This window comes from Hydractinia symbiolongicarpus, chromosome 4 (genome assembly GCF_029227915.1).
Source record: "Hydractinia symbiolongicarpus strain clone_291-10 chromosome 4, HSymV2.1, whole genome shotgun sequence".
Taxonomy (NCBI): Eukaryota; Metazoa; Cnidaria; class Hydrozoa; order Anthoathecata; family Hydractiniidae; genus Hydractinia; species Hydractinia symbiolongicarpus.
In genome coordinates, this window is record NC_079878.1 from 27336465 (window position 1) to 27408553 (window position 72089).

The 72089-nt window shown below is 33.7% G+C and overlaps 1 long non-coding RNA gene across 2 annotated transcripts; it reads right to left on the bottom strand.

Annotated features, from left to right (window-relative positions):
• Nucleotides 1–7431: 7431 nt before the first annotated feature.
• On the bottom strand, nt 7432–36510 carry LOC130642159 (uncharacterized). Of its 2 annotated transcripts, XR_008982555.1 has the most exons (5): nt 36426–36510; nt 36276–36355; nt 35854–35930; nt 8917–8958; nt 7432–8839 (listed from the first exon to the last, which is right to left on the bottom strand). It is a non-coding gene; the product is annotated as an uncharacterized LOC130642159 (long non-coding RNA). The 2 variants fall into 2 exon arrangements; XR_008982554.1 differs by lacking the exons at nt 7432–8839; nt 8917–8958 and having other exon boundaries at nt 35185–35930.
• Between the last annotated feature and the right edge of the window lie 35579 nt (nt 36511–72089).

The window sequence follows — 72089 nt, forward strand, 5'->3', positions numbered from 1 at the left end:
CCAAGTGCGCCTGAGCAGGAGCAGCCTGAAGAAAGTCAGGTCTACAGACTAAAAAAGATCGAAGAAATCGAGCAGTACCTGCGGTCTGAGATCAAAGAGAGGGAAAAACTCTACAAAAAGTTCAAGCTTTGGGGGATGGGGCTTCGCTATGCTGATCATGGCATAATTGCTGTTACTGTCATCACCTTCGCAGCAGGTATTGCCACGCTTGCAACCGGATTCGGAGCCCCCATAGCAATTGGTCTTGAAGCCGCGGCTCTTGCAGTGGGCATAGGCCAAGTAGGTTTGAAGAATGCTTCCAAAAGGATACGGTATAAGGTGCACAAACATGAGTGCATCAAACTCCTAGCTGAATCAAAACCTTTTGAAACTCGGTGATATCGTGGCCTACGTTCTCCTCACGTTGTACCATGGCTTCGAATTTCTGCAGTAGTATCTGTCTCGCTGTGAAATTGTCAGCATCCAAACCTATAAGGGATGCCTGGGCATTAGCTTGGGACCCTAGTAGTAAAATCACGTAAACACGAATACTCTCGCTAAGCTTCGTCAGACCTTCCGATGTCAGGCCTTGGCCCGTAGGCATGATAAACTTGGCCCAATCACCATCTACTTGCGGCCACCATCTACCATTTGTGAGCGAGGACATGAGAGCCTTAAACTTGTATTGGGCATTGGGGTCGGCACCATATTCACGACAAATCTGGGCATATCCAGATGTAGAGAAATTGAGAAAATTTTATATGACTATGACAGCTTCTACAAAACTGACGTGTACCAAAGATTGAGACTCGTTTGCCCTCAGTTAGATGAAGACGATTGCCTTCTGGATGGGAAGAAATCAAAAATTCTTGCTTTGCTTCCCACTAAAGAGTTAAACGCATGGGGAGACATGCTTACATGGAGTTTTGACACTCCAATCTACCTTTCTTTGAAAGGCTCAACAGACAGGCTGGAGTTCATGCTGACTGATGAGTTTCATCATGAAAAAATGTTTCTTTCGTCGGAATTACGATGCATTTACTCATAGAATAAATGATGGCTGATACAATGAAGCTTTACCCAACTTTGCCGCCAAGTGCGCCTGAGCAGGAGCAGCCTGAAGAAAGTCAGGTCTACAGACTAAAAAAGATCGAAGAAATCAAGCAGTACCTGCGGTCTGAGATCAAAGAGAGAGAGAAACTCTACAAAAAGTTCAAGCTGTGGGGGATAGGGCTTCGCTTTGCTGATCATGGCATAATTGCTGTTACTGTCATCACCTCCGCAGCAGGTATTGCCACGCTTGCAACCGGATTCGGAGCCCCCATAGCAATTGGTCTTGAAGCCGCGGCTCTTGCAGTGGGCATAGGCCAAGTAGGTTTGAAGAATGCTTCCAAAAGGATACGGTATAAGGTGCACAAACATGAGTGCATCAAACTCCTAGCTGAATTAAAACTAGACACTGTATACGATAAGATTTCCAGAGCGATCCAAGATGGTGTAATTTCAGACTACGAGTTTACATGGATAATGCAGGAAAAACAGCGGTACATGGTGCTCAAGGAGCAGATCCAACAACGAACGAAAAAAGCTGTGAAATCCATCAACGATAATGAACGCGCAGAGTTGCTAGCACAAGGCAGGGAAGAAGCTAAAGATGAAATTTTTAAAAAACTGCAATCTGCGCAGTATGCCAGCGCTACTTAGAGTCTCCACCTGCTTACAAAGTCTAATATGTTGGTCAACATACTAGACGATTACTTCTCCCGTATCTTGATCTATGAGCAAGTCGCCATCATGTACGACACGTCGCTGAGCGAGATTCCTCAAATATTGTTCAAGATTTTTCTGCCATGCAATTTTAACACAAGGCTCGCAGTACGGTCCGCGCGTTTGTGTTGAAACATCCTTGTACTTGACCTTGCGTATGGCTTCGACAAGGTCTATTCGCTTCAACGTCGAGTACCCTTTGAGACCTAAGGCTTTAGCTTCTTGTCGCAGTTTGTCCATTTGTTTCTTCTAGTTCTTCAATTGCTCTCTCTAATAAAGCGCTGATAGCCCTCTCGCACTCTTCTTCTTCTTTCTCACTTTTCTTTGCGAATAATTCTCTCAAAAAAGTTAGCATTATAAAATGTGTGTACCAATCTAGCGCTGTAATTTTAGGCCTTCGGTCGTTGCTTGACATTTATTATAATACTTTTTTTTTATTTTTTTGTCGCTATCCGCAACAATTTTCAGTGGTTTATTTTTTGTGACTGTCTCCAGTCACAAAAGATCCTCACTACTTTTTGTCTTGGTTGGTATACCAAAGTCATTTTGGATGCTCGTCTAGTCCATTATAGGCTTCCACAAGGTCGTAATCATAGTAAAATTGACCAGGATTCTTCGTAGATCAAATTGTTCTGCAGATAGCAAAGGCATCTCTTTATTATAGATTTTTAAACCTCAACCAGGATCAAAATACTGGATATTACTTCCATAATTTAGATATCTCGCGCTTTTCTTCCTCATCTAAACACCAATTCCAATATCGATCCGGATGCCACGCCACTGGCATTACCTCATTCCATATTTTTACATAAAAATTACGCTTGTGATGATGTCGCAGCAATTCATCATGAATTACATCAAAACCACGCAGCAATACAACAATCTGGATGTGACCATTGAGAGCTGCAATTTCTAGAGCCCAATGAAAGTGCGTCGCACCCCACTCTTTACACAGATTAACAATCTCAATGTGACCATTGAGAGCGGCAATTTCTAGAGCCGAATTAAAGTCTGTCGCACCCCACTCTTTACACAGCTTAACAATCTCGATGTGACCATATTTAGCTGCAAGTTTCATGGCCCAATTAAAATCTGTCGCACCCCACTCTTTACACAGCTTAACAATCTCGATGTGACCATTTTCAGCTGCACTAATAATAGCCCAATTAAAATCTGTCGCATCCCACTCTTTACACAGCTTAACAATCTCGATGTGACCATTTTCAGCTGCATTTTCTAGAGCCCTATTAAAGATCGTTGCACCCCCCTTTTTGCACAGCTTAACAATCTCAATGTGACCATTTGCAGCTGCAATTTTCATGGCCCAATTAATGTTCGTCGCACCCCACTCTTTGCACAGCTTAACAATCTCGATGTGACCATTTTCAGCTGCATTTTCTATAGCCCTATTAAAGGTTGTCGCACCCCACTCTTTGCACAGCTTAACAATCTCGATGTGACCATTGAGAGCTGCAAGTTTCATGGCCCCATTAAAATTCGTCGCACCCCACTCTTTACACAGCTTAACAGTCTCGATGTAACCATTGAGAGCTGCATTATCTAGAGCCAAATCTACATCTTCAACGGTGGCTTTCAAGGCTTGACCGCAACCAGGCCTCTCCTTAGCATTGTGGTATGATAAAGAAACAGTGTCTCGTACACTCTGCAGTCTTTCTGCGAGTGCATCACGTGTTGCTGCTACCGGTGCAGATACAGCGCTATATAATTTACTAATTGCATTTCTAAAGAAACTCATTGCTTTATTATATGTTGGAAAATTTTCTAACGCACTTGACATTTTATTTTATGTTGTGACCCCAACCAGGGCGACAACATTTGAGGCATGATGTCACATGTTTTACTCATTTGAGGCAATCGTTTACTACATTTTCTTGTAAATCGTCATTTTCTTGTTCAGCAAAACTATCAATTGATCTTTAGTGTGAAGTAAAGTGCATCAATGACTCTTCAACAAGGTTACCAAATGGTTCAAACTTCTCCCTGTTTTCATTAACTATTGTCAAAACATTTTGTTGGTTCAATTTCATTAAAAAGCTGTTTTCTTCACAAAGCTCCTGTTCATTTCTAAATAGGTAAAATAGCATCAATAAATGATGAGCATGTTTTTCAGGATTCAAATTAGCATTTGGAGTATGATAACGTAATATTTTTTTAACTGAACGACACCTCATTTTATCTTTGGATCTCATCAATGGAATTAATCTAGGATAAGAAAGAGGAGATTCTATATCATCATCAACAAGCACCTCAGGTTGGCTATCGTTAAAATCCTTAGGTTTAGTTTCAAGAACATAAAATGCTAGAAATTCAGCATAACACATTTTGTCTAAGACAGAAAATTTTCCCCCTTTAAAATGTTTATCCGGAGGTTCCATATATCTGTCTAAGTTGGTTCTTTTGAAAACATCAGTACTATCTTCTGGAAGTTGAGACAATTCATCTCTTGATTTACAAATTTTGTATCTCTTTTCTGGTAGGCTTGAGTTAGCAAATGTTACAACAGGAATTGTTTTTCTAAGCCAAAGCCCAGGCATTAATTGATAGACTGCTTCTTGCAAAGAACACTGTCGATTTGTCAAAAAAGCTATTGCCAATTTTTTCATCCGATCCTGATAAGAAAGATTTTCAGATTCTTTAGAAGCATTTTTCATTGCCACAGAAGATTCAGTCTCACATTTAGAAAAATAAGAACACATATAGGTAACTGCCTTATAATAGTTAAATACTGGTTGTATATCAATATTTGCCTCCCAAGCTTGTAAACCAATTGTAAAATAGTTATTTACAAAACAAGAATTTTGAGGTCTAAAAATATGCATTTCAAAATCAGAATCTTGAGAAATAGAAAGAGCCCAATAATAATCATCTTCTGCTATTCCTAATACATCTAAAATAGCAGCTATGGAAGTTTCTCTATAAGATGATTTGTGGGGATCAAGATATTCATCAATATAATGCTTGACCTCTTTCAAAATAGCTTGACGTTTAGAAAGCATTGCAATTTTTTCATTTTCTGGAATTTCATCATCGAGAGGCTCAGCACAAATTGTTCTATCAGTAAAAAATCTGCCATAACGAAACCGACATGGAATATTTCTGTATTTTCGGCAAGATCGTGAATGACAATGTGTTTGATATTTGCTTACTAAATAATGAAGCTCAGGCTCAATATCTTTATTAGGTAAATCTACTCGTACAATAGAATCAATGAATTTTACATACTCTTCTTTGGTTTCTTTTGTTAGCAGAGGAGCATTTTTTACCCAAATAAAACAATGAACATGTGGTGATCCTCTGAACAACACTGCCCAAAGGACTTTTCTTGTGAATAATAATTTCCTTAAAAAATGTCCTCACTCTATATTGAAAGTGTTTAGCAACTAACACAGGATTGCTGTTTAATATTTCACATTTTTGAAAGTAATCAATTTCACTATTTTCATCTAAGTTTACTCCGTGCAATCTAGATATAATCAAAATCAATTCTTTCCATCGCAAATCAGCAGAAGACAATGTTAGAAAAAATGTTGGTAGTCCTAGTTGTTTTACCATGGCAAGAACATCATGTAAAAAAAATTTCCAGTATGCAGGAGTACCTTTCACAGCTTTCATAAAAGAGTAACCTTTATCTTCACATACAATTGATCTAACAGTTTCCTTTAAATTGTTATTTAGCTGACCATCATTCAAACTACCCTTTACTTTAGTTATAGCTATATTAATCTGATTAAATAAATTAAGTTGTTTGAAAATATAATGAGCGAAAATGACATAATCACCTTTTGAGGAAAACCTCTGAGTATAATTAAGCAGTCGTTGATTGAAATATTTGACAGGGGACAGTGAAACTTCTCTTGTTACTTGATAACCAAATCTACCTTTTGGTAAAAGAAAAGGGAAAGCTTGTTCTTCACAAAATTGGTCATTGAAAAAAGATCGAGGGGCTTTATTTTGACCTGGAGCGATATCCAGCACATTTTGTGAATCATTATAAATATTTGGAATAACACACATTTCATCACTATTCGTTCGTTCCAAATCTAAGGGATTGCTACCTTCTAAATATTCATCGTTTTCATACTTGACAGCTATTTCAAATTCATCTTTTTCTACGATACTTTCAATATCAGATAAACAAAGAAGATCACGATTAATATTATCTAGATCAATAAGAATATTAGAGTAAAATGAATTATGTTCCTTTAGATAGTTTAATGCAATTTCAACGAAACTTGGGCGAACACTTTTAAAATAAATATCTCCTTTAAACTCTATTTTTCTTTTTAACTTGACTAGCACAACGCCATCATCTTCAGTAGGTCTAGGTAAAACATTAGAAATAGCATCTGCTTGAACTGGAATATTGCACACAGCACCTCTTATTTTTGGTTGTTGACCTTTAGGCATAACTGTTATCTTTTTAAACAAAATTCTTTTAGAGATCAAGGTTTTTTCTAAACGATTCAATGTTTCTAATTAGATTGGATCTAATATTAATTTGTTGGTTACAACTTACAAATATAGTACAGTCCCTTAGTGATAGCTTTTTTAAACACAGATACTCTTGGAGAATTCAAATTTTTGGATACCTTGCGTTCTCAAGATTTTTTATTTTCAATTTCAGTACGTTTACGTTTTCTACTTTTTCAGTTTTAGTCTGTTTACGTTTTCTGCTTTTTTCTTTTTCAGTTTTAGTCTGTTTACGTTTTCTACTTTTTTCTTTTTCAGTTTCAGTCTGTTTACGTTTTCTACTTTTTTCTTTTTGAGTTTCTGTCTGTTGACGTTTTCGACACTTTTCTTTTTGAGTTTCTGTCTTTTGACGTTTTCGACATTTTTTTTTTGAGTTTCTGTCTGTTGACGTTTTCGACATTTTTCTTTTTCAGTTTCTGTCTGTTTACGTTTTCGACATTTTTCTTTTTCAATTTCAGAATTTTTCCTTAGATTTTCAGCTTCAAGCATGTAAGTAGATTTAGCATCAAAATTAGGAGCATTTTGCATTTCAATTTTCACATATTGAACTGCTAAACATACATATTCCCCAATTGTGTCCTTAAAATAAGTTTCCAAAATATGTCTTTCTAAAGATTTCCGAGAAGAAAATTTAAGTAAAACTGAAAATCCATCAGGACAAATTTTCCCATTAACGTCATGACTGTGAGAATCAAACAAAAAGTAATGTCTACTTGTCCAAGTAACTGACATTGTCAAACCTCTTAATGTAAATAGAAAACCTGAAGTATCTATAGGAGTATCGTCAAACAAAAAATATAAATGCAGATTATTCAAATAAACAGGATAAACACTATAATTTTGAAAAATGGCTTTAAATTGCGAGTAGTTTTTAAATGAAAATTGTTGTGGCAATTGATCCATTGCTACATATCCATCAATTTCAATTCAATTCAAACTTTTATAAATGGCGTCACCATATTCAAGAATAAAATCCATATCTCTATAATTCCACGTACCTTGACTTTTTATCAATGTAAATGCAACTGAAGATAACGCATTACATGTACATTGTCTACCAGCTGTTAATCCAAATCTCTCATTACCTTGATTAAAGGAGCCTTGCACAGACTTCAAAATATTTGTTTCTGTTGACACGATTTTACTTGTTTGAACTTGTTTTTACTTGTTTTATTTTGTAAAGTACTTAACCGTCCTGAGAAAAAGTACTGTCCCCAGATAGTCCTTATCTCAGCTTTAAAGCACTCGCAAGACAAATACTGTTCCCAGATATGTCAATATCCGAGCAAAATATAAACAGAATAAGATTCTCACAATCTTTAAATGGATTGAGAGAAAATACGTTGCATAGAATAATTAAAAAATCAGCAATGATTTCCAAGATTTCGTGACATTTCAAGACCACACAAACTTCAGCTACTAATGGTTTCAAAGGGACCTTCAGAAGCGTTCAATTTTCGGATTCCGGCAACTTATCCAAAAAACGCCTTACGCCCACATAAGTGCGCCCGACCGCCTGTCGAAATCCGCGGAGTAGTAGTAGGAGGAGGAGGAGTCGCGGCTGTAATTAAAACGGGATACGCTACGCTCTCCCGAAACAAAAAAAATACTGAAAAACTATATACTATAATTTTAGCACCCACAGCAACTTTTTTCACATACAATTGTCGCAAGAACTGAATCTGAGAGCGGGTCATTGAAAAAGTATGTTTGCCTACAGAGGAGGGAGGGTGTCATGTAGTATAACAAACAAAAACGAAGAAGGATATATTTGTTTTGTGTACATTCGCTTTTTAAAAAATAAATGTTCCTTTTATTTTCCTTGACATGATATGACATTTATTGTTTATGGTTGTGCGGGTGCAATGCCAAAAGTGAACTTGAGCAAACAAGGGGGGAGAGGTGGTCAGATATGGTGAATATTTGAGCTGACATACTTTTTAAATGCCCCTATTTACATAAAACCAACTTACAAATGAACTCATTAATACGAAATTTTTTAAATCCATCGTGGTCAACTCCTTCAAGACAATACTTTTCATATTGTTACAAGCTCGTGAGCTTGTATTAAAACGCAACTGTGTCCTACAAGAATGGAAATTTTTGCCTCTCTGAGCACCGACACGGGAGTCGTCGTGTGTGCGAATCTCATCTTGGTAACTATTTTTACTTTTTTTTTTTTTTTTTTTAAAAAGATAAGACAAGTGTTCAAAACACTTGTTTAACTAACTAGTAAATAAAGGTGTTTCCACCAAACATTTTAAAAGTGAATGTAGGCAGAATTAACTGAATTAATGAATTTCGCAAATTTTGGGGTTTGTGGATTTGTGGTCTTTCTTCTTTCTGTCAGTCGGTTCACCCAAGACGGACCCATCGAAAATTAAAAGTTCGAGGAATTTTCCGTTCAGGAAGGTCTCACAAATCAATTTTGAAAAATAAGTGTGTAACAAATATTATTGTGTATCTGAATAGTAAAATATGTCGTGTCTAACTTCGTAACAAAAATCCCAATTTGATAGACAGCTTTTTGTAAACTTTATTCGCGAGGTTGTTTGCGTATATCATACGTCTTGTTTTGATTAGAGAAGCTATTTTTACGTGTCTAAACAAATAATAAAAATTTTCAAGATATCCAAATGACTACTAGAAAGCAAAAAATAAAAATCTGATATTATATACCTGTCTCAGTGCCATTATTTTTTTACTTTTTCAAATTGGTACCTAAAACCGAAATATTTAGATTTACTTAAATTTATTTATCGCAAAAAGCAGAACAAGAATTTCAAATCTGGTTGAAAAATCATTGAGTGCAAGAAGTTAAATAAGGTACTTACTTAAAATAATTGTTTTATGACTGATTTATCTATTTTTAGGCTTTTATTTCATTATATAGCTACGCGATATTTCCTCACTTTCTGCATTAAAAAAAGAAAGTTTTGTAGCCCTTTGTTCGACAAAAAAATATAATAATATATAAAAATATATACTATATTTAAAGTAAGCTGGTGTCGATATAGACGAAATTCATGTGATTAAATTGAGAAAATTCATACACTGAACAAAAAATCTCACACCAAAGTTCTTTCACAACATTTTTTGTAGAATGTTTTGATCTGTTCATGAATTTTTTAATTATGCACTTAATGATCTTTAAAAATCTATGCGAGCAGGAATAATTAACTGGGTTTTATACTTGTCATTATATTATTTTTATAATGGCTGCTGGCAGCGGGTTTGTGCATTATTATGATAAGGATAGAAAAGATGAGAGGTGCAACACACATGCATTAACATGAAGCAACAACCAGAGCGTATAAGGTAAGCTGTCTCGGCTGTCGTTATTCAATTGCAACATAACTGACGAAACTTTAATAGTTAATTGCAAATCTAGAACTTTGGCAGCCTGTTTCGAAAAAATTCTTTAAGGTGGATTTCTTTAAAATTGTATTTTCTGTAAAGTTTCACAACTTCCTGTTACAGAAGTTTTGTGCCCGATTTTCTCATGATTTCATGTCATTATACAAGCTAAGCCATCTTTGGAGGCAATTGTTAACTAAACTTTCGGAACAGATCACCTTAATAACATTTTTTCAGTTTTGAAACAATATTGTCGCACAAATAGTACTGAAGCTACAATGCTGCTTATAAAGTTCCAGTACTTGGCCAAAAACGTGTATTGAACTTCTATATTCTGCTTTTTAAAAAGTTTCTAAAACTTCATCTATTCCGGACGTCGTAAATGCTCAATGTAGAACACAACAGAAAATAGGTACTTGCAAGATAAATATGGCAATCATAAACTTTTCATATGATGTCAAAATCTCTGTTGGCGTATAAGTTCTGGTTCAAGTAGTATTTTCACATAGAGAAATTGTTATATATCTAGTTTCTCATGCATTTTTTTTTGGGGGGATACTCCAACTGCATCAGCATTATTCACTTCTTTATTCCATGATATACATAAAGAAGCTACTAGGTGTCATTAGGCAAAGACAGCAAAAACAGGACAAAGCATTTGCAAGTATGAAAGTAAATTCACTCAAAAGCATGTTTCATAAATATAACTTTTCTTATCTTTTATGTATTTTCCCTGTCCTGCAGTTTACTAAACAAAATAATCTCTTATAATAATACGCTAAGTGTGTCTGTGTGTCTGTAACAGGCAAAGTGGATGTGTTTATTTTCCTTTGATGTTGCCGAAAATATCTTTGGCGTTACCGAAAAAAATATGTCTATTTTGTTAGCGGGTTTACTTTGTATACGTCACGTGATGAAAACGACGGTGTCCCTCGACACCGAAAAAAACACAAAAGAATGGTCCCTTCGTCTTGAAAAAAGTGCAAAAAGTGATTCAGAGAAAGAAAACTCTAAGTAAAGAAGTAGAAGTAGAAAAATAAAGCCACAAGAAGTTACTTCGGAAGTGAAGAGAGGAGCTAGGAAGTAGTAACGTAAAGTTAGAAGTAGAAAATGCATGCTACAGTTTCAAGTGGATTGGAATTCAGAAAAAGTAAGAACTTTGATATATTTGTCGCTGAAGCTACGTGTTACTTTTTTTATGTAGTACACTTAAAATTGCCAAGCAGAATCGCATTCTTAAAAAAAAGCCATTAAAGCTCCAAATTCTTAAAGTTTTTAACACGTTTTGTTCAAAGTAAAAAAGCTAGCCATATTCGTTTACAATTTTTTTGCATAATTAATGTTTCCCCTGGTGCGTAACTAATGTATTTGTCCTAAAATTCGAAATGCTACATAAAGCTGTTAGAACAAACTAATTTGCTGGACAAACGGAAAACGTTGGTTTGTTGAACTCACTGTTATCATTTTAACATTACTATTGTTTCTCTTTATAATGTCTTTTACTAAGCATAAAGAGCTAGCTATAGACTCAGTTAAGTCTCTCCAGTTTAAGAATATAAGTGTGTCTTAGCTACTGTTAGCTGATAGCTAATGAGCTTTAAGGCTCCATCCCAAGCTGAGCTTGCTCTAACCTATCTTTTTTTTTATGAACACGAATTATGATGTAACAAGCTAACTACAAAATCTTTCTTGAACTTTTAGGATGGTGTGACTCATTGTTATGGCCATAGAGTATATTTTTTTCACATTACCTGTGAATCTACAAGGCGACCACAATATGACAAGTGGAACAAATTTTATAGAATTTAAAGTGTGTGTGTTAAGTTATTTTTATTGTTTTGTTTCTGAAATCCCGTTAAACTTTTGTCAGCCTACAGGTAAAATGCAAGTTTTTTTACAGGGATTTTTTACATTCGGTTGGAAATTTACATGGGTTTATGATTTAGGCGGGTTAAAAAGGTTATAAGAGGATGGTATGGTTGACAGTTCATATTGTTCGTGTTGCAAAATGCTGTTTTTTAAAATTTTGTGTAAACTTTTGTGGAAATAGACCAGATGCAGTATACATACTGAAAGAACAAATCTTTGTAAATCAGACTTCACTGTAAGCTGTTGTAAAGCTGATGTCTTTATCGGTAAAAATAACAGCCATATTTTACTAATTAAGAAAAAATAAAACGAGTTTGAAAGTTAAAAAGTATTTATTTGTTAAGCTTTTCGTACACTAAGTACATCTTCAGACTATATAAACAACTTTGTCTTTATATTTTGTATTGTAAACTTTTGTTTGCGAGAACTAACTATATGTGATGTAATTTTTGCTGGAAGAAAATTCCATGGTTTCACGTTTTTGTTTTTCTTGAGAATTTTACAAAATTTTGTAGGGATAAATGTTTGCTGATGATAAAAAAATTATATACTTAATGTTGTGATGGAAACTGTTTTTGTTTTTTTATATTTTGTAATCTAAATGTGAGGACTGTATGCACTGAAATCACTGATTTTTTAAAATTTTGATGTGTTTCATAACCTTTTTGTGGAAGATTAATGAGTAATGGCAATATACGACATGCTGAATAAACTTATTTTTCTTGATTTAGATGTGTTTCTTAAAAACCGATCTGTTTTACATTTTGTGTAAACTTTTGTTTACGAACCGTATACAATGTTTCCAAAACAATGATCTTTTTTAATTCAAGTTTATTCTTTGCTCATTGATTTTTTGACATTTATGTTCAAAATTGTTGCTAAAGGGCAGTACGGAACTAAAAAGGAAAATTTTTGTGTTCTTAACTGGTTGATTTTTACATTTTGTGTAAATTTTTGTGGAAGAGGATGGTATCCAACCGAAATGACTGATTTTTCTAGATTTAAATTTGATGTTTTCGAAACTATGGCTTTTTCATATTTTGGTATAGGCTTTTAAGGGAAAGACAATATTTAAAATGTGTAAAATAACTTATATTTGTTGATTTGTGCTAACACTTGCAGGCCTCATTTTTGACATTTCAGAATAAAATACTGAGGGTTTTCAACATAATCACTTATAAGATGTACATATTTGAGATGCGTTATTTCTGAGATTGTTATTATCTGTGTTGGGACTGTCGGTGTTGTAACTGTCGGTGTTCTTACTTTCGCTTTTGTGAGTATTGGTGTTGTGAGTGTCGATGTTGCGAGTGTTGTTGTTGTAACTTTTTACACCTTGCAAGCTGTTCTTTCTTATTTTGTGTAAGATTTGGGTGGAGGAGTTAATGCGATTTGACATTTAGTGTAAGATTTTAAGGCCTTTTTTTTGTATATGCAGCAAAACATCTAAAAGAACCTGAAAAGAAAAGTGGTTCAAAAAAGCATATTTAAAAAGGCAAAAGTCCAAGTGAAGAAGTAGTAAAGTGAAGTTGGAAGTGAAAGTGGAGCTACGTCGAGCTAGAAGTAAAGTAAATTAGAAGTAGAAAATAAAGGCCACCAAAAAAAGCACAGAAGAACGATCCCTTTACCTTGAAAGAAAGGAAAAAAGTGGTTTAAAAAAGCATAGTTATATATTTAAAAAGAAAAGAGACCATGTGAAGAAGTAGAAAAGTGAAGTGAGAAGTGGAGCTAGGTGTAAAGTAAAGTTAGAAGTAGGAAACAAAGGCTTGAGTTTAAAGTGGATTTGAAATCACAAATAGTAAGAGCTTTGATATTTTTAGACGTTTGGTTTTTTATGTCGGTGGAGAAAGCAGACTCGCATTTCCAAGGAAAAGCCACAGTTTTATATAATACCGCGTATGTAGCCATATTTGTTTACGTTTTGTTGCATAATTCATGTGCCCTGGCGCGTAACTAATGTATTGTCCTAAATTTCAAAATGCTACATAAAGCTTTTGGCTGACTAAAAAACGGAAAACGTTGGTTTGTTGGACTGTAGTGTTTTACATTACTCTTGCTTCTCTTTATATGTGTTTTACTAAGCATGAATAGCTAGCTTTAGTTATAGGTAAGTGTTCCCAGGTTAGGTATATTTAACTGGGTGTCTTAGCTACTGTTCGTTAGCTAATGTAAGCCTCTAAGTCTAGCCTCTAGAGCTAGTCATATGGGATGGGAAGCTTCCCATCCCATATGACTAGCTTTAACCTATGACTTCTGTTGTTATTCCTCTTTTTAATTATTTATAGCTAAGTACTATAGTTTCCAAATTTCTCTTCTTTTATGAGCACAAATTATGATGTAACAAGCTAGACAAGATGTAACAAGCTACCTACAAAATCTTTCAAAGACTTCAACTTTTGCAGGATAGTAGGATGTATTTTTATGCCCATATAGTATAGATGACTTTCGTCGTTTACATTTTCAGTAGTAAGCTCTTTCGGCTTCGGCATTTGCGTGGCAGGGAAAAGGATTGGGGTGCTAGGTGAAGCAAAGTAATTATCAGTTCATTTCTTCAAACAAAGGCATTCTTATAACTTTTAATGAATTCAAATAAATCAGAAGCCATCAATCTACACTCAATAATAGTTATAACCCCAACGATGTCCCCATTAGAAGAAATAGACCTTTCTTCACCAAATCTTAGCATCTTTTTTCCTGCCACGCAAAAGCCAGAGCCAAGGAGCTTGCCGCTAAAAAGGAAACAAATGAAGTCACGCTGGAATTTATCTATAATTTCTTTCACATTACCTGTGCACTTTACAAGGGGGACCACATGCAATATGATAAGTGGAACAAATTTTATAGAATTTAAAGTGTGTGTGTTAAGTTATTTATTATTGTTTTGTTTATGATTTTGTAATCTAATGGGTGATGACTGTATGGACTGAAACGACTGATTTTTTGTAAATTTTGATGTGTTTCATAACCTCTTTGTGGAAGATTGATGGGTAATGGCAATATACGACATGCTTAATGCAATTATTTTTGTTGATTTAGATGTGTTTCTCAAAAACCAATCTGTTTTACATTTTGTGTAAACTTTTGTTTATGAACGTATGTTTCCAAAAAATGATCCTTTATAATTCAAGTTTATTTTTTGCTTATTGTTTTACATTTAGCTTCAGAATTGTTGGTAAAGGGTAGTACAGATCATCACACTTAAAAAGAAAAATTTTTGTGTTCTTAACTGGTTGATTTTTACATTTTGTGTAAATTTTTGTGGGAGAGAATGGTATGCAACTGAAATGAGTAATTTTTGTAGATTTACATTTAATGTTTTCTAAACTATGGCTTTTGCATATTTTTGTATAAGCTTTAAGGGAAAGACAATATTTAAAATGTGTGAAGAACTACAAAATCTACAAAACGATATGTAGCTAGCGTAGCTCTGTAACAAAACTGATTTAAGTTAAGTTGATTATATAGTTAGCTAGCTCTGTTTTTTGATTACATAGTTTTGACAACGGTAAATCCGCGTTTACAGTGGTCGGACAAAAGTACTAATTTTAAGACCCACAGAGATTTAGCGCATGACCTATTAGTTTCAAAGCTATGACAGAGCAAAGTTGAACTAATTTGGTGATATCGTGACAATAGCGCTGTCAGCTTAAAAACGGAACATTCACAGTAAAATTTTCGTTGCATGGGCATTCATGCAGTGTTTGTAAGTTATCCAGCTGAACAACTTCCAAAAAAAAATTAATTTATCAGTCTGGAAAGGTCATTTACAAATAAATAGTTGATAAGTTGGTATTACAGGGCCTTTTCTAAGATTTTAGCAGAATTAATGGCGAGTTCACCAGTGAAATTTAGCTAAGCACCCTTTCGTTTAAAACTCGCGTTACAGAAGAAAAAAAATACTTTCTGTTCTTAAGCAGAGAAATATGTTTCTGTAAACTTTTAACCAATCAAAAGGAGCCACTAGTGTTTATTTTTCTAAGAACTAAAAATAATTTGTTTCTAACATCAGAATTAATTTTTACATGCAAATTTGCATAAAGTGTATGCATATTTTTTGCTTCTTGTGAAATTAAAAATAGAGTGACATCACAGCTAATTTGCCGCCGAATTGGCCACTGTCAAAACGCCGCTCCATTTGTTTTGGCTTACTTCATATTATATATTCAACAGGTACATTATTTACTGCTAAAAATACACGTGTGCTACCGTGCGGTCAAAAAGAAGTTTTAAAGAGATTGATTCTGACCAAAATGCGCTCTTTAAAAGGATCTAACCCCAACTACGTGTTTTTGTTACGATACATTTTTTTCTCTAAAATGCGCAATAATAATTTGCGAGCGTTTGAATTTGGAATTACTTTTACAACGTAAATGCGATTTTTATTGCGTATTTTAGTTCTATCTTCTGCAACAAAATAGATACATTACATGATATTAAGAGCTACTTTTATGGTAAAAAAGGCTTGTTAATAAATCTTCTGCTTGTAAGAACCAGGTCCATCAGTACTCGGTCAGTGGCGCAATTCCCTTGGCGCGGAATCATGCTATATAAACAACAGACTGCAAAAAAACTTGTTTCTCAGTCTTATCTTGTCCATAACGCCATTATTATCACCGGGCAGAAACTTATTCTCCAATATAATTCTATTGCGTGATCTCGTTCAATACTATAAAGAAAAAGGGGGCACTGTATTCGTCATACAATTGGACCAACAAAAAGCTTTTGATAGGGTAGAACATAACTTTATTGGGACAAGTCTAAAAGCGATGAGATTTGAAAATCCTTTTATAAGCTACATAGAAACTCTATACAAAGATGTCAAAGCCACTCAACGGTCATCTGTCAGCAACTTTCGAAATAAATAGGGGAATAAGACAGGGATGCCCCCTATCCCAACCACTATACGTACTCCTAGCAGAGGTAATGGTTGTATGCATTAGGACAGAACCAAAGGTAAGAGGTATATATATTCCCGGAAAACAGGAAGAACATAAATTGTCTTAATATGCGGACGACACGACACTGTTTCTCCAAAATTTAGCATCTTACAACGAAGCGTTAAAAATATACGACAAATACGAAAAAGCCTCTGGTGCAAAACTGAATCACGAAAAACAATTGGACTAGTGATAGGAGAAAAGAAAACGAATTACGAAATAGAAAAATCCAAAATAAACTGGCAAGAACATATAGAATACCTAGGTGTTACGATTAGTAACGACATATTACATGATATAAATGAACATTGGACAAAACAGATAAATAAAATTAAAACCAAATAAATATAATTAAATACAGACATTTATCATATAAAGGGAAAATCCTGCTAATACATAATATTCTTCTTAGTAAGATTTGGCACCTTGCAAACATACTTTTTATACCCAAACGGGCAGCAAAAGAAATAGAAGAAAATATTTTTAGTTTTTTGTGGAATATGGAGACAGAACTATTAAAAAGGGAAACAGTATATAGATCAATAAAAGAAGGCGGATTGGGTTTGATAAATGTCAAAGAACAAGGTAATGCTCTCATACTAAAACATTATATGGAATCACAACAAGAAAAAAATAATTCCACCTCAAGATTTCTACCGAGATACTGGACGGCTATAACAATTAGCAAATACAAAAAGTCATGGAACTACAAAACACATGCATAATAACTATAGATTGCAATGTTTCAAAGCATTATAAGAGCATTTTAAATTTATTTAAACAAAATAAAGAAACCCTAAAAGAACAAACGACTGTCAAAAAAATATATTAAGTACTGCATAAGGAAATACCATCTCCAGTCAAAGCACAAAAAAATGGGAGGCAAAAACAGAAAAAAAAATTAAATGGAAAAGTATTTGGCCAAACGTTTTCAACTCCTACAACATACCATCATGTAAAAACATAACTTTTACAATCCTACACAAAATTCTGCCGACAAATGACTTTTTAAATAAATGGAAAAGATATAGATATAAATTCGGTATAAACTGCAAGTACTGTAAAGGAATGGAAGATATTCAACATGTTTTTGTGACATGTCCATTGGCAGAAAATGTATGGGAATTTTATACTGAAAAAATAAAAACCTGCATGACACTCAAAAACAATCCACCCCGACTGACTACCTAGTGTTAAACAACATTACTGATCTCCCCAAAAAATCACACGTAACAAGACTAATGATAAGAATTATTACAGCCGTAACACAAGAAGTGTGGAATACAAGAAACGTATATAAGTATGAAGAAGAAATACCCAATGTTAAACAAATAAAAATAAACATCAGTATCTTCTGGGGTAAATGTGCTGAATAATTATTAAATACAAAATTTTTAAATAAAAAATAGTCGTAAGTTGAGGGTAAAGTGCGTTGTACATTTTGATTGCAAGAATGGTAGAATAAATATTATTAATTATATAAAAAAAAGCAAACCTGTATTTGTGGTTAAAGTATGAAATGATATATTGCTGGATATATTGTAAGATATATTGTAAATAAAATTTAAAAAAATATATATTACAAGTTATCACAAACGTGTTAATTTTTTATCGCTTCTTTTCACAATGACAAAGTCATGTATTTTTTTAATATTCTTTCCAATGCATACTTGCATCAGTCACAAAACAGGAAATAACAATGATGGACGCAATATTTCCTCTTTTCATACTGAGACTGCTTTGGTAGCAAATCAAGTCTCTTCTGATAATTCCTTTCTAGGCCAATAACACCTTTCTTAATTTAGAAGAGTTGATAAAGTTGCTTTAAATCTGAGAACGAAACAAAAAAAATTTAGTGCATAAAACATAAACACAGATTAAACGCAGGAAAGGAAAAGTTTGTAAACCATAGCAATGAAGATTGCAAAATTAAAAAAAAAGCAGTTGCTGAGAAATGGCGCTAAAAGGTTCAAAAATTCTTAGCTAAAAAATCTTAACTTCAAAATTAAGTTTCGATACAAAAGCCATTTGTCGTTAAAACGACTCCCAAAAGATATCAAGGTTTTCTGTGATAACTTTATTAAACTAAATAAGAGTGAGATATTACACTGAGGTTTTCTTATGATTTTTTTTAATGGTCTATGTATAAATCTCAGCATAAAAGCATAAAAGAACAGCAATTTTTTATAAAATAAGTATTGTCGATTTTATCTAGATCAAGGCTAATGTAAAATCTGAAAGGTTGTACAATATTTGCTACCCTGGTTATTTATTTTTTACATTTTTACAAAATCTGTACAAAGCCTCGTCCCTTTTATATAAAACTTGGTTTATATCCTTTTTATGCTACGAATATAAAGATTAATTTTCGTTTTAAGTTAATTAGAAATTTTTCCTTGAAAAAGAATTAAAACAAACTGGAGGGAAAAACTCTGAATACTTAGTAAGGACAAAAATGAATTAGTGAAAATTTGGAAACGTGGTTAAAATTCTTTAAAAATACATCAAAATTAAGGAATTTACCCGACAAACAGAACATGATTCTAGACAAGTTTTTTAAATAGAAATGTCATAACGCCCAACCAAAAAAAACCACATACAAGAAATATTAATGAATTTTTCAATAACTGAACGATGCATATACCTTTGACAGAATTTTTTTCTTTGATCAATTAGAGAAATCACAAAAAAAATTTGGAGCGTTGTTTGACTTCAAGTGCACTAGAAAAAGACCATGTAGTTGTTTAAACAACTTAGCACTTGAATGAAAAACATTTCCATTTCCAGTTTCTATAGATAACACGGTTATACACTTACGATGTTTTGACCTATGCATAACTAAGTGAAATTTGGATTTAAAAAAAAAACGGAATGAAATTAAAATGGTGAAATTCTTGTGTTATTTTTGTGTAAATCGAACATTTATTATTTTTTTCGAGGACAATTAATTTAGAACATTTTCTTACACCTTGAGAGTCTTAAAATTGTTTCACAGTTGCAACATACCCAGTGGGCACAAGAACGTTTTTTTAACGTTCAAAAGACGCCATTTTTATCGTTCAATTAACGGTCAAATAACGTACCGTTTGCACATTCAATAACCACTTCTTTCAGGGTGTTCAAATAATGTTCCATTTGTAACATTTAAGTTACCTTATATGGTGATTTAAGAAACGTTTAAAAACGTCATTAAGTGAAAATCGCAGGAAAGAAAGTAAAAAAAAAACAGAATATAAGTATATAAATTTATTAAAATTAAAATCGGTGAAATACAAACGGCGTTAATTATTATGGAACACATAAAATCTCAGTATTAATAAAATATTAATAAGTTATAATAAATAAATTTTTTTTCTCCTTTGAGGTTTCTATCACGTGTTGCTTTTTCATTTGTACGGTCATTACAACACTGACATGAAAGCCAAGCTAAACATGCAGGTCATTACAACACTGACATGAAAGCCAAGTCATAAAAATTTCAAGAAAAAAAATCACTGTGTATGATAGGCTAAACATGCAGGTCATTACAACACTGACAGGAAAGTCAATTCATCAAAATTTCAAGAAAGAAACTCTTTTACGACAGGCTAAACGTGCAGGTCATTACAACACTGACATGAAAGCCAAGTCATCAAGAATTCAAGAAAGAAACTCTTTTTATGGTCATTACAAAACTGACAAGCCCCAAACCATTTTCAAAAAATAAAGAAACAGCTTTATTTATATTTAAACCTTGGCTACATGGCTAGCTACACTTTTTATATATAATAAGAATTACCATATAGTGGCGTGCACAAAACGTTTTCCTCACAACGTTCATTAAACGTTAAATTTATGTTTGTCTTAATAACGTTAGAAAAGAAACGTTACAAAAACGCGTAATCGTATACTGTTTTAATAACGTCACACTAACAACGTTAAAAATACGTCATTTAAGGGGTATTTAAAGAACGTTATTTTCATACCGTTTTAAACACGTTTAATTTAGGTATGTGTGGAAAACGTTAGAAATTAGCGTTTAAATAACGTTATTTTTTGGTTCCAAACGTTGCAACCAAAAAATGAAAAAAGTAGTTTTGGGAGTTTTAATGACGTCAGCAGTGCAGAAATGTGTATAGCTTAAACGCTTGATGTGTTTTTAACGACACGTCATCAATGTGTCTTTTCTTTAAACGGTTTGCTTGACCCAGACTTAGGAAATCAGTCTTTTCTTAGGTTCTGGTAGCCCCTAGTTAACCACTCAAAAACATCTCACTTGCAAACCAGAAATTTTGGTCTTCTTTGTAATTTTCAGTGAAAGACAAATTTTTCGTGTTATTAAAGCAGATCTTAAATCAGACAAGTCTGCCAAGTTTTAATTCATAGAAAATTTTCTAGCGTGTATCTATTTAATTTTAATAACCTCCTTTTGGCTCTAAAAGAGAAATTCTAAATCAAAAACACAAGATTGCAACTAAGATACATTGCAGGGAAACACATACATAATGCACAAACCAAACGATTCTTTGTTTTTTTGTTTTATCGCCTTTTTTAGAACAAAACACAGGAACCCTAACACAATAACAAAGGACACAACATTAGCCACAACAACAACGTCAGCCACAATAGCAACAACAAGTTCAGCAACAACAACAAGCCCCCGTAGGTGTGGAGGAATGGAGAAAAATTTATTCTACATATAATTGTCCGATGGGTAACCTGATATAAACCCTTATTCGCTCTAATGACCAATTAATACTAATTGTTTACTTATGTTTTAATTATTTTAGAATCCGAGGAGAGCAGTGAAGAGAGTGGCGTAAGTTTTTGCTAGTTATTCATGTTAATATGTTAGCACACTGTTTACTTATTAGAGATATGCGTTGTCTTTTGTAGGGAAAATGATGGTGCACCAGTTTTGGTTAGAGCTAGGCGGAAGAGATTAAACCGAGAGGAAAATTGCGAAATAGGAGAAAATGAAGATGTCCATAATGAGTAGGTTTACCGTTCTACAATGAAATGATATTCTCGTTTTAGTAACTATTTTGTACCTCACAATGTAAGAGTGTTTACAAAATCTTCGCATTTTATTGTGCATTTTGAATGTTTCTAATAAAACGAAAATCATGCGTTGAAAGAAATTTCTATTCTGAGTTCCTTATAACGGAAAATGTATACGTTCATTCGCTCTAATGACCACTTAATACTAATGGTTTACTTTTTTTAATTAATTTAGAATCCGAGGAGAGCAGTGAAGAGAGTGGCGTAAGTTTTTGCTAGTTATTTATGTTAAAGTGTTATCACACTGTGTTACTTAATAGAGATATGCGTTGTCTGTTGCAGGGAAAATGATGGTGCACCTGTTTTGGTGAGAGCAAGGCGGAGGAGGAGGTTAAACCCAGAGATATTCGCGAAATAGAAGACGAGGATGTCCATAATGGGTATGTTTAACGTTGTACAATAATATGGTTTTCTCGTTTTCTCGTGTTTTTTTTTACCTCACTATGTAAGAGTAAGTCCCGTAAGTAAATTATAATTTAGTTAACAGAATCCTGGAGCATGGCATAAAAACTAAATTAGTTAAAGAAGGCACACTACTACCTCAGCCATAATTCCTATGAAAGAACTTACAAACCAAAAAATATAAAAAATGATTTACACAAATTCACTTTGCATTAGGATTTCCACATGCCATGGATAGATGCTCACGTGTTTTGGGCATCTTGTTGATTATTAATTGTCAGTTTGGTAATTTATTGCGTAAATAATATATTTATGAAATCGTCGCTTTCGTGTAATTCTACAAATCAATTTTTGCGCATTTCTAACAATTTTATTTCGTACTTAAAATGTTCATGTAACAATGATTTATCTGAATCGAACTTATTGCACAAGTGTATAGAAAAAGAAACGTTTTTTTTAATTGAGCACACGCGACTTTAATTATTTTGATGTAACGCATAAGTTCTATTTTGAACGTTCTAAGCCAATCAAATACTAAGACACGAAAAAATCAGGGTGTTCTGTTTTCTCAACCGGATCAAAACGCTACACCGGAGAATGTCTTGAGGTATTTCTACGCAAAACAGGTAAATCAATGGGTGGTAGCTACTGTCGTGTTAGTATTACAACTTCTATATTATAATCATTATTATATAATCACATCTCCCTAATTTGCTTTTGTATGTCGCCGGTGATTCATAATGACTCCGTATATTTTTAATTTAGAATTAATCCTCCTGTGAACCTCCATAACTGGCTTGAAGAAAGAAACTTACTTTAGTCGGAATTACATAAATACCTTTGCACTGTCATAAGACGCAATATAATAAAAATATACACTTGTTCCAAATAAAGGCGTAATAGGAATCCTTGAGAGCTGAGTTTACGAATTACAAAATTTACGAAACTTTACATCAAATCTGAAAAAAGTTTTTAATTGTTAGTATTGCTTTTAATGTGCCCTTAATGGTGATTACTTAACTTAAGCCTGTTCTCCACTTTATACTTCCAAACAGAGCCGAGAAGAACACTACTGCTTGAAAATTCCATATACTGTTGCACTTATTCCATACAGAGAATTAAACAATTCTCACTAAATGTGATTGGTTTACTAATGTTATACTGGTCGTTTTCGCACAGAGGAAGTTGATGTCGATTCTACTTTCCCCGGATCAGAACAGGAAGGAAAACTTTTAACTCACGTGGTGTGAACATTTTATGCATGCTTAGAAGCTTTTCTGTTCCTGTCTAGAAGTGGAAAATACCTTTTACTGACTTAAGCCATATTTATGTCAAAAATTGACACAATAAATTTGAAAGATATTCTGAAAATGATTGTTTTTTACAAGATTTGTCATTCTGATCAAAAAAGCATAATGGACATGAATTTTAGTTTTTCTTATAACCTACTGGTACGCAAATTGTCCTCTTTTCTAAACATTTTCAGATAAATCTTGTCCTGAAAGTCAAATCAAAAATTGGGTAGAAATGTATACAATTGATGTAATGCAATAAACATTTTTTACCTTTCGTTGAGACTCGTGAATCTTGCAAAACCAACATTCTATTCCTTATTCTTATCCAATTCTCATATTATTATTAAAAAAAATTATCAAAACAATAAAGGAACCAATAATTTTTCCAAATTCGGAATATGATTTTTAAAGGTGTCATTTTGATCAAGTGTTATTTTTTCTCTTAAAACCAGCTATCTATCGTGCATTGTTCTATAACTTCGTAATTGGATGTGTTCTAATGGTGTGGTAAATGGCAAATTTCAATTAAAATTTAAGAGATTCTTTATTTAAAACTAGTCGAAAGGCCGGTGGAGTAATCCACTTAGGCAAAAAGACAATGGAAAAATAGGTTGTTTTAGACTTTTTGCTGACGTCAGCAGTGCAAATACACAATAAATGAATTAAGAAACTTGTTTTCATGTTTCCTCCATTGTGTAGAGCTTACACTTCTGATAAAGAAAATGTATATAATCGTGTGGTTTTGATGAGTGATTAATGAAGATCTTTAAACGTTGATTAAGAAAATGTAAAGGATCATGCACTATGGATAAACAGTTGGTTTAAAGGTTTTTTGATGACGTCATTAACCCGTCCATTCTAAAAAGGATTCGTGGACCCAAGTTTGGGAAAGTTACCCAAATTAGTCCTAGGTGGTCCCTAGTTACCCACGCGGTGAGGAATCATTGACTTCACCATCTCGTTTCCAAGTTATTTGGCCTTAAAGTTTTCAGTGCACTGTAATGGATTCATTACTTTAATATAGGATATTGACGTTGAAGTAGTGTTATTGACGACGCACCGTAACATCATAAAATTTAACATTTGAGACATAACCAAAGGAAAATGTCGATATCCACTATGACCGTCAAATATACTTTGTATCATTATACTAGACTAAATAAATTTATCGCATAAATAATGCAAAAATGCTATTATAACTTTCTTTCTGCCTTTATAACCATATATTTATATAGCACGACAAATCCTACAATGCACTTTTCTTAAAAATCTAGATTTGAGTATCGGTAAATAGATTGCTGGAAAACTTTTTAGCTCGAGTCTTAGCCCTCAATGTAAAAAACAAGAAGTTCTGTAATAAAGATGCAAAGGTAGCATACTAACTATGTGTATCAAATGACAGAGCTAATCACATTTTACAGCAATACATATGGGTCCTGTTTTCTGCAAAATATTGTCGTTGGAGGAAATGCTAGTATGACGCTTAACAGCAACGTAACATATGTTGAGTAAAAGCATCGCTGCAGTTACTACACACAAGTGATATCTGTCTGCATTTATTTCTTCGGTGCATTGCATTATTTTCTTCCTACAAGACTGATTGGATAAAGCTGAGCAATTGCGCTCCCAATACATGTGTGTGAAGGTGTATTGCTCCCAATGCAAAATAAAATAAAAAGGCATTGTTCAAGCGTTCGATCAAAATGAAAACGGTTTAAAAGTATAAATCACCATCTTATGGGACGGCTTTGTTTTAATATCCCCATGTTTCACTGTCAACGTTAAGTACAAAACTTCGCACGCGGTAATTCTTTCCGTTTTCTCAATCTAATCCTCAAAATTTTCATATTTATACAATCAAGGTTTTCTATTTTTTATCATTATCATTTTTAATTTTAACTTTTATACATACTTCTTTATTCTATCTGATCTTATTACCCATAGTTTTATATTTTATTATTTTATTATCTTTATCATTATTATTTAACAGGGCAACTTTTATATAAATATTTTATTTTTATTTCGTATATTATAGTGTCTTGGAAAAAAACAAAAATCTCACATCAAAATAAATTAAACCAAACAACACTGAACACAAGACCTTTTAGAATATTCTGAATCCGTCACTGTTTATCTCATCATTTTCTTTTTTCACCAATACCTCTTCCTTTGTACCCTGGCTTTCCCAAAGATGAAGATGACAGCTATAGATACACGCCTCCATATGCTCTCTGTTATCCCCCAATCAACGTGTCTTCATTTAATATGGTGAAAAAATTTTTTTTTTGAATTTTTAATCTGTATTTGATGTTCAAGAATGTCTTTAAATGTAGTCTCTTTTATTATAGTGAGTCTGGTGATTGTTTAAGCTGCGTTCTATGCTAATTGCAAGTAAAATAACCTTTTTTGCTTAGTACTTTCGTCCATTTACTCACCGAAGGTAAGATATTTTGTATTTATTTTTAAGAGAGTAAAGTAAAGTAATTTCCATCTCTTCCATTCTATTTCCTCCCCATCAATTTTTCTTTTGAAAAAACTGTTATGCATCTACTGGGTGAATATCATCTCCCCTTTGATTTTGTTGTTGTTTGTTTTTAATGGGTGAATTCGACCTCCCCATCAAGTTTACTTTTGAAAAAACTGTTGTGCATCTACTGGGTGAATATCATCTCCCCTTTGATTTTGTATTTGTTGTTTGTTTTCATGGGTGAATTCGACCTCCCCATCATTTTATTTTTTCTACGTTTTTTTTAATAATTTATAATAAAAAAAATATTTTTCATATATAGTCAATTACGAGTTTTCATTATGAGTTTTAAATATTGAAAGAAAGTTCCCATTGTCCATTAAAGTCGGCATACTATCAACTACTTTTGTTTACAAAAAATACAATACAAGTTGAGTTAATAATGTCTGCAAAAAAACTTTTATGTATTTATTGAATTTGTTTATTTAAAGACATGTCAGTTAATTTATTCCAATCATAAAACTTGCCACACTTCAAGAATTCCAATAGCTTATTATAGATCTATATGAATTGTTTTTTCAACTTAACATCCATGCCTTGCAAGTTCAAAATGTAAACTTTTTCTAGAAAGACATCTTTTAAAACTTATTGAGTTATCAAATAGTTAGTTTCACTTGATAAAGCTTGATATAAGTTTCAAATAGATTTTTCATAGTAATGTATAACTAATTTCGACAATTTGCCGTCCATGTTGTCAAAGCTGTTTTCACCAAAAGACATCAGCAAGCTCATGGTATCGAATATTGCTCACTATAAAAACGGTAAAGTTCTAAATAATCGCAATTGTTGTATTTTTTTAAAAATTTAATATTTTGAATACTGCGTCTACTAATTTTAATATTCCTAAAATTCCCCATGTTTACTTCTTAATAAACATTGTGGCATGTCTTTTTCAAACCCATCCCTTTTTCTTTTTGTTATGATGTTTCAGATTTAACCTTCATTGTAAACATTTTTAGACAAATAAAAATAAAATCCAGCAGAAGAAAAATCCTACACCTGATTTGCAGCTATGAACATTCATTCAAAAGATTTACGAGTTTTTCATTTGGTTAATTAAGCCAAAAAATGCAATACAAGGTATTAAGTTTAGTTGTTTTATACTGAATCAGTTTTTGCTTTGTAATATTTACAGAGGTATTTTTCACGCGAACGTGCGATACAGCAATCTAATCTAACTCGCCTTCACAGCATATTTGTATAATTGTGTTTTTATTAAAAAACATGTTTCTGTTTCCGATAGGTCATATTGAAATGCAACGATTTGATGAATTCTTGCCGTACAGTATGTCATACAAATAAAAGATTATGTTGGTTGATGTTGGTCAAATATTTGACCATTATCTGATAGTTAATAAACACGTGCCAAAACGTCGCGATCAGGACGGAAAAGCGGGGTATAACCTGCTGACGAGTCATATCAGAGACAGATTGTGTACATTGACACTTTCTGGTACGGATTAGGATAAAAAGATCATTGATATCTTACTCAGTTTTCCAATCAAGCACTGTCTGTGCTTTCATGGTTGTGTGTCTCGCATAAAAACTTCAAACGCAGTTCCTGTATTCTACTTACTTGTGGGAACTGAAGACGCTATGTTGGGTAAAATAGGAGTATCTACATTGCAATGCAGATTGAACTAGTCTTTTAATTCGGAAAGTTTAATGACAAAAAGGGAAGGTTTCCCTCAAAGAGTAAGAAGCCGCTGAAGAACTTTTGCCTTATGATCGAAAAAGCAATGGATTTCAGCTGTACTGAAACAAACAACTATGAATGTCGAAACATATGAATTGGCGAATTTCACGAATCCTTGGAATTTCGCAAGACAGCAGCCACATGCATTGTCACCATCCACCAAAACCAATAATTTTTTCTGTCAAGATTTAATACTGTGGTAGTTGAATGAAAGGAATACAAATAACTTCCACTAACGAACCAAACAGCAGGATCAGTACCGGACAGCAATGTCGATTATGTGGCATGTTTTATTCAACCCATTGTCTTAGGTAATTTTCTGCCATTTAAATAACCCGTTACGCTAAAGAATACTGCATGTTTTTATGGCTTAACCAAGTCTGAAAGTATGAATATGAAATGTTCCTATTGTTATTGTTATAATGTATTTAACCCGCCAGCCTTTACTTGTAAGCGAAACTGTATGAAAGTATGAAGTTCCAGGAACATTTTCAAAAAGACAAATTATTTCTTGGCAGTAATAAAAGTTTAACACACAGCTTATTATTGTAGGTTCTGATGGACATCACAAAAGTGAGAAAACAACTGCACCTTTCCAATCTGACAATACTGGTTAATTGCTCCTGGTGGAAAAACATGCCGCATAAATGAAATCTCCTGCAGAATGTCATCAATGATTGATCAAGTTGTGTCTATTATGACAACTTATTGTAATAGTGTTTTATATGGAACTATTTTACTTATACTGTTGTAATGAATTGAAAAATAAAGTTGTTCATTGCCAGATAAATTTGTTTCAGGGGATTACAAAATGTATTGTTTACCATATATTCATTACCTGTGTGACACATTGTTCTACTTTTTTCTGTTTGTTAAAAATACACGATATCATTTGCTCTGGAAATGATGGTAATGTTGGAGAAGCGCCACAGACAACATGCACATACGAGAAAACACTTTATAATTTTTCACATTTCTTTCGTTGCTGTATGTTGTTAACAGTCAACTTCCGACTTTTGTTAAGAAATAAGACGAGTTTACGATTAGCAAAGTATAAAAAAGCAGGAAAAGAAAACCAGACAGTTATTTCAAATTTAGATTCAAAATACCGTTCGTACCAAATGTTCTCCTAAATATTTAGATGCTCTTATATCAAAAACGTGTACGTTTTGTTATTTACTTTTTTCATATTAAAATCAGCCTTTGTGAAAGCACATTATCTTATCTTCTTTTGTTATTTTTGAAATTGTAGTATAAGAACGTATAGCTACGATTTTTATTTATATGTATATTTAATTTTCTCGTTCTGTTATATTTTACAATTTATACGGAACTTTTTACAATCATAGCACTCTTATCTTCATGTTACATTTTCCAATTCTCTTTTTTTAAGAAATTGATATATTTTATCACGGATTAATTAACTGCCGTTATTCCGTCTACACGTGTGTTTTTTATTTCAAGACTCACTTTCCATTTTATAAATATTATGAACTTAGTGTTTTGACATATTTTAGTTATTTTATTCCCGAAAGGTGTGTAAGGCAATGTGTATCTGGCCTTGATATATGACATTTTTAAATTATAATTGCACGTGATCGGTGCGATTGTGACTCGACGACGAAAATACGACTACTTTTCGAATGTGAAGTAAATTCGTGTGCAGAAGTTGTCTGCGTAGTTGACACGTAATGGGAAAAACAAAACGACTGCATAACGAATGGTTCATTAAATTATGTGTGAACGTTGGTTTGCAAGTAATGTGGAAATTGATTTTTGTTGCTCGTGTATATTAATACGAAAACAGATGCAGATCAAATATGGACACCGAAATGGGAGTGGGTGTAATACACATGACCTGAACAAAAATTTTGAAAGATGTTATTCGCTAAACAGTCACCGCCTAGCGAATACGTATAACTTATTCAGTATGAACATTATAAAGGGTGAAGAGAGAAAGCCCAAGATAATTATATATTTGCTTGAAATGTAATTACACTATTAAACTTAATCCAAAAAATTCTGCAATTGCTGTTCTCGCTAATTCGTCTGCATTAAAAAATGGATTATGTTAATAAACACCAAGCATTAAAAATGTTTTGCATATAAATGAGGTAGTTGATAAGATCAAAGGAACAATCCACAAGGGCAAAACAAAAATGTTTTTCGAAAATTTAAGGTACTTCTGTATTAACTAATGAAAGAGAATTTTTTAGTTGTTATTCAAAAACAAACGAAATAAAGTTAGTAAACTAACTATCTTTATCCATCAAAAAAGCGTGTAGTTTTGTATTACTTTGTGTTGATATTAAATAAGAATTTCAATTTGTAGCAAAATTTTTACCATGAGTACAGTTTACACGATATTCTCAATTCAAGTCCTGCTAAAAGTCACAAAAACATGTGCATGCAACAAGAGACTAAAAGCAGAAACAAAGAAATATTTAATGGTATTAAGCTTTTTTTTTGCATTTTTTAAAACTGAGACAGTTTTGAATGTTGGACACAAAGAAAATGATATGTCATTTGGTTCGGAAATACCCATCATTCATATCAAAACTTAAGCGCGTAAAGGTGGAAAATGTTTATTTTAAGTGAATGCGCTAAAGAATAGGATGCTTGGAACGTAGCTATGAACTTCTCGTGAAAGAGAATATTCGTGGGAATTAATTATCGCGAATTTAGCGAGGTGGTGGTTTTTGCGAAAATTAGATTCGCGAAAAATGCTAACATGAGTTTATGGTTTAATTTCAGTATTAATTTTACATGTCTTTTAAATATATAGATATTCTTTAATTAAACATATGAAAGGATTTTCTATTAAAATAACGTTCCAACCTGATGTTTGATCAACTCAAACTGACTTTAAGCATTAGATATAATTTTTCTTTTCATTTCCTACCCGGATAAAAAATTGAAGATAACGATTTTGTGATAGCCTAAATTTACAGAAGAAGATAAATATAACATACAAGGAATGACTTTAGGTGGTAATATCCCTATTTTATGTGCAAAAAATTTGTCCCGTTTTTGTCGCATTTAGCTTTGAGTTGGCTTGAAGAATTTACAATATTGGAACAGAATTGGGTGGTTGTGTTTGTGAAACGGAGTTAATGTGATTGTTACTCTAAATTAACCGCAGAAGTCATTCTGAAAATTTCAGTTCATGTATGCCACGAAAAATGTTTTTATGAAAGTTTAGCATTTAAAAGGACGGTCACGATTTCAAATATTCGAAATCGCTACGTATATATCCATATTAATAATATTTGAAAAGTATTCTTTTAAATATTTTGAAGTTTCACATTTAATTGGATTTCTCCACATAACATATTCTTGAGTTTCGGAAAAGCAATCACCTACTACCAGCGGATTGTTGTGCAAAAAATCATCAGTCGAAAGGAATTTCCTGCAGCATTTCTTGTACGATAGATCAAGTCACTGTTGCTTTCAACGAGTCGTGAACTTTATTAGATATATGTCGCAAATATCTTGATATCTTAAATTCTTCAACAGGAGAAACATTTGTCCATGTTTGTATGAACCATTCCTTTTATTAGACAGCACCAAGCGAAAGATAACTGTATTTACATACACTGCAATGTGATATGCCACATTTTTTGTAAATGTAATACATCAAAAGCCGAATTGGTTAAAATCAGTGCGTGATCATGTTTTATCAATATGGAACGGCAGCATGGTTAAAGTTGCGTTTTTTTCAAGTTAATATTTAAGATCCTATGCAAACAATTGCTTTATGTCCATCTACAGGAATTGCTCAAACAGTTCTTTAAATCCATCAAAGTAACAATTGTTCTTATCTAAAAATACATGTATTTTAATAATTAAAAATACGTAAACAAGACCTTTAAAGCAAGAAGACAATACTTTTGGCCAATACAACAGTTCAGTTTACCAAAGCACATGCGTAGGATAGGTAAAAAGTGAAAAGTATAAAATACAAGTAATTGATAAAATTATTTCTCTCACCTTGTGAAAAATTGGCATCCATGAACTGAAAATTATAAAATTTCAAAATACTGCGACGTAAGTGCACACCAGCTGCGTTTCACAAACGTTACAACCAGTCGTAAAGTTATACTTTGATAGAAGTAATTTTAGCGATTGAAAACGTAGATGGTATGTTTATTTTTAGCTCTGTTTATATACATTGTACCCAGGTATAAATTAGCTAGAATTATGAGCGAGTAAAACTAGGAGAAATTTGTAGTATAAGAATATCCTAGTTAAAATTATAAAAAATCATTACAATTGGTACTTCAAATCCACGTCAAAAGGCCATTGACAGTAATTTTTAGTGCAATTGACAATTAAGCGACAGGAACTTTCAATTGGTACTACGAATTGCATAGTAGTAGTAATGTATGCTATTTTACTGACAAAGTAACTCTATTTTAAGTTCGGGTAGCAAAATTTGTAAAAGAAATTCTGTACAAGAAGCCCAATATACCGTAGAAATGACAAATTCAAAATAGGTGAAAACTTATAGGTAAAAAAGTAATTACAAACCAAGAAGGGGAAAGGGGGATAGTGTAGAATTTAACCTCGAAGTTAGGCGTTTTAATTTTACCTCATTTCTTGCGCGCGCATACAAAATGAACTGACGTAGTGATACAAAACTACATGTTTTTTGTATCGTTGTTGTTTTGTTTTGACAGAATGGATCAATAACGTTTTTGTTTACTTATGTATATAACTCATAAATATATATAACCAAGATCGTTGTTAGGTTGCAGTACCTTAAACTTTCTGTTTTACATACGACACATGCGCTTATCACTTTCTGTTTTCCATGTTAAATGACATTATATGGTTAAATTAACCGCCAACGTGGCAATGATGTTTAAAATTAGTAATTATTTTTATATAGCTACTCTATTTTTGTATAAATATAATTTTATACAATTATTATGCCAAAATTAGCTTAAATTTTCGGATGTGTGGAAGAATAAAATCGGTAAAAAGAAGGCAGTGGCAATAAGTAAATGTGTTTTTTTTTAAGTTATTATCTTTTAAGTTATTGTTACTTTATTATTATTTAAATTATTTACCCGTAATATCCTTCCCAGTTCCTATTGGTAGTACTATCAACAAGAGTTCTGGTAAGCGTTTAAAGCTTCTATTTGATCTACAAAAGGCGTGCAGGCACAGCAATCGCTGATCAGAAACATTTCATAGTAAATTTTCAGGACTTAACTGAATCTTGCCATTCTTGGCACAAAGAAAGTATGTAGTATAGAACTGCCACCAACGTGTCAGTAATTTTAGCTGAGAGAATTATTTTACTTTCTGGAAAACTAACTCTTATTCCGCATCTGAGGACGTTAACCCTATTCGGTCCGGGGTTTTTTGAACATACTATGACCGGGGGGGGGCGGATTCCGCCCCCCCTCAATAACTTTTCATAGGATTGTTTAAATTGAGTCAAACTTGGCACACTTATAGTACGCCATAAAAGGAACAAAATAGCGGCAATAAATTTTTGCTTGCGTCAGCACATTTTCTGTGACGTCATCGGAAGCTTGAAAATTGTTAAAAATGCCACTATCTGCTTAAAATATAATTACTTTTGTTCTAGAGCGAATTTTCACATTCTGTTTGATGTTTCTGAAAGCTAAATAAAATTTTTTTAACATATCTTCCGGTTTTTACATGGATCGAATAAAAAATTGCCAAAAATTGCCCGAAAATCCGTTTTTTTCCGATTTTCGGGTAAAATCCGAAAAAATCGGGAAATCGGATTAGTCACGTGTCAAAATTATTCGAAATGATTCTTCTTGATAAAACAAAGTTGTGTTGCTAGTTTCAAGCTCTAAGGATAATCCTAACATGAGTTATTATATTTTCCCCATTATAAGGATTTCATAGAGATTTTAGGGGTAGTTTCGAATAATGGCCAATATCAAAGCCTCTGAAAGGTATGGGACCTAAAAATTTAACATGCAGGTGTCTAATAGATAAATGTTGAAACTCAGTAAGTATCATAGCCGTATAAGAAAGCAATCAGGAGTTATTAAAAAAAACCGTCAGGGGGGGCGGAATCCGCCCCCCCCCCGGACCGAATAGGGTTAAACAAAGGAAAAACGATATTTAACTTTCGCGTCAATTATTTCCCGCAACTTTGGCAAGTTCTATGTTTTGCAGAAATATATTCCGCGAAAATTAATTCCCTGAAAGTATTGTGAAAACACTCCGCAAAATTTGTTTTGTTTGGTTTCCATACGCAAAATCTTTTACCTATATCTTCATTTTTACGTAGCTTTATCTATACTCAAAATCTAGAGAATGATGACATTCATTTAATTCAATGTAATTTTTTAACTCTATTATACCTGGGGGGGGCATAACTTTAGATAAAGTGCTAAAATTTTTTTTGACTATTCCTAACTTTTATTATTGCTTCTGATGAAAAAAATTTTGAAAAATTTTGTACTTTGCTGGGGTTATTGCTTTTCTTGCACGGGGGTAAATTCTTTGCAATTTTGAAAACCGTAAGGTGATATATGGTTACTAGGGATAAATATCAGACCAGATTTGAAGGAAATATCGATCCAGCAAATTGACGTCATTTCAGATCCATATGACGTCATTATATTGTTTTCCTTTCCTCGATTATCTTTAAACGCCATGTTTTACATACATGCCAAGTTTAATGACATGAGCATTAATATTTCTGGTAGAACGGGTCTTTTTATCTTTATCGTTAAAATAAGAATTTTGCCGAAATGACGTCTTTTTTTATCCCAATGAGGTCATTAAAATTACTTTTTTCATGTGAAGCACATATTTTGTGTTCATTCCACAAATCTACCAAGAATCAAGGTTATATCATTAGTAACAGTCTAGAAATTAAAACGTATTAAAAAATTGGGAAAATGACCATTTTTCACATGTCTGACGTCATTTCTAATGCCTATGACGTCATCAAATTACTTTTTTACCTGGATTGAGTTCGTACTAAGACATTTTGCAATTGAGCTAAGTTTCATCACTTAAGCACAAGTGGTTCAGGATTTATGGCCCGCGGTAACTTTGTGCCCCCCAGGGTTACAAGGGCCAAAAAAGCTTGTCGTACACAAGATGTCGAATGTCAAATCGCATTAAATCCCACATACAACGGACATATGTCAATAAGAAAGGCTTGCAAGAGTAAGCACATATCTATGAAAATAAGTTCTTTACACATTATACCAAATTAAAGAAGAGGATACACCAAACAATGCACGAGCCGTATAAACTTTTCTCATATAGAAAACCGACCCAACAGGCAAACTATCATTCTTGTATAACAGACCCTGCAACTGATTATTGAAGTATTGTGTATACAATATACTGTAATACACTTCAGGGCTGTAAGAATTTACTTTGTTCTCACTAACTTTTCTGATTTGATTAGTATAAATGCCTTGTTTTCACATCGTCGAAACTACATCAAGCGTAAAATTAACTGATTTCTTTAAAATCGCGAATATTACGATAAGTGGCGAGTAGAATTTATTTAACACTTATACACTTTCTGTTTATTTAATAGAACGGCCGTGTATTGATAGAAGAGAATCCAAAATTCGTTTTAACCCTATTCGGTCCGGGTTTTTTCGAACATATTACGACCGGGGACGGCGGAATCCGCCTCCCCCGGTCGGTTGGTACGAATGTGTGACGCAACCGTCGAACGGTAGAAATTGAATGAAATGTAGGTTTTGAGTTTGTTTTACTTCCTTAGCGCGGAATTGGTACAACAATGAAGTTCCTTTTGTTTTAAATTTTTTAAAGAAATGCTAGCTTAGACGATAATACCCTAAGACAACAAACATAATCTTGCATTGGAACTGTATTACAATACGAACTTTAAAAAGTCATTTTTATTGTATATTTTTCACGTGTCATATGGTCTCTAGCAACAAAATACAAAAATTTGTGTATTTTATTCATCACTTCTCGCGACAATACTTTGTGTAAAATAATTTTAGTTTTTTTTAAAACTTTTTACTCTTTTAGCGCGGAATTGGTACCACAGTGAAACTGCACAGGAGTTAAAACTGCCGTCCTAATGTTTTAGTAAACCCCAAGCATGCGATAGGTTTGTGATTAAAGTTTGACAAGGGATTTTTGCACTAAACACAAAAATGCCGCGTAATTAAAATATATATAATATAAAATAGCAACTTTTTGACCCTGGTCAAAAAAATGAATAGAAATCAAAACATTTAAACTGTGGTAATGCAAACGAATGACTGAATTATGGTCAACTATTTAGTCGCTTTTGTTAACAGCGATTTGAAGATGATATATAAATTATGACTTTTTTGCACTTTTTTCATTACATCGCGCAGAAAGGATGATGATCCTAGCTACATATCTAAGCGGAAAAAAAACACAGAACTAAGTTTACTAGAAATGGCACACCTACTGCACGCTGCTATTTGCTTACTACAAAAATGAATACACAAACTTAAAAACACTTCATACCACCTTGGAACAACCCCTCTGCGTCAGTCAATTTTTTTCATAGCAACTTTTTGTTGTCATCATTATCTTGTTAAAGTCATCTAAATAAGTAAATACAAATTGGTTAAAGAACTGTTTTAATTGTATTTTTGATACATCTTTTTATATTGCTCATGCCTGCAATATATTTTTCTTGCACAACGTTTAGATGATTTTCCGATACACATCTAAACACATCTAAATTCGGAAAAATATCTCGTCCGAAAGAGGAAGAATGTCCCAAAAATTTATTTGCCTTGCCTCCCATATCTCGTATATTTCTGTATGGTTTTTAAAAAAATGATTTGTTATTTAGAATATAAGAACAATTTATGTTTAGCCAAAACATTACAAAACTTTAAAGGATGTTTTCCAGCAAGCGTGGATAAATTAAAATCTGCACTCACCATTGTTTTTTTACACCATTGCCACTTCATACACCGTAGTTTACTGATATTTCGCGCCATTTTGTATATTCAGTTATTGCCTACGATGTTCACTCAAAAATCTACGCACTTTAAATACTAAGAATCCATCGCTTTAAAAATGTTACTTACTTTTTTGAAACACGTTGACTTTGTTGCTCTTTAACTTTGGTAAAATTCCGTGATTTTCTTTTACACTATAAACGAAATAAAATTTTTTTTGTAATGCTTCTGTATCCAGAAAACTTGTGGATGAAAAATAGTTTTTAATATAAACTTTATTTCTGAATGAAAAAATAAAAATTAACTCACCAGATAAAACACTTTAATTCCTTCCTCTTGCACTTCGTATAAAAATGTCTGTTAGGCATCATGTTCAAGTAAGCAAATTTTCTTGGTTCATTAATTTTTAAAAACAGAACATTTCCATTGCGTCAATTTATGATAACTTCACTAACTTTATATGCGCCTAAAGAATAGTGATTATTAATTTCATTTAGAAGACGGGAATAAATTCGACAAGAGACCATTTAATGTTAATTTCATGTGATAGTCGCACAGTGCACGCTATATAACGCTGGATTTAAGGCTGGGATTCTGATAGAAATTAAAAGTATATTACAGCTTAAAAACAAATTAATGTGGTTTAAAAACAAATTATTTCTTTAAAACCGGTTAAAATTATATTTGCGCGATGTTTTACGACGAACATTTCATAAGCAACAACAAGTAGCATTCTTCAAAAAAAAGCAATTAAGACAGCCTAAGTAAACCGAGTAAAATGAGACACTCGCAAGGTAAACGACTAACAAATCGTGGGTGTTAGCATGGATGATTCTTGCCCTTATTAATATTTGTGCTAAAAATTACTTTGCGCTCATATGGAGAATACTTGTGCCAGGATTAAATATTTCAATTAAAAGGAAGAAGCAAGTTACGACACTTTTTTCTTATTCTGGCGGCATAAAGTCATCCCGGCAAACCTTTCAAGCCTTTCATATAAACAGACCCTAAAATTAAAAATTTCACATCCAGAATAAAACGTTTTTTGTTCTAAAACTAACTTTCCCCCATTGACAACCAGAAAAAAATTTTACCCAGTGGGCATTTGCGACATTGAAAAGACGTTGATTTTACGTTGCAAATAAAAGTTTTTTTGACGTCTTCTTCCGACGTCTATTCAACGTCGGACATCAACGTCTTTTCAACGGTAAAACAACGTCTTGCAACGTCTTTTCAACGTTAAAACAACGTTGCAGGACGTTGTTTTAACGCTGAAAAGATGTTGATGTCCGACGTTGAATAGACGTCGGAAAAAGACGTCAAAAAAACTTTCATTTTGTTTTGTTTTAGAAATTAAAAACACTGTCTTTACTCAAAAAGTGTTTTCTTAAAATGTATACATGTTACTTAGTGTTAAACTTTTTATTGCTATCTTTTTGTCTCCATAACGACTATTATAGATTTTTAAACAGATATGCATTGTATGCATCCCTCTCGATTTACTTTAAAAATTATTTCTTAATAATAGCCAGGAACGTTTACCCGAGCATTGACGGTGATGAAATTATATATCATAGACATACCTTAGGGAACACATTTTGGAAGAAAAAGAAAATTTGGCGAAATTGGCGGAATTTAATTTTTCTGGATACCAAAATAATAAAATTTTTCGATGAACGAAATAAATAATAATAATAACTTCTTTTTTATCATTGCAGCATTGCTGTGTTACAGATCAGCCGGTGTCAGGGCTTTTATTTTCTCGTTATCACTGTTAGTATAATTTTTTTTAATTCGAACTTTGTCCAAAATTTTAAATTATCTAAAGCATAAATTATTTTTTAATTTAAAATTTTGATAACTTCATATAATCTCTCGTTAGACGGAGACAACTGATTTCTTTTCACTTCGAGTCGCAGTTTGATAATTTCTCAACACTGCATCTAAAAGGGTGTTTAAACTCAATGAATTTGAGATAAACTAAAAAATATTTCGCAATTTTCTGACTCGTAAAAGTTTTTTTTAAAGTGACCAAAGTAACTACATTTCTCACCATTGATAGCTTTGATGATGTTTAACTTTTCAAAGAGACGTTTCCCCGCATTTCCGCGCATACTGTATGTCGACTGTAAACTGTTAGTCATAAGCCTATAAACAAATGTAATCTATACTTGGTTGGCAAAAATCATTATCGTGTATAAAAGGTTCCTATTTGTAATTGTATGTGTGAAGGTAAATAGTATTTATTTCAGGATGCAAGCTCAGAACCAAGGGACAGTTTGTTCGAAATGGCGAATGTTTAAATTAACGGCATTCAAATTAGCGGATGTGTACTGTATTAAACAAATTATCCAAATTTTAGAACTCCAGGCTCAACCAAATGCTTCAATTTCATATAAAAAGCTGCACAACTAATTTCATACTGAGGCTACCTTAAAATATGTTGATTGTTCGCGTGATAAAAGAGGTTTATAGTTTGCCATTTGTTTGGTTTATTTATTTATTAACTTTTCTACTAAATTTTTGCCTTTTAAAACGTAGTTGGGTGACACTAACTAAACATATTTTTGAGTGAAGCCTAATCAGTACGGCTGAACTTATTATAAGCTGTTTTGCAGACTAAAAAGTTAAAAAAACATAGTACCATACCTAGAGCCAACTAGCTACGCCTTTTCTTTTCTCCTTATATCAGAATATAAGATAAAGCTAGCTAGCTTTCATCGGTCAAAAATGTACAAAATAGTACATAAAGCTATATAGCTTTTATTAGCTTGGTATTAAAGAGCATGTCATGAAAAGCACAAGCTGTTTATTGTTTATAAAAACCCTAATCCCTAAACAATCACTACTTACTTCCTTAACAAAGCCTGTTCCTTTCTTCTTTATGCCTTATGACTGAAAAAGATCTTGTAATGATGCTCCTGCCGATCAATATTGATTGACTAATTTACTCTTTAAATGTTAAAGTTTTAAATCAAAACAAATTAATATGAATTTACATATGTTTTAAAGTTATTGGTATATAGCTACCTTCCAAAATTCAGTTTCAGATTTTCTGATGGGAGTAACTAACAAAGCATTATTGCGCCATTTTAATTAAAAAAATGCTTTTTTTCTTGTTTGGCATGCCATTTAATTGTGGTACTCACAAAATATGCTTGTAAATCTAAGAAGGAATTTCCTTTTAGATTTACAACCAGATTTCGTGTGATTTTATCAGACAAATTGGTTAATACTGCACCTTAAATTTATTTTCCTTTAAACCATTCACACTATTTAAACAATAAATTCTCTGCTTAGCCAGCCCTTTATAATTGCATTTTGTGTATTTGTGCAAGAATCTTTTTTTTTTTCGTGCAGTACTAGTAGGCTCGAGCATAAGCCAAATTTACCCGTTACGTTTTAAATCAAAAATACTAGCGACTGCACAATAGCGTTCTCGTTTAAGTTTTGTAAAATATTGACCCAATTTCGATGATAATATTCGGTTGCGTTTACAAAACGCAACAGGAAATTGTATTTACTGGTTCCAATGCCATCGCAAGTAGCTACATTGCAAAATTTTAAACAAAGATAAATAGTTTTACATTAAAAGAAGCTACTTTGCGCATTACTAACATACCGCCTGGAAGTGCGGGGTAATCGTTCTGCGGACACCGGAATCAGGAGCTGCAGACAAATCCGCTACACTACCTCGACAATTATGTTAGTGCACAAAGTACCTTACCTTAAGTATAACATACAGAGATGGTCATAATCGAAGGTCCGATGGGGGTGAAACATTCTCTGTTGTAAATGAACAATGTACAAAGATAAAAAACACAGGTTTTGTTTTAGCTTCTGTTATCCAAAGTAACTAAAACTAACAATGACAAGATATTAAGTAAATATTTTTCAAATAAAGTAAAGAAGTTTTTATAATGTTGTTAATTATGCGTATAATAATGGGTGTGCGTGTTATATCACTCTTTTATACGCTTTTACTGTCATATGCAAATTGGAGTCTTTATTCCCGTATGTTGTTTATAGTCAAGAAAAAAAAAACATATCCACAAATCTGATCAAAATTTATTGAGAAAACACAGCTATATTTAAACCTCGTCACCACAAGTAAAAAGAAAATATTTTTGTATAATGTATTTGTGTCAACGTTTAATACAACAACATCACCCACGGCCTTGAGCCTTTATTTCTACTTTCTAGTAAAATTTCATGAGATCGAAAATTAAAGCTCTTATTAATTTTTTAGAGGATTTATGTTGTGACTGGCAAACAGGGGCGAAAGAAAACGATATTCCAAAAATTCTGATAAAATCATAAACTTGAATAAACTTTTTTCTGGAAGAATAAAAAACATAAAAATCAATCCTACTGCTTTTCGGATATCAATTAGGGGCAACTTTTGCAATGTGGTTGTCGTCCTTTACCATCACTTATTTACGGACTTCGCCTACCGTATTCAATTATTATTAAAGCCCGAATATAACTTTTTCTGCCATATACTTTCAAGAATTGTCATGCTTTCGCTTAGATCGATGTTTGCTAACAACTCACAGCGCTCACTACCGCGCCTACGCAGTACACGCCGCCTGTCAAAGTACTTTTAAACCGGGTCCCTTTTCTAATATCTCAAGTCTTTTTGGTCCGTTTATACACATTATATTAATAAAATTCGTGAATGGAGAGTCAACAAAGGAGACCTTATTAATGATTTACTGCTTTTCATGTTTTATTTCCTTGACAGAGACAAACTTTTATCCTTTTGTTGGATTTTTAGGGCGGCATTTCGCTGTTGTTCGCTGTTTATGCAGTTGTTGTTTGCGTTATTTTCCTCAGAATGAGAAGAAGAAATGTAAGTATTACTTTCTATACAATAATTATTACATGTAGGAAGAAAAAAATCAGCTAATTTCTTAATAACACAACGAAACATTCGTTGTAATTTCGTAAAAGTATGGATTTTGCTGCATAAATTATTGCGTTTTGATTTCTCTTCTACTAATTGGAAAATAAATGAGTTGACATAGACAGCAAATTAATAAATTAAATCAAACTCAACTTTTCACAACTGAAAAGCATTTGTTTGCATTGTGCACGCGCGCACATGTTATGCGCATCTTATGCACAGATGCCACAAAAATGATATGCACCAAAATTTTAGCAAGTCCACGGGTGGTGTACGTGTGAAAGAGAGACGACGCAATATGATCGCGTTTGAATTTTTGATATCAGTTTTCCCTTGGAGGAAAGAATACGGAAGGAGAAACAACTCTTTTAATTCTATTGAAACACTGCGTGAGGTTCTAGCAGGTGTCTGTATAGAAACTTAATTTGAAATTTTAGCGGTTGTGTGACTAAATTATTCGTAAATAACAATTCGCAACTATGATTGGTTATAAAAACAATTAGATAATTTGATGATGAATTTGATAATATTATCAAAACAAGAAGCCATATTGAAATCGGTAAAATTTCTTTTGTTTTTATGTTAACATAACTAACGAGGAAGCACGTGCTCGACATTTTTTTAAACAAAAAGAAAAAGTTTATATCTCGTTTTAAAACGACGTTCTGTTATAAGAAGTTATTTCTTTAGTTAGAATAAACATCAATCCAGCACACATTTTGTCGGCACTCGTCCGGCGCATATCTATCTATATTGTTTTTCATGATCAAAGTGGTATACTCAAGCCTGCAAAAATAGGTTAATATCATGGTTAAACGCTTATTTCCAAACGTATTGTTGAAGTTTTTAACAGTAATGTTTACCGACTTATATTAGGCACACTTTCCATACAATAATAACGTGCCTGCAGCGTGTTACAGTCAGATTTCAATAGAAAAAAGTTAGTCCCTATTAAAAGAGAATATGGAATTTGATCATTCTTTTGCGAAAAAGAATCGGTCGAGCACCTCACGCACTGATTCTTTTAAAATTAAAAACAATAGAAAATTCAATACATTTAAAGCGTACAGAAATGAAGTTGTTTCTGCTTCCGTATTCTTTCCTCCAAGGTTTTCCAAAAGAGAATGAAAAACATCTTTTCAAAAAGAACCATTATTACGCTCAATAATTGTTGTATCGTGGACTTATTTAGGCATCAACTTGAAACTAGTGATGTTTTTCTTCTACAATTAATTTATGTATACTAATACCCTATCCTTATTGCATTGTCATAAATGTGTTTTTATATATCCGTATTTTCCTTTACATCAATGTAACAAGATCTCTCACCGAATACAGAATTAAAGTTGACATAAATGCAACAAAGAAATCAGATAAACATTGGTTGGATGGGAGAGACAGAATCCTATACGCAGTTATATTTGTAAGATCATTAATTAAGTTCGATTAGATATTAAACAATTGTTGAAAAGAGAGCTGTTTTCGGTGAAAAACTCTGGCGTACACCACAATAAATACTACTTTTAAAAAACCTGGAAGTACCACTGTCTTAGTCCGTCATAGAATTGTCATATATGAACTTGTTTTTCTAGTTTAGAGTCCGCGATCTCCTTAAGTAAACAACTCACCGCTTTTTTAGCTTTATATTATTTATATACATTTTATTCCGTGTAAGTGAGCATAGTTTCTTTAAGGCATGTAAGAATATGGGTAAGTTTTTATTTGGTGATGATAAATCAGGGGGTTTCTTTGCTTTCTCTATTTCAAGAAACAGTGGAGTAGTGAAAAAAATTAATAGATCAAAAACATTTCGCAAAATAGAGAAATACAAAAAGTGATTGTTAAACCAAACAGGTGTATATTATTTATAAATATTACTGAGTGAATGTGTAATTTTTTTATATCAAACTTTGCCTGCACATATAGAGATTTAAAGGTTTAAAGATGAAAACTTCAAAAGTTGCTATAATGAAACCGCTGCTAAACATATTCTTTCAATTCGTCACCTAGATGAAAAGTCAGCAAGACAATTCAATGTTTTTGCTACTACGGGAAACCTCAAACCCTGTTACTGTTGCAGATTTCTGTAGTTACGAAAGAAAGTTGGCATATGGAATGTTAGAGCCATTTCTAATATTGTAGAGCTAAATCTGTCAGGTGCCTTCACAGATCTTATAATGCCAGAGAGGTCAGAAGAATCATTTTAATCTTTTTGAAAGCCGCAATAAAGAAATAGTTTCGGCTACCTAATTCAAGCAAAATTGTCACATTAAGTATTATCTAATTTGACTTAATGTTGGCGGTGCCGGTAGTGGTGGTTATATTGAAGGATATATTCTCATTTCTCGCGAATATTTGAGTCACCAAACTAAATCAAATATAAAGACTGAATCAAAATTTCAACACAATTTTATTCAGGTAACTGGTTATAAAATTTTTTCCGGTAAAACATTACAAAGACAATACTGGTAGTAGTAAGTATCGGTTCGTTGTGGTGTATATATAGACGTATTCTTTATAATTTAAAATCCGCGATCAAATTAAAATGTGTACCAAAGCGGGAAAATATTCAACCTAATTGTTTGAAATGTCTTAGTACTGCTTTTGTACCTGTCATTCGTTCATTGTCAAATAAAGCTAGCACTTTAAATACTATAAGTTAAATAAGTGCAATCAGTTGCTTGTATTCATTGTTTGGTATTGAAGGTATTGCTGAAAAAATAGGTAGTTATTATGCGAGAATGTCTCATGGAATATTTTTAATTTAACGATAAAATAATTAGTAATGACTTACTTTTATTTGTCAAATCTTATAACTAAAATTGAAAATCAGTTTCATTGAGGCGCCACTTCTATTGTGTTAACTCATTATTGCCATGCAAAATCACAAAAATGACTTACTTCATCAAAAACATTAATATTGATTCACCTTTGGGAGCGCTAAACTTTGTACCAGTGATATTCCAGGTGTACTACGTCCAACCAAAATATTTTTTATAATTTAACATAAAATATATAAATAAATTATACCATATTTTAATAAATTAATGGCAATGTAAAAAGTGCAGTCCAACTTCATTGAGATGTTGTTGAGTATCGTTCCGCACGATTATTGCTGCTGTATGATTATTAAGCGAGGTTGTTGCGTGAAAAAGTTGTGTGCATACGAAATATTTATCGAATGGATCTGACTGATACATTGCAATTTCGTCATACTGATTTACCTACGGTACCTGAAAGATTTTTCACTAACATAATGTTTTGTTGATATTTTAAGAAAGAACAAGAAATTTTAATATGATAGTGACGAATATCCAAGAAATTAAGTTACTGCGGGTGATGATAATGCTGAGAGTATACTCCTGCACTACATCAATTCTATAATTAACCGATAAAAGGAGACCCTCGTTCTGTCAGATCTAATATGTTGACTACTATATACTGCTAAAGAAGTGAATTAAATAAAGAACTAATACAACGCTTTTAAGTTTTTATTAACGCAAATATTGCATTACAAATGCGCTGTCAGGGGTAATTATTTTTTAATCGTTGTTATTTAATGTTTCTGCAGTTAGTGTATATCATAAGCCGAAGTAAACTGATGAAATACTTTTAGCTGTAAACAACTTAGTCGTGGTGCTATTAAAATATCCAGTGTGGTAGTTCAATCCACACTTATTTGTAAATATATTTATAGCTAGAAATAACTAGCACTGGTGATTTTTGTACTTTTAGTAATAATAATAATAATAATAATAATAATAATAATAATAACAATAATAATAATAACAATAATAATAAAGCAATAATAATAATAACAATAATAATAACAATAATAATAATAACAATAATAATAATAACAATAATAATAGTAACAATAATAATAATAATAATAATAATAATAATAATAATAATAATAATAATAATAATAATAATAATAATAATAATAATAATAATAATAATAATAATAATAATAATAATAATAATAATAATAATAATAATAATAATAATAATAATAATAATAATAATAATAATAATAATAATAATAATAATAATAATAATAATAATAATAATAATAATAATAATAATAATAATAATAATAATAATAATAATAATAATAATAATAATAATAATAATAATAATAATAATAATAATAATAATAATAATAATAATAATAATAATAATAATAATAATAATAATAATAATAATAATAATAATAATAATAATAATAATAATAATAATAATAATAATAATAATAATAATAATAATAATAATAATAATAATAATAATAATAATAATAATAATAATAATAATAATAATAATAATAATAATAATAATAATAATAATAATAATAATAATAATAATAATAATAATAATAATAATAATAATAATAATAATAGGGCTGTTACATAAATAGGGCTGTTTTGTCACATCGGGTTGTTTTGTTACGGGAGATCGGGCGGTTTTGCTACCATTCCGGCTGTTTTGTTACCTTGCATAATTTCAAGATGGCAGCGTGATTGGCAGCAGCGACACTCGAACAGTAGTTTAGCAAATCTTTTTGGTTAAGTTTGGGGGCTGTGCTGTATTGTAAACAAAACTCTCTCTACAATAAGTTGTTCAAAGTTTATGCTGGCTAGCTAACTGTATTTTGCTTTGGTTTATATCGCCAGTTTTTATTTAGCTGGCAGCAACACTCGTATAGATAGCTAGCTAGCTATCCCAATGAAAGTATTTTATGTTTGTTTTACTATTATTAAAACGTTGTGGAATAGGTGAAATAGCTAGCTAACTTACCCAGTTACAAAAGCTATAGCTAGCTCGTTAGTTGTAGAAGCTATCTAGCTATATAGGTTCTTGTAGCTAATTGTAGTGTTTAAAATCATCAGAAGACCAGCAGTGTTCAATTTCCCTTGGCTGGCTGGTCATATATATTGCGGCGCCAAGCCTTTATCAGTCTTAGGGTTAAAAAAAGTTTAAGAAATGTTACTGCTTTTATGACCTGTCTGAAAGTTTGTTACATGTAACTAGGGTAATTAGCCATGGTCCACATTCCCTTGGAGGTTCATCCGGATGGGGTGGAGCTATGGTAACTTTCAATAACCAATATATATAATAGCTGCATTACAAAATTGAATCGGCGTCTCCTGCACAAAGTATGTGAGTTATGTGACCTCCCAAAAATGTGTCGAGTGTGTTAAAATTAACCTTGGAAAAAGTATCTGCTATATAAACATTCTATAAGAGCTAGTTTTTTTGACTAAAATATGGACATATTAGGTACAATATAATTTTTTTTTCTTTTAATTCATTTACCCGAAATACAATGTCTTTCCTGTACCACATTTACTTTATCGTTGTAAAAAAATATTATATTCAAATATTTATTCTAAAAACACCAAACTAATTTGTGAAAATATCTGATGAAAAATTAGAGTGTTCACTTCTCTGTGAAGTGTGTAGCTAGCATACTGGAACAATGTGCAATATTTCATGTTTTTATTTAAATAAGATAGCATAGCTTCATAAATGTACAACACAAGACATTTCATTCCTAGCCAAACAATTATGGTAGGCATAAATGCTTTTCAAATCATGAATATTAAATATTTATTGTTAATTTATTTTTAATTTTTATAGTTCTTTTATTGCTTGTGACAACTTCATAAGTTTGTCTGCATCAACATTTCTGACATTGAACACATTTGTTTCTGGACATTTGTAACTTTATTTATATATATTACAACTTATATACATCATAGCTGGTCTTTGAATACCATTTGTACCTTGCACGGTGAAGTCGTTTGTTTAAAGGCATTATGCAATATTTTTTATGTATACATCAATGACGTTCTTTATCTGTAAAAATGTCATAACTTTTGTTGACATCAGTGTGTAAAAAATCATGTTAAAACACAGAAGCTTTTGAATGCAAAGACATCTTTATATTTATTTTTTATTACTTGGCTGATACACGGAAGAGTTATATGAAAAATGCAATGGTTTGATTTGTTTATGGCTCATAAAACAGGGATTTTTATGCACCCATTCTTTGGTTTTTAGAGGGCAATAATATAATGATACCATAAGAACACAAGATAATATCTACAATTTTTTTATTATTTGCATAAAATATGTTTGGGAGACGAAGTTGGGAATCGCTACCCGCTTCGAACAACACAAAGACACCAACATTAAAGAAAAGTGGAGCGCATTAGGAGTTTCATTTCACTCTAGTTCTTGTAATGCTGGTTATGATTGGGACAATGCGAAAATGCTTAAACAAGAATTTAATAAATTTGATCGTAAGGTACGTGAAGCATTGGAAATACAGTTCTAGGACACGTCACTGCATAGTGAACATGACCTTAATCTAGACAATGGTCAGTATGTGAAGACGAAATTCTGGAAGCCAATGTTCGCGTACCTTAAGCGGAAGTCGTTACAGTGACGTCGATTTGATATCAATGTAATGACAACCGTTAAAAAATTTTGCATAGTCTGATGAAGACCTCCAATACGGAGGTCGAAATATTACCATAAAAATATATTTGCTGAACGACCATGTATATGTTTCTTTAAAGTATATGTAATGTACATTTTCTACTAGGAAGCCTGTTACTGATACTAAGAAGGTGTGTTTGTCACCAGAAAAGATGTATCACAGCAAGTTTGAAAAAAGTGTTCATCATGCTTTGACATTCTGGAATTTTGCCCAAGGCTACTTCTAAACAAACACCGGTAATGATTAGGGCTGTAACGAAAAGACGTTGACTGTGCACTGAATTAGTTGTTGACAGGGAAGATTACGCATATGATATTGAATGTGAAGAAAATGGTGATGCACATCTAAGAAGTGGCTAGAGTAAAAAGCAGAAAGAAAGTGTGGTAGGAAGTCTCTAAGTCTCCCAGTAAAGAAAATAATGCGGGAAAATGGTATGCGGTGAGCTATCAAGGCAAGCGCGAAGAAGTTTTATATATCACAAAGCTAATAAAACAATATCTTGTGGAAGAGAATGGGTCGGTTGATATCCTCCTGATAAGTTGCCTCATGTCTGAACTTGGATCTGGTAGAGTTAGTACTGCTTTGTAATAAATTTGTACAGAAAAATTTTAAACCAACTTTAGAAAAGTCTTAAATTTGAGTACCGCAGAACACCAGAGGCTTTATTTTTACAAAAGATGTTCTCTTTTATATCAGGACTGCAGACTTATATTCAAATCAACAAAAAATAAAAAGATATATATATATATATATATATATATATATATATATATATATATATATATATATATATATATATATATATATATATATATATATATATATATATATATATATATATATATATATATATAGCAAGCGCTGTTTTTATGTTGCATATTTCCTGAGATGTTAATATATAAAACTAGCATTCTTGTTTATTGAATTTTTGTACGATTGCTTAATTAATAACTAAAACTTTTGCTTGTTATTTCAATTTATCAATGATTTCATTGTAGGAAGGGCAAAAAACTGTAATTGAGGTAGAAAGTGGGCACACCTCAATGAGAAGTATAACCTTTCATCAATAAACGTGTATTGTGACACAATTATTTTTATAGTATTAAAACAGCCTTACATGATTATCAGAGATCGTGAAAAGTAAGTAGCTCTCTCCTTTCTTGTGTAGTTTTAACGTGTTCAGTAAATAAAAATAATAATGATTTGGCTTTATTACAACTTGAATCTCATGATTAAATTTGAATTGTTACCGTTAATGTATTGTTAATATGCCTGAAATCACAAGACATGACTCTAACGGCCTGGATTGGTCCCACAATAAAAAATGGCTTATTTATCTAAGTTTTTAAATAATGCGCTACCACAGTGACCAGTATAATCGCTGAGTTACAGCAATCATGTCAAATTAAGAAGAATGTTTTTCCTTGGAGTCCAATTGTCTCATTTATCACATTAATCAGGTCACAGTCCAAAGTTAGTTCAATTAAGTCCCACAGTCAATCGTTTCACTGTTAAAAGCGATGCAACCTAGTAATATCAGAAAGATATCGCTAAATACATGTTGGTACGAATTTGTGAAGCAACCGTTTTAATTCATGCGGATTGATACTGTTATAAAGTCAATGAAATGTAGTTTTTGAACCTGTTCCTATTTATTAAGCGCGCCATAACGGCTAGGATTGGTCCCACAATAAAAAATGGCTTATTTATCTAAGTTTTTAAATAAAGCGCTACCACAGCGCCCAGTATAATCGCTGAGTTACAGCAATCATGTCAAATTAAGAAGAATGTTATTTCTTCGAATCCAATTGGCTTATTTATCGCATTTATAAGGTCAAAGTTAAAAATCAGTTCAATTAAGTCCCACAGCCAATCGTTTCACTGTTAAAAGGGATGCAACCTAGTAATATCAGAAAAATATCGCTAAATACATATTGGTACGAATATGTGACCCAACCGTTGTAACTCAGACGGACTGACACCGTTAGAAAGTCAGTGAAATGTGGTATTTGATACTGCCTCTATTTCTTTACCGTGCGCTAACGGCTAGGATTTGTCCCACAGTAAAAAATGACTTATTTATCTAAGTTTTTAAATGAAACGCTACCACAGCGCCCAGTGTAATCGCTGAGTTGCGGCAATCAAGTCAAATTAAGAAGAATGTTATTTCTTGGACTCCAATCGTCTCATTTACCACATTTATGAGGTCACAGTCCAAAATCAGTTTATTTAAGTGCCACAGTCAATCGTTTCACTGTTAAAAGCAATACAACCTAGTAATATCAGAAAAATATCGCTAAGTACATGTGGAGACGAATATGTGACGCAACCGTTGTAACTCAAACGGACTGATATCGTTAGAAATTCATTGAAATGTAGTATTTGAAACTGTCTTTATTTCTTCAGCGCGCGATAACGGCTAGGATTTGTCTCACAGTAAAAAAAGACTTACTTATTTAAATTTTTAAATGAAGTGCTACCACAGCGCCCAGTATAATCGCTGAGTTCCAGCAATCATGTCAAACTAAGAAGAAAGTTTTTCCTTGGAGTCCAATTTTATCATTTATCACATTTATAAGGTCACAGTCCAAAGTTAATTCAATTAAGTCCCACAGTCAATCGTTTCACTGTTGAAAGTGATGCAACCTAGTAATATCAGAAAAATATCGCTAAATACATGTTGGTACGAATATGTGACCCAACCGTTGTAACTCAAACGGACTGAGACCGTTAAAAAGTCAATGAAATGTAGTTACTGAACGTGCCGCTATTTTTTCAGCGTGCGATAACGGCTAGGATTGGTCCCACAGTAAAGAATGACTTATTCATTTAAGTTTTTAAATGAAACGCTACCACAGCGCCCAGTGTAATCGCTGAGTTTCGGCAATCATGTCAAATTAAGAAGAATGTTATTTCTTGGAGGCCAATTATCTCATTTATCACATTTATAAGGTCACAGTCCAGAATCAGTTCAATTAAGTCCCACAGTCAATCGTTTCACTGTTAAGAGCAATACAACCTAGTAATATCAGAAAAATATCGCTAAATACATGTAGGGACGAATATGTGACGCAACCGTTGTAACTTAAACGGACTGATACCGTTAGAAATTCATTGAAATGTAGTATTTGAAACTGTCTCTATTTCTTCAGCGCGCGATAACGCCTAGGATTTGCCTCACAGTAAAAAATGACTTACTTATCTAAATTCTTAAATGAAGCGCTACCACAGCGCCCAGTATAATCGCTGAGTTCCAGCAATCATGTCAAACTAAGAAGAAAGTTTTTCCTTGGAGTCCAATTTTATCATTTATCACATTTATGAGGTCACAGTCCAGAATCAGTTCAATTAAGTCCAACAGTCAATCGTTTCACTGTTAATAGCGATGCAACCTAGTAATATCAGAAAAATATCGCTAAATACATGTTGGTACGAATATGTGACGCAACCGTTGTAACTCAAACGGTTTGATACTGTAAGAAAGTCAATGCAATGTAGTTCTTGAAACTGTTCCTATTTATTAAGCGCGCGATAACGGCTAGGATTGGTCCCACAATAAAGTTTGGTTTATTTATCTAACTTTTTAAATGAAGCGCTACCACAGCGCCCATCTAATTGCTGAGTTCCAGCAATCATGTCAAACTAAGAAGAAAGTTTTTCCTTGGAGTACAATTTTATCATTTATCACATTTATAAGGTCACCGTCCAAAGTTAGTTCAATTAAGTCCCACAGTCAATCGTTTCACTGTTAAAAGTGATGCAACCTAGTAATATCATAGAAATATCGCTAAATACATGTTGGTACGAATATGTGACCCAACCGTTGTAACTCAAACGGACTGACACCGTTAGAAAGTCAGTAAAATGTGGTATTAGAAACTGTCTCTATTTCTTCACCGCGTGCTAACGGCTAGGATTGGTCCTACAGTAAAAAAAGACTGATTTATCCTAATTTTTACATAAAGCGCTACCGCAGCGCCCAGTGTAATCGCTGAGTTCCGGCAATCACGTCAAATTAAGAAGAATGTTATTTCTTGGTGTCCAATTATTTCATTCATCACATTTATCAGTTAACAGTCCAAAGTTAGTTCAATTAAGTCCCACAGTCAATCTTGTCACTGTTAAAAGCGATGCAACCTAGTAATATCAGAAAAATATCGCTAAATACATGTTGGTACGAATATGTGACGCAACCGTTGTAACTCAAACGGTTTGATACTGTAAGAAAGTCAATGCAATGTAGTTCTTGAAACTGTTCCTATTTATTAAGCGCGCGATAACGGCTAGGATTGGTCCCACAATAAAGTTTGGTTTATTTATCTAACTTTTTAAATGAAGCGCTACCACAGCGCCCAGTATAATTGCTGAGTTCCAGCAATCATGTCAAACTAAGAAGAAAGTTTTTCCTTGGAGTACAATTTTATCATTTATCACATTTATAAGGTCACCGTCCAAAGTTAGTTCAATTAAGTCCCACAGTCAATCGTTTCACTGTTAAAAGTGATGCAACCTAGTAATATCATAGAAATATCGCTAAATACATGTTGGTACGAATATGTGACCCAACCGTTGTAACTCAAACGGACTGACACCGTTAGAAAGTCAGTAAAATGTGGTATTAGAAACTGTCTCTATTTCTTCACCGCGCGCTAACGGCTAGGATTGGTCCTACAGTAAAAAAAGACTGATTTATCCTAATTTTTACATAAAGCGCTACCGCAGCGCCCAGTGTAATCGCTGAGTTCTGGCAATCACGTCAAATTAAGAAGAATGTTATTTCTTGGTGTCCAATTATTTCATTCATCACATTTATCAGTTAACAGTCCAAATTTAGTTCAATTAAGTCCCACAGTCAATCTTGTCACTGTTAAAAGCGATGCAACCTAGTAATATCAGAAAAATATCGCTAAATACATGTTGGTACGAATATGTGACCCAACCGTTGTAACTCAAACGGACTGACACCGTTAAAAAGTCAATGAAATGTTGTTTTTGAACGTGCCACTATTTATTCAGCGTGCGATAATGGCTAGGATTAGTCCCACAGTAAAAAATGACTTATTTATCTAAGTTTTTGCATGAAACGCTACCACAGCGCCCAGTGTGATCGCTGAGTTGCGTCAATCATGTCAAATTAAGAAGAATGTTATTTCTTGGACTCCAATCGTCTCATTTTTCACATTTATAAGGTCACAGTCAAAAATCAGTTTATTTAAGTGGCACAGTCAATCGTTTCACTGTAAAAAGCAATACAACCTAGTAATATTAGAAAAATATCGCTAAATACATGTGGGGACGATTATGTGACGCAACCGTTGTAACTTAAACGGACTGATACTGTTAGAAATTCATTGAAATGTAGTATTTGAAACTGTCTCTATTTCTTCAGCGCGCGATAACGGCCAGGATTTGTCCCACAGTAAAAAATGACTTACTTATTTAAATTTTTAAATGAAGCGCTACCACAGCGCCCAGTATAATCGCTGAGTTCCAGCAATCATGTCAAACTAAGAAGAAAGTTTTTCCTTGGAGTCCAATTTTATCATTTATCACATTTATAAGGTCACAGTCCAAAGTTAGTTCAATTAAGTCCCACAGTCAATCGTTTCACTGTTAAAAGTGATGCAACCTAGTAATATCAGAAAAATATCGCTAAATACATGTTGGTACGAATATGTGACCAAACCGTTGTAACTCAAACGGACTGACACCGTTAAAAAGTCAATGAAATGTAGTTACTGAACGTCCCGCTATTTTTTCAGCGTGCGATAACGGCTAGGATTGGTCCCACAGTAAAGAATGACTTATTCATCTAAGTTTTTAAATGAAACGCTACCACAGCGCCCAGTGTAATCGCTGAGTTTCGGCAATCATGTCAAATTAAGAAGAATGTTATTTCTTGGAGTCCAATTATCTCATTTATCACATTTATAAGGTCACAGTCCAGAATCAGTTCAATTAAGTCCCACAGTCAATCGTTTCACTGTTAAGAGCAATACAACCTAGTAATATCAGAAAAATGTCGCTAAATACATGTGGGGACGAATATGTGACGCAACCGTTGTAACTCAAACGGACTGATACCGTTAGAAATTCATTGAAATGTAGTATTTGAAACTGTCTCTATTTCTTCAGCGCGCGATAACGGCTAGGATTTGCCTCACAGTAAAAAATGACTTACTTATTTAAATTTTTAAATGAAGCGCTACCACAGCGCCCAGTATAATCGCTGAGTTCCAGCAATCATGTCAAACTAAGAAGAAAGTTTTTCCTTGGAGTCCAATTTTATCATTTATCACATTTATAAGGTCACAGTCCAGAATCAGTTCAATTAAGTCCAACAGTCAATCGTTTCACTGTTAATAGCGATGCAACCTAGTAATATCAGAAAAATATCGCTAAATACATGTTGGTACGAATATGTGACGCAACCGTTGTAACTCAAACGGTTTGATACTGTCAGAAAGTCAATGCAATGTAGTTCTTGAAACTGTTCCTATTTATAAAGCGCGCGATAACGGCTAGGATTGGTCCCACAATAAAGTTTGGTTTATTTATCTAACTTTTTAAATGAAGCGCTACCACAGCGCCCAGTATAATTGCTGAGTTCCAGCAATCATGTCAAACTAAGAAGAAAGTTTTTCCTTGGAGTCCAATTTTATCATTTATCACATTTATAAGGTCACAGTCCAAAGTTAGTTCAATTAAGTCCCACAGTCAATCGTTTCACTGTTAAAAGTGATGCAACCTAGTAATATCAGAGAAATATCGCTAAATACATGTTGGTACGAATATGTGACCCAACCGTTGTAACTCAAACGGACTGACACCGTTAAAAAGTCAATGAAATGTAGTTACTGAACGTGCCGCTATTTTTTCAGCGTGCGATAACGGCTAGGATTGGTCCCACAGTAAAAAATGACTTATTCATCTAAGTTTTTAAATGAAACGCTACCACAGCGCCCAGTGTAATCGCTGAGTTTCGGCAATCATGTCAAATTAAGAAGAATGTTATTTCTTGGAGTCCAATTATTTCATTTATCACATTTTTTAGGTCACAGTCCAGAATCAGTTCAATTAAGTCCCACAGTCAATCGTTTCACTGTTAAGAGCAATACAACCTAGTAATATCAGAAAAATATCGCTAAATACATGTGGGGACGAATATGTGACGCAACCGTTGTAACTCAAACGGACTGATACCGTTAGAAAGTCATTGAAATGTAGTATTTGAAACTGTCTCTATTTCTGCAGCGCACGATAACGGCTAGGATTGGTCCCACAATAAATTTGGCTTATTTATTTAACTTTTTAAATGAAGCGCTACCACAGCGCCCAGTATAATTGCTGAGTTCCAGCAATCATGTCAAATTAAGAAGAATGTTATTTCTTGGAGTCCAATTATCTCATTTATCACATTTATAAGGTCACAGTACAGAATCAGTTCAATTAAGTCCCACAGTCAATCGTTTCACTGTTAAGAGCAATACAACCTAGTAATATCAGAAAAATATCGCTAAATACATGTGGGGACGAATATGTGACGCAACCGTTGTAACTCAAACGGACTGACACCGTTAGAAAGTCAGTAAAATGTGGTATTAGAAACTGTCTCTATTTCTTCACCGCACGCTAACGGCTAGGATTGGTCCTACAGTAAAAAAAGACTGATTTATCCTAATTTTTACATAAAGCGCTACCACAGCGCCCAGTGTAATCGCTGAGTTCCAGCAATCATGTCAAACTAAGAAGAAAGTTTTTCGTTGGAGTCCAATTATTTCATTCATCACATTTATCAGTTAACAGTCCAAAGTTAGTTCAATTAAGTCCCACAGTCAATCGTGTCACTGTTAAAAGCGATGCAACCTAGTAATATCAGAAAAATATCGCTAAATACATGTTGGTACGAAAATGTGACCCAACCGTTGTAACTCAAACGGACTGACACCGTTAAAAAGTCAATGAAATGTTGTTTTTGAACGTGCCGCTATTTATTCAGCGTGCGATAATGGCTAGGATTAGTCCCACAGTAAAAAATGACTTATTTATCTAAGTTTTTGCATGAAACGCTACCACAGCGCCCAGTGTGATCGCTGAGTTGCGGCAATCATGTCAAATTAAGAAGAATGTTATTTCTTGGACTCCAATCGTCTCATTTTTCACATTTATAAGGTCACAGTCAAAAATCAGTTTATTTAAGTGGCACAGTCAATCGTTTCACTGTAAAAAGCAATACAACCTAGTAATATTAGAAAAATATCGCTAAATACATGTGGGGACGATTATGTGACGCAACCGTTGTAACTTAAACGGACTGATACTGTTAGAAATTCATTGAAATGTAGTATTTGAAACTGTCTCTATTTCTTCAGCGCGCGATAACGGCCAGGATTTGTCCCACAGTAAAAAATGACTTATTTATTTAAATTTTTAAATGAAGCGCTACCACAGCGCCCAGTATAATCGCTGAGTTCCAGCAATCATGTCAAACTAAGAAGAAAGTTTTTCCTTGGAGAACAATTTTATCATTTATCACATTTATAAGGTCACAGTCCAGAATCAGTTCAATTAAGTCCCACAGTCAATCGTTTCACTGTTAAAAGTGATGCAACCTAGTAATATCAGAAAAATATTGCTAAATACATGTTGGTACGATTATGTGACCAAACCGTTGTAACTCAAACGGACTGACACCGTTAAAAAGTCAATGAAATGTAGTTACTGAACGTCCCGCTATTTTTTCAGCGTGCGATAACGGCTAGGATTGGTCCCACAGTAAAGAATGACTTATTCATCTAAGTTTTTAAATGAAACGCTACCACAGCGCCCAGTGTAATCGCTGAGTTTCGGCAATCATGTCAAATTAAGAAGAATGTTATTTCTTGGAGTCCAATTATCTCATTTATCACATTTATAAGGTCACAGTCCAGAATCAGTTCAATTAAGTCCCACAGTCAATCGTTTCACTGTTAAGAGCAATACAACCTAGTAATATCAGAAAAATGTCGCTAAATACATGTGGGGACGAATATGTGACGCAACCGTTGTAACTCAAACGGACTGATACCGTTAGAAATTCATTGAAATGTAGTATTTGAAACTGTCTCTATTTCTTCAGCGCGCGATAACGGCTAGGATTTGCCTCACAGTAAAAAATGACTTACTTATTTAAATTTTTAAATGAAGCGCTACCACAGCGCCCAGTATAATCGCTGAGTTCCAGCAATCATGTCAAACTAAGAAGAAAGTTTTTCCTTGGAGTCCAATTTTATCATTTATCACATTTATAAGGTCACAGTCCAGAATCAGTTCAATTAAGTCCAACAGTCAATCGTTTCACTGTTAATAGCGATGCAACCTAGTAATATCAGAAAAATATCGCTAAATACATGTTGGTACGAATATGTGACGCAACCGTTGTAACTCAAACGGTTTGATACTGTCAGAAAGTCAATGCAATGTAGTTCTTGAAACTGTTCCTATTTATAAAGCGCGCGATAACGGCTAGGATTGGTCCCACAATAAAGTTTGGTTTATTTATCTAACTTTTTAAATGAAGCGCTACCACAGCGCCCAGTATAATTGCTGAGTTCCAGCAATCATGTCAAACTAAGAAGAAAGTTTTTCCTTGGAGTCCAATTTTATCATTTATCACATTTATAAGGTCACAGTCCAAAGTTAGTTCAATTAAGTCCCACAGTCAATCGTTTCACTGTTAAAAGTGATGCAACCTAGTAATATCAGAGAAATATCGCTAAATACATGTTGGTACGAATATGTGACCCAACCGTTGTAACTCAAACGGACTGACACCGTTAAAAAGTCAATGAAATGTAGTTACTGAACGTGCCGCTATTTTTTCAGCGTGCGATAACGGCTAGGATTGGTCCCACAGTAAAAAATGACTTATTCATCTAAGTTTTTAAATGAAACGCTACCACAGCGCCCAGTGTAATCGCTGAGTTTCGGCAATCATGTCAAATTAAGAAGAATGTTATTTCTTGGAGTCCAATTATTTCATTTATCACATTTTTTAGGTCACAGTCCAGAATCAGTTCAATTAAGTCCCACAGTCAATCGTTTCACTGTTAAGAGCAATACAACCTAGTAATATCAGAAAAATATCGCTAAATACATGTGGGGACGAATATGTGACGCAACCGTTGTAACTCAAACGGACTGATACCGTTAGAAAGTCATTGAAATGTAGTATTTGAAACTGTCTCTATTTCTGCAGCGCACGATAACGGCTAGGATTGGTCCCACAATAAAATTTGGCTTATTTATTTAACTTTTTAAATGAAGCGCTACCACAGCGCCCAGTATAATTGCTGAGTTCCAGCAATCATGTCAAATTAAGAAGAATGTTATTTCTTGGAGTCCAATTATCTCATTTATCACATTTATAAGGTCACAGTACAGAATCAGTTCAATTAAGTCCCACAGTCAATCGTTTCACTGTTAAGAGCAATACAACCTAGTAATATCAGAAAAATATCGCTAAATACATGTGGGGACGAATATGTGACGCAACCGTTGTAACTCAAACGGACTGATACCATTAGAAATTCATTGAAATGTAGTATTTGAAACTGTCTCTATTTCTTCAGCGCGCGATAACGGCTAGGATTTGCCTCGCAGTAAAAAATGACTTACTTATTTAAATTTTTTAATGAAGCGCTACCACAGCGCCCAGTATAATCGCTGAGTTCCAGCAATCATGTCAAACTAAGAAGAAAGTTTTTCCTTGGAGTCCAATTTTATCATTTATCACATTTATAAGGTCACAGTCCAAAGTTAGTTTAATTAAGTCCCACAGTCAATCGTTTCACTGTTAAAAGCGATGCAACCTAGTAATATCAGTTTAGTCGATTTAGATTAGTTTTCTTAATTACTTTTTTTTTGGAAACTATTGTAAATATGTGAATAATCGACTTTAAATAAATTGAAAAGAAAAGAATCAGAAAGATATCGCTAAATACGTGTTGGTACGAATTTGTGACGCAACCGTTGTAACTTAAACGGACTGATACTGTTAGAAATTCATTGAAATGTAGTATTTGAAACTGTCTCTATTTCTTCAGCGCGCGATAACGGCCAGGATTTGTCCCACAGTAAAAAATGACTTACTTATTTAAATTTTTAAATGAAGCGCTACCACAGCGCCCAGTATAATCGCTGAGTTCCAGCAATCATGTCAAACTAAGAAGAAAGTTTTTTCTTGGAGTACAATTTTATCATTTATCACATTTATAAGGTCACAGTCCAGAATCAGTTCAATTAAGTCCCACAGTCAATCGTTTCACTGTTAAAAGTGATGCAACCTAGTAATATCAGAAAAATATCGCTAAATACATGTTGGTACGAATATGTGACCAAACCGTTGTAACTCAAACGGACTGACACCGTTAAAAAGTCAATGAAATGTAGTTACTGAACGTCCCGCTATTTTTTCAGCGTGCGATAACGGCTAGGATTGGTCCCACAGTAAAGAATGACTTATTCATCTAAGTTTTTAAATGAAACGCTACCACAGCGCCCAGTGTAATCGCTGAGTTTCGGCAATCATGTCAAATTAAGAAGAATGTTATTTCTTGGAGTCCAATTATCTCATTTATCACATTTATAAGGTCACAGTCCAGAATCAGTTCAATTAAGTCCCACAGTCAATCGTTTCACTGTTAAGAGCAATACAACCTAGTAATATCAGAAAAATGTCGCTAAATACATGTGGGGACGAATATGTGACGCAACCGTTGTAACTCAAACGGACTGATACCGTTAGAAATTCATTGAAATGTAGTATTTGAAACTGTCTCTATTTCTTCAGCGCGCGATAACGGCTAGGATTTGCCTCACAGTAAAAAATGACTTACTTATTTAAATTTTTAAATGAAGCGCTACCACAGCGCCCAGTATAATCGCTGAGTTCCAGCAATCATGTCAAACTAAGAAGAAAGTTTTTCCTTGGAGTCCAATTTTATCATTTATCACATTTATAAGGTCACAGTCCAGAATCAGTTCAATTAAGTCCAACAGTCAATCGTTTCACTGTTAATAGCGATGCAACCTAGTAATATCAGAAAAATATCGCTAAATACATGTTGGTACGAATATGTGACGCAACCGTTGTAACTCAAACGGTTTGATACTGTCAGAAAGTCAATGCAATGTAGTTCTTGAAACTGTTCCTATTTATAAAGCGCGCGATAACGGCTAGGATTGGTCCCACAATAAAGTTTGGTTTATTTATCTAACTTTTTAAATGAAGCGCTACCACAGCGCCCAGTATAATTGCTGAGTTCCAGCAATCATGTCAAACTAAGAAGAAAGTTTTTCCTTGGAGTCCAATTTTATCATTTATCACATTTATAAGGTCACAGTCCAAAGTTACTTCAATTAAGTCCCACAGTCAATCGTTTCACTGTTAAAAGTGATGCAACCTAGTAATATCAGAGAAATATCGCTAAATACATGTTGGTACGAATATGTGACCCAACCGTTGTAACTCAAACGGACTGACACCGTTAAAAAGTCAATGAAATGTAGTTACTGAACGTGCCGCTATTTTTTCAGCGTGCGATAACGGCTAGGATTGGTCCCACAGTAAAAAATGACTTATTCATCTAAGTTTTTAAATGAAACGCTACCACAGCGCCCAGTGTAATCGCTGAGTTTCGGCAATCATGTCAAATTAAGAAGAATGTTATTTCTTGGAGTCCAATTATTTCATTTATCACATTTTTTAGGTCACAGTCCAGAATCAGTTCAATTAAGTCCCACAGTCAATCGTTTCACTGTTAAGAGCAATACAACCTAGTAATATCAGAAAAATATCGCTAAATACATGTGGGGACGAATATGTGACGCAACCGTTGTAACTCAAACGGACTGATACCGTTAGAAAGTCATTGAAATGTAGTATTTGAAACTGTCTCTATTTCTGCAGCGCACGATAACGGCTAGGATTGGTGCCACAATAAAATTTGGCTTATTTATTTAACTTTTTAAATGAAGCGCTACCACAGCGCCCAGTATAATTGCTGAGTTCCAGCAATCATGTCAAATTAAGAAGAATGTTATTTCTTGGAGTCCAATTATCTCATTTATCACATTTATAAGGTCACAGTACAGAATCAGTTCAATTAAGTCCTACAGTCAATCGTTTCACTGTTAAGAGCAATACAACCTAGTAATATCAGAAAAATATCGCTAAATACATGTGGGGACGAATATGTGACGCAACCGTTGTAACTCAAACGGACTGATACCGTTAGAAATTCATTGAAATGTAGTATTTGAAACTGTCTCTATTTCTTCAGCGCGCGATAACGGCTAGGATTTGCCTCGCAGTAAAAAATGACTTACTTATTTAAATTTTTTAATGAAGCGCTACCACAGCGCCCAGTATAATCGCTGAGTTCCAGCAATCATGTCAAACTAAGAAGAAAGTTTTTCCTTGGAGTCCAATTTTATCATTTATCACATTTATAAGGTCACAGTCCAAAGTTAGTTCAATTAAGTCCCACAGTCAATCGTTTCACTGTTAAAAGCGATGCAACCTAGTAATATCAGTTTAGTCGATTTAGATTAGTTTTCTTAATTACTTTTTTTTTGGAAACTATTGTAAATATGTGAATAATCGACTTTAAATAAATTGAAAAGAAAAGAATCAGAAAGATATCGCTAAATACGTGTTGGTACGAATTTGTGACGCAACCGTTGTAATTTATGCGGATTGATACTGTTAGAAAGTCAATGAATTGTAGTTTTTGAACCTGTTCCTATTTATTTAGCGCGCGATAACGGCTAGGATTGGTCCCACAATAAAAAATGGCTTATTTATCTAAGTTTTTAAATAAAGCGCTACCACAGGGTCCAGTGTAATGGCTGATTTCAGGGATTCATGTCGAATTATGAAGAATGTTATTTTTTGGAATCCAATTGGCTTATTTATCACATTTATAAGGTCAAAGTCCAAAATCAGTTCAATTAAGTCCCACAGTCAAACGTTTCACTGTTAAAAGGGATGCAACCTAGTAATATCAGAAAAATATCGCTAAATACATGTTGGTACGAATATGTGACCCAACCGTTGTAACTCAAACGGACTGACAACGTTAGGAAGTCAGTGAAATGTGGTATTTGAAACTGTCTCTATTTCTTCACCGCGCGCTAACGGCTAGGATTGGTCCCAAAGTAAAGAAAGACGGACTTATCCTAGTTTTCAAATAAAGCGCCACCACAGAGGCTAGTGTAATCGCTAAATTCCAGCATTCATGTCATATTAAGAAGAATGTTATTTCTTGGAATCCAATTGTCTCCTTTATCACATTTATCAGGTCACAGTCTAAACTTAGTTCAATTAAGTCCCACAGTCAATCGCTTCACTGGTAAAAGGGATGCAACCTAGTAATATCCGAAAAATATCGCTAAGCACATGTTGGTACGAATATGCGACCCAACCGTTGAAACTCAAACGGACTGACGCCGTTAGAAAGTCAGTGAAATGTGGTATTTGCAACTGTCTCTATTTCTTCATCGCGCTAACGGCTAGGATTGGTCCCACAGCAAAAAATGACTTTTTTATATTAATTTTTGAATGAAGCGCTACCAGAGAGCCCAGTGTAATCGCTGAGTTTCAGCAATCATGTCAAATTAAGAAGAATGTTATTTCTTGCAGTCCAATTGTCTCATTTATCACATTTATCAGGTCACAGTCCAAAGTTAGTTCGACTACGTGCCACAGTCAATCGTTTCACTGTTAAATGCGATATAACTTAGTAATATCGGAAAATATCACTAAATACATAATGGTACGAATATGTGACGCAACCGTTTTAACTGAAACGGATTGATACCGCCAACAAGTCACTGAAATGTAGTGTTTGAGAATGTCTCTATTTCTTCGACGCGTGCTAACGGCCTGGATTGGTCCCACAGTAAAGAATGACTTATTTATCTAAGTTTTTAACTGAAGCGCTACCACAGCGGCCAGTGTGATCGCTGAGTTCCGGCAATCATGTCAAATTAAGAAGAATGTTTTTTCTTGGACTCCAATCGTCTCATTTATCACATTTATCAGGTCACAGTCCAAACTTAGTTCAACTAACTCCCACAGTCAATCGCTTCACTGGTAAAAGGAATGAAACCTAGTAATATCAGAAAAATATCGCTAAGCACATGTTGGTACGAATATGTCATCCAACCGTTGTAACTCAAACGGACTGACACCGTTAGAAAGTCAGTTAAATGTGGTATTTGCAACTGTCTCTATTTTTTCAGCGCGCGCTAACGGCTAGGATTGGTCCCTTAGCAAAATAAGATTTTTTATATTAATTTTGGAATGAAGCGCTACCACAGCGCCCAGTGTAATCGCTGAGTTTCAGCAATCATGTCAAATTAAGAAGAATGTTATTTCTTTGAGTCCAATTGTCTCATTTATCACATTTAGAAGCCCACAGTCCAAAATCAGTTCATTTAAGTGCCACAGTCAATCGTTTCACTGTTAAAAGCAATACAACCTAGTAATATCAGAAAAATATTGCTAAATACATGTGGGGACGAATATGTGACGTAACCGCTGTAACTCAAACGGAGTGATACTGTTAGAAATTCATTGAAATGTAGTATTTGAAACTGTCTCTATTTCTTCAGCGCGCGATAACGGCTAGGATTTGTCCCACAGTAAAAAATGACTTACTTATTTAAATTTTTAAATGAAGCGCTACCACAGCGCCCAGTATAATCGCTGAGTTCCAGCAATCATGTCAAACTAAGAAGAACGTTTTTCCTTGGAGTCCATATTTATCATTTATCACATTTATAAGGTCACAGTCCAAAGTTAGTTCAATTAAGTCCCACAGTCAATCGTTTCACTGTTAAAAGCGATGCAACCTAGTAATATCAGTTTAGTCGATTTAGATTAGTTTTCTTAATTACTTTTTTTTTGGAAACTATTGTAAATATGTGAATAATCGACTTTAAATAAATTGAAAAGAAAAGAATCAGAAAGATATCGCTAAATACGTGTTGGTACGAATTTGTGACGCAACCGTTGTAATTTATGCGGATTGATACTGTTAGAAAGTCAATGAATTGTAGTTTTTGAACCTGTTCCTATTTATTTAGCGCGCGATAACGGCTAGGATTGGTCCCACAATAAAAAATGGCTTATTTATCTAAGTTTTTAAATAAAGCGCTACCACAGGGTCCAGTGTAATGGCTGATTTCAGGGATTCATGTCGAATTATGAAGAATGTTATTTTTTGGAATCCAATTGGCTTATTTATCACATTTATAAGGTCAAAGTCCAAAATCAGTTCAATTAAGTCCCACAGTCAAACGTTTCACTGTTAAAAGGGATGCAACCTAGTAATATCAGAAAAATATCGCTAAGTACATGTTGGTACGAATATGTGACCCAACCGTTGTAACTCAAACGGACTGACAACGTTAGGAAGTCAGTGAAATGTGGTATTTGAAACTGTCTCTATTTCTTCACCGCGCGCTAACGGCTAGGATTGGTACCAAAGTAAAGAAAGACGGACTTATCCTAGTTTTCAAATAAAGCGCCACCACAGAGGCTAGTGTAATCGCTAAATTCCAGCATTCATGTCATATTAAGAAGAATGTTATTTCTTGGAATCCAATTGTCTCCTTTATCACATTTATCAGGTCACAGTCTAAACTTAGTTCAATTAAGTCCCACAGTCAATCGCTTCACTGGTAAAAGGGATGCAACCTAGTAATATCCGAAAAATATCGCTAAGCACATGTTGGTACGAATATGCGACCCAACCGTTGTAACTCAAACGGACTGACGCCGTTAGAAAGTCAGTGAAATGTGGTATTTGCAACTGTCTCTATTTCTTCATCGCGCTAACGGCTAGGATTGGTCCCACAGCAAAAAATGACTTTTTTATATTAATTTTTGAATGAAGCGCTACCAGAGAGCCCAGTGTAATCGCTGAGTTTCAGCAATCATGTCAAATTAAGAAGAATGTTATTTCTTGCAGTCCAATTGTCTCATTTATCACATTTATCAGGTCACAGTCCAAAGTTAGTTCGACTACGTGCCACAGTCAATCGTTTCACTGTTAAATGCGATATAACTTAGTAATATCGGAAAATATCACTAAATACATAATGGTACGAATATGTGACGCAACCGTTTTAACTGAAACGGATTGATACTGCCAACAAGTCACTGAAATGTAGTGTTTGAGAATGTCTCTATTTCTTCGACGCGTGCGAACGGCCTGGATTGGTCCCACAGTAAAGAATGACTTATTTATCTAAGTTTTTAAATGAAGCGCTACCACAGCGGCCAGTGTGATCGCTGAGTTCCGGCAATCATGTCAAATTAAGAAGAATGTTTTTTCTTGGACTCCAATCGTCTCATTTATCACATTTATCAGGTCACAGTCCAAACTTAGTTCAACTAACTCCCACAGTCAATCGCTTCACTGGTAAAAGGAATGAAACCTAGTAATATCAGAAAAATATCGCTAAGCACATGTTGGTACGAATATGTCATCCAACCGTTGTAACTCAAACGGACTGACACCGTTGAAAGTCAGTTAAATGTGGTATTTGCAACTGTCTCTATTTCTTCAGCGCGCGCTAACGGCTAGGATTGGTCCCTTAGCAAAATAAGATTTTTTATATTAATTTTGGAATGAAGCGCTACCACAGCGCCCAGTGTAATCGCTGAGTTTCAGCAATCATGTCAAATTAAGAAGAATGTTATTTCTTTGAGTCCAATTGTCTCATTTATCACATTTAGAAGCCCACAGTCCAAAATCAGTTCATTTAAGTGCCACAGTCAATCGTTTCACTGTTAAAAGCAATACAACCTAGTAATATCAGAAAAATATTGCTAAATACATGTGGGGACGAATATGTGACGTAACCGCTGTAACTCAAACGGATTGATACTGTTAGAAATTCATTGAAATGTAGTATTTGAAACTGTCTCTATTTCTTCAGCGCGCGATAACGGCTAGGATTTGTCCCACAGTAAAAAATGACTTACTTATTTAAATTTTTAAATGAAGCGCTACCACAGCGCCCAGTATAATCGCTGAGTTCCAGCAATCATGTCAAACTAAGAAGAACGTTTTTCCTTGGAGTCCATATTTATCATTTATCACATTTATAAGGTCACAGTCCAGAATCAGTTCAATTAAGTCCCACAGTCAATCGTTTCACTGTTAAGAGCGATGCAACGTAGTAATATCAGAAAAATATCGCAAAATACATGTTGGTACGAATATGTGACGCAACCGTTGTAACTCAAACGGTTTGATACTGTAAGAAAGTCAATGCAATATAGTTCTTGAAACTGTTCCTATTTATTAAGTGCGCGATAACGGCTAGGATTGGTCCCACAATAAAAAATGGCTTATTTATCTAAGCTTTTAAATAAAGCGCTACCACAGGGTCCAGTGTAATGGCTGATTTCCGGGATTCATGTCGAGTTATGAAGAATGTTATTATTTGGAATCCAATTGGCTTATTTATCACATTTATAAGGTCAAAGTCAAAAATCAGTTTAATTTAGTCCCACAGGCAATCGTTTCACTGTTAAAAGCGATGCAACCTAGTAATATCAGAAAAATATTGCTAAATACATGTTGGTACGAATATATGACCCAACCGTTGTAACTCAAACGGACTGACACCGTTAGAAAGTCAGTAAAATGTGGTATTAGAAACTGTCTCTATTTCTTCACCGCGCGCTAACGGCTAGTATTGGTCCCACAGTAAAAAAAGACTGATTTATCCTAATTTTTACATAAAGCGCTACCGCAGCGCCCAGTGTAATCGCTGAGTTCCGGCAATCACGTCAAATTAAGAAGAATGTTATTTCTTGGTGTCCAATTATTTCATTCATCACATTTATCAGTTAACAGTCCAAAATCAGTTTATTTAAGTGCCACAGTCAATCGTTTCACTGTTAAAAGCAATACAACCTAGTAATATCAGAAAAATATCGCTAAATACATGTTGGTACGAATATGTGACCCAACCGTTGTAACTCAAACGGACTGACACCGTTAAAAAGTCAATGAAATGTAGTTACTGAACGTGCCGCTATTTTTTCAGCGTGCGATAACGGCTAGGATTGGTCTCACAGTAAAGAATGACTTATTCATCTAAGTTTTTAAATGAAACGCTACCACAGCGCCCAGTGTAATCGCTGAGTTTCGGCAATCATGTCAAATTAAGAAGAATGTTATTTCTTGGACTCCAATCGTCTCATTTATCACATTTATAAGGTCACAGTCAGAAATCAGTTTATTTAAGTGGCACAGTCAATCGTTTTACTGTAAAAAGCAATACAACCTAGTAATATCAGAAAAATATCGCTAAATACATGGGGGGACGATTATGTGACGCAACCGTTGTAACTCAAACGGACTGACACCGTTAGAAAGTCAGTAAAATGTGGTATTAGAAACTGTCTCTATTTCTTCAGCGCGCGATAACGGCCAGGATTTGTCCCACAATAAAAAATGACTTACTTATTTAAATTTTTAAATGAAGCGCTACCACAGCGCCCAGTATAATCGCTGAGTTCCAGCAATCATGTCAAACTAAGAAGAAAGTTTTTCCTTGGAGTCCAATTTTATCATTTATCACATTTATAAGGTCACAGTCCAAAGTTAGTTCAATTAAGTCCCACAGTCAATCGTTTCACTGTTAAAAGCGATGCAACCTAGTAATATCAGAAAAATATCGCTAAATACATGTTGGTACGAATATGTGACCCAACCGTTGTAACTCAAACGGACTGACACCGTTAAAAAGTCAATGAAATGTAGTTACTGAACGTGCCGCTATTTTTTCAGCGTGCGATAACGGCTAGGATTGGTCCCACAGTAAAGAATGACTTATTCATCTAAGTTTTTAAATGAAACGCTACCACAGCGCCCAGTGTAATCGCTGAGTTTCGGCAATCATGTCAAATTAAGAAGAATGTTATTTCTTGGACTCCAATCGTCTCATTTATCACATTTATAAGGTCACAGTCAAAAATCAGTTTATTGAAGTGGCACAGTCAATCGTTTCACTGTAAAAAGCAATACAACCTAGTAATATCAGAAAAATATCGCTAAATACATGTTGGTACGAATATGTGACGCAACCGTTGTAACTCAAACGGTTTGATACTGTAAGAAAGTCAATGCAATGTAGTTCTTGAAACTGCTCCTATTTATTAGGCGCGCGATAACGGCTAGGATTGGTCCCACAATAAAATTTGGCTTATTTATCTAAGTTTTTAAATGAAGCGCTACCACAGCGCCCAGTATAATCGCTGAGTTCCAGCAATCATGTCAAACTAAGAAGAAAGTTTTTCCTTGGAGTTCAATTTTATCATTTATCACATTTATAAGGTCACAGTCCAGAATCACTTCAATTAAGTCCAACAGTCAATCGTTTCACTGTTAATAGCGATGCAACCTAGTAATATCAGAAAAATATCGCTAAATACATGTTGGTACGAATATGTGACGCAACCGTTGTAACTCAAACGGTTTGATACTGTAAAAAAATCAATGCAATGTAGTTCTTGAAACTGCTCCTATTTATTAAGCGCGCAATAACGGCTAGGTTTCGTCCCACATTAAAAAATGGCTTATTTATCTAAATTTTCAAATGAAGCGCTACCACAGCGCCCAGTGTAATCGCTGAGTTCCGGCAATCATGTCAAATTAAAAAGAATGTTATTTCTTGAACTCCAATCGTCTCATTTATCACATTTATAAGGTCACAGTCCAAAATCAGTTTATTTAACTGCCACAGTCAATCGTTTCACTGTTAAAAGCAATACAACCTAGTAATATCAGAAAAATATCGCTAAATACATGTGGGGACGATTATGTGACGCAACCGTTGTAACTCAAACGGACTGATACCGTTAGAAATTCATTGAAATGTAGTATTTGAAACTGTCTCTATTTCTTCAGCGCGCGATAACGGCTAGGATTTTTCCCACAGTAAAAAATGACTTACTTATTTAAATTTTTAAATGAAGCGCTACCACAGCGCCCAGTATAAGCGCTGAGTTCCAGCAGTCATGTTAAACTAAGAAGAACGTTTTTCCTTGGAGTCCAATTATCTCATTTATCACATTTATAAGGTCACAGTCCAGAATCAGTTCAATTAAGTCCCACAGTCAATCGTTTCACTGTTAAGAGCGATGCAACCTAGTAACATCAGAAAAATATCGCTAAATACATGTTGGTACGAATATGTGACGCAACCGCTGTAACTCACACGGATTAATACCGTTAGAAAGTCAATGAAATGTAGTTTTTGAAACTGTTCCTATTTATTAAGCGCGCGATAACGGCTAGGTTTCGTCCCACATTAAAAAATGGCTTATTTATCTAAATTTTCAAATGAAGCGCTACCACAGCGCCCAGTGTAATCGCTGAGTTCCGGCAATCATGTCAAATTAAAAAGAATGTTATTTCTTTGACTCCAATCGTCTCATTTATCACATTTATAAGGTCACAGTCCAAAATCAGTTTATTTAACTGCCACAGTCAATCGTTTCACTGTTAAAAGCAATACAACCTAGTAATATCAGAAAAATATCGCTAAATACATGTGGGGACGATTATGTGACGCAACCGTTGTATCTCAAGCGGACTGATACCGTTAGAAATTCATTGAAATGTAGTATTTGAAACTGTCTCTATTTCTTCAGCGCGCGATAACGGCCAGGATTTGTCCCACAATAAAAAATGACTTACTTATTTAATTTTTTAAATGAAGCGCTACTACAGCGCACAGTATAATCGCTGAGTTCCAGCAATCATGTCAAACTAAGAAGAAAGTTTTTCCTTGGAGTCCAATTTTATCATTTATCACATTTATAAGGTCACAGTCCAGAATCAATTCAATTAAGTCTCACAGTCAATCGTTTCACTGTTAATAGCGATGCAACCTAGTAAAATCAGAAAAATATCGCTAAATACATGTTGGTACGAATATGTGACGCAACCGTTGTAACTCAAACTGTTTGATACTGTAAGAAAGTCAATGCAATGTAGTTCTTGAAACTGTTCCTATTTATTAAGCGCGCGATAACGGCTAGGATTGGTCCCACAATAAAATTTGGCTTATTTATCTAAGTGTTTAAATAAAGCGCTACCACAGCGCCCAGTATAATCGCTGAGTTACAGCAATCATGTCAAATTAAGAAGAATGTTTTTCCTTGTAGTCCAATTGACTCATTTATCACATTTATCAGGTCACAGTCCAAAGTTAGTTCAATTAAGTCCCACAGTCAGTCGTTTCACTGTTAAAAGCGATGCAACCTAGTAATATCAGAGAAATATCGCTAAATACATGTTGGTACGAATACGTGACGCAACCGTTGTAACTCAAACGGTTTGATACTGTAAGAAAGTCAATGCAATGTAGTTCTTGAAACTGTTCATATTTATAAAGCGCGCGATAACAGCTAGGATTGGTCCCACAATAAAATTTGGCTTATTTATCTAAGTTTTTAAATGAAGCGCTACCACAGCGCCCAGTATAATCGCTGAGTTACAGCAATCATGTCAAATTAAGAAGAATGTTTGTCCATGTAGTCCAATTGACTCATTTATCACATTTATCAGGTCACAGTCCAAAGTTAGTTCAATTAAGTCCCACAGTCAATCGTTTCACTGTTAAAAGCGATGCAACCTAGTAAGATCAGAAAGATATCGCTAAATACATGTTGGTACGAATTTGTGACGCAACCGTTGTAATTCATGCGCATTGATACTGTTAGAAAGTCAATGAAATGTAGTTTTTGAACCTGTTCCTATTTATTAAGTGCGCTATAACGGCTAGGATTGGTCCCACAATAAAAAATGGCTTATTTATCTAAGTTTTTAAATAAAGCGCTACCACATGGGCCAATGTAATGGCTGATTTCCGGGATATATGTCAAGTTATGAAGAATGTTATTTCTTGGAATCCAATTATCTCATTTATCACATTTATAAGGTGACAGTCCAGAATCAGTTAAATTAAGTCCAACAGTCAATCGTTCCACTTTTAAGAGCAATACAACCTAGTAATATCTGAAAAATATCGCTAAATACATGTGGGGACGAATATGTGACGCAACCGTTGTAACTCAAACGGACTGATACCGTTAGAAATTCATTGAAATGTAGTATTTGAAACAGTCTCTATTTCTTCAGCGCGCGATAACGGCTAGGATTTGTCTCACAGTAAAAAATGACCTACTTATTTAAATTTTTAAATGAAGCGCTACTACAGCGCACAGTATAATCGCTGAGTTCCAGCAATCATGTCAAACTAAGAAGAAAGTTTTTCCTTGGAGTCCAATTTTATCATTTATCACATTTATAAGGTCACAGTCCAGAATCAATTCAATTAAGTCTCACAGTCAATCGTTTCACTGTTAATAGCGATGCAACCTAGTAAAATCAGGAAAATATCGCTAAGTACATGTTGGTACGAATATGTGACGCAACCGTTGTAACTCAAACGGTTTGATACTGTAAGAAAGTCAATGCAATGTAGTTCTTGAAACTGTTCCTATTTATTAAGCGCGCGATAACGGCTAGGATTGGTCCCACAATAAAATTTGGCTTATTTATCTAAGTGTTTAAATAAAGCGCTACCACAGCGCCCAGTATAATCGCTGAGTTACAGCAATCATGTCAAATTAAGAAGAATGTTTTTCCTTGTAGTCCAATTGACTCATTTATCACATTTATCAGGTCACAGTCCAAAGTTAGTTCAATTAAGTCCCACAGTCAGTCGTTTCACTGTTAAAAGCGATGCAACCTAGTAATATCAGAGAAATATCGCTAAATACATGTTGGTACGAATATGTGACGCAACCGTTGTAACTCAAACAGTTTGATACTGTAAGAAAGTCAATGCAATGTAGTTCTTGAAACTGTTCATATTTATAAAGCGCGCGATAACAGCTAGGATTGGTCCCACAATAAAATTTGGCTTATTTATCTAAGTTTTTAAATGTAGCGCTACCACAGCGCCCAGTATAATCGCTGAGTTACAGCAATCATGTCAAATTAAGAAGAATGTTTGTCCATGTAGTCCAATTGACTCATTTATCACATTTATCAGGTCACAGTCCAAAGTTAGTTCAATTAAGTCCCACAGTCAATCGTTTCACTGTTAAAAGCGATGCAACCTAGTAAGATCAGAAAGATATCGCTAAATACATGTTGGTACGAATTTGTGACGCAACCGTTGTAATTCATGCGCATTGATACTGTTAGAAAGTCAATGAAATGTAGTTTTTGAACCTATTCCTATTTATTAAGTGCGCTATAACGGCTAGGATTGGTCCCACAATAAAAAATGGCTTATTTAT